Below are 72089 nucleotides of genomic sequence, written 5' to 3'. Positions count from 1 at the left end.
TTCACATTATTAACAGTGTAAAACCAGCGCTGTTCATAAAGAACAGCACCATTTCACATTATTAACATAGTGTAAAACCAGCGCTGTTCATAAAGAACAGCACCATTTCACATTATTAACATAGTGTACAACCAGCGCTGTTCATAAAGACCAGCACCATTTCACATTATTAACATAGTGTAAAACCAGCACTGTTCATAAAGACCAGCACCATTTCACATTATTAACAGTGTAAAACAAGCGTTGTTCATAAAGACCAGCACCATTTCACATTATTAACATAGTGTAACACCAGACCAGTTCATAAAGACCAGCACCATTTCACATTATTAACATAGTGTAAAACCAGCACTGTTCATAAAGACCAGCACCATTTCACATTATTAACATAGTGTAAAACCAGCGCTGTTCATAAAGACCAGCACCATTTCACATTATTAACATAGTGTAAAACCAGCGCTGTTCATAAAGACCAGCACCATTTCACATTATTAACATAGTGTAAAACCAGCGCTGTTCATAAAGACCAGCACCATTTCACATTATTAACAGTGTAAAACAAGCGTTGTTCATAAAGACCAGCACCATTTCACATTATTAACATAGTGTAAAACCAGCGCTGTTCATAAAGACCAGCACCATTTCACATTATTAACATTGTGTAAAACCAGCGCTGTTCATAAAGACCAGCACCATTTCACATTATTAACATAGTGTAAAACCAGCACTGTTCATAAAGACCAGCACCATTTCACATTATTAACAGTGTAAAACAAGCGTTGTTCATAAAGACCAGCACCATTTCACATTATTAACATAGTGTAAAACCAGCGCTGTTCATAAAGACCAGCACCATTTCACATTATTAACATTGTGTAAAACCAGCGCTGTTCATAAAGACCAGCACCATTTCACATTATTAACATAGTGTAAAACCAGCGCTGTTCATAAAGACCAGCACCATTGCACCTTATTAACATAGTGTAAAACCAGCACTGTTCATAAAGACCAGCACCATTTCACATTATTAACATAGTGTAAAACCAGCACTGTTCATAAAGACCAGCACCATTTCACATTATTAACAGTGTAAAACAAGCGTTGTTCATAAAGACCAGCACCATTTCACATTATTAACATAGTGTAAAACCAGCGCTGTTCATAAAGACCAGCACCATTTCACATTATTAACATAGTGTAACACCAGACCAGTTCATAAAGACCAGCACCATTTCACATTATTAACATAGTGTAAAACCAGCGCTGTTCATAAAGACCAGCACCATTTCACCTTATTAACATAGTGTAAAACCAGCGCTGTTCATAAAGACCAGCACCATTTCACATTATTAACATAGTGTAAAACCAGCGCTGTTCATAAAGACCAGCACCATTTCACATTATTAACATAGTGTAAAACCAGCGCTGTTCATAAAGACCAGCACCATTTCACCTTATTAACATAGTGTAAAACCAGCGCTGTTCATAAAGACCAGCACCATTTCATATTATTAACATAGTGTAAAACCAGAGCTGTTCCTAAGACCAGCAACATTTCACCAAGGTCTTTGACATTTCCCTTTTATATAGCTGATAATTACTGTGTCTAGACTACACGTTAAAAGTTCAATCTAAGAAATCATATTCTCCTTGAAACTTTTCACTGTGCTTAACATAGGCATATGTGTGCTCATTATCAACTTACTTGTTACTGAGTAAGATACAGTAGGCTACAACAACAAAAACAAGCTGTGAAAAATAGCATGTCGAAAGCAACTCACTGGAAACAATGGCATGAACCTGATTACCTGTCACCCCTTAAAATATAAAGTCATTTATATTAGTCCAGAGCAGCATAACACCATACTCTAACACTCGTCCTCTTAACTCAACAGGGAAGGAATATAGATGGGACTTGTTATGGGTGGTTTTATATAGCACCCAACTGGGAACAGCATACCATATCCATTCCCTACTGGAACTAGAGAGAGGACATTGATGTAAGGTGGATTAAATATCCACCAGTCACAGGCAGGATTATGCATAGTAATCAGCAGCCCCACGTTATGGTAAATCATGTTAATTTAATAAGGAATTGCCTTGCCTTGTTCCCCTCCTCATTACGCTCCTATTGAGATACAGCCATTCCGGTAAAATGAGATCTTGAATATCACTGCTGCTGCTTAAATTTATTGGGATTTTTCATAATAGAAATATAATGCAGGGCTGTAAACTAGGTCTTAGACTCTGTCTGTCTGTCTGTCTCTCTCTCTCTCTCTCTCCTTTTAGTCTGTCTGTCTGTCTGTCTGTCTGACTCTCTCTCTCTCCTTTTTGTCTGTCTGCCTGTCTGTCTGTCCGTCTGACTCTGTCCGTCTGACTGACTCTGTCTCTCTCCTTTTTGTCTGTCTGTCTGTCTGTCTGACTCTCTCTCTCTCTCTCTCTCTCTCTCTCTCCTTTTTGTCTGTCTGTCTGTCCGTCTGACTCTGTCTCTGTCTCTGTCTGTCTCTCTCTTTCTACTTTCTCTCTGTCTCTCTCGCTCTCCATTCTCTCTCTCCTGCTCTCGGTCTCTTTTCTCTCTCTCACTGTCTCCTCTCTCTCTCTCTCTCTCTTTCTCTCTCTCTCTCTCTCTCTCTCTCTCTCTCTCTCTCTCTCTGTCTGTCTCTATCTCCTTTCAATTCAATTCAAGGGGCTTTATTGGCATGGGAAACATGTTAACATTGCCAAAGTAAGTGAGGTAGATAATATACAAAAGTGAAATAAACAATAAATATTAACAGTAAACATTACACAAACAGAAGTTTCAAAACAATAAAGACATTACAAATGTCATATTACGTATATTTACAGTGTTGCAATGATGTACAAATGGTTAAGGGTACACAAGGGAAAATAAATAAGCATAAATATGGGTTGTATTTACAATGGTGTTTGTTCTTCACTGGTTGCCCTTTTCTTGTGGCAACAGGTCACAAATCTTGCTGCTGTGATGGCACACTGGAATTTCACCCAGTAGATATGGGAGTTTATCAAAATTGGATTTGTTTTAGAATTCTTTGTGGATCTGTGTAATCTGAGGGAAATATGTCTCTCTAATATCGTCATACATTGGGCAGGAGGTTAGGAAGTGCAGCTCAGTTTCCACCTCATTTTGTGGGCAGTGAGCACATAGCCTGTCTTCTCTTGAGAGCCATGTCTGCCTATGGCGGCCTTTCTCAATAGCAAGGCTATGCTCACTGAGTCTGTACATAGTCAAAGCTTTCCTTAAGTTTGGGTCAGTCACAGTGGTCAGGTATTCTGCCACTGTGTACTCTCTGTTTAGGGCCAAATAGCATTCTAGTTTGCTCTGTTTTTTTGTTAATTCTTTCCAATGTGTCAAGTAATTATCTTTTAGTTTTCTCATGATTTGGTTGGGTCTAATTGTGCTGCTGTCTTGGGGCTCTGTGGGGTGTGTTTGTGTTTGTGAACAGAGCCCCAGGACCAGCTTGCTTAGTGGACTCTTCTCTAGGTTCATCTCTCTGTAGGTGATGGCTTTGTTATGGAAGGTTTGGGAATCGCTTCCTTTTAGGTGGTTGTAGAATTTAACGGCTCTTTTCTGGATTTTGATAATTAGTGGGTATCGGCCTAATTCTGCTCTGCATGCATTATTTGGTGTTCTACGTTGTACACGAAGGATGTTTTTGCAGAATTCTGCATGCAGAGTCTCAATTTGGTGTTTGTCCCATTTTGTGAAATCTTGGTTGGTGACCGGACCCCAGACCTCACAACCATAAAGGGCAATGGGCTCTATGACTGATTCAAGTATTTTTAGCCAGATCCTAATTGCTATGTTGAATTTTATGTTCCTATTGATGGCATAGAATGCCCTTCTTGCCTTGTCTCTGAGATCGTTCACAGCTTTGTGGAAGTTACCTGTGGCGCTGATGTTTAGGATAACAGAAATTGCAAACCAGAAACCGTGGATTGTTGGCAGCATTTGCGTGAAACTGAAAGCGCTAACCACTGCTTTTAATCAGGGAAAGGTGACCGGAAATATGACCGAATACAAACAGTGTAGCTATTCCCTCCGCAAGGCAATCAAACAAGCTAAGCGTCAGTATAGAGACAAAGTAGAATCTCAATTCAACGGCTCAGACACAAGAGGTATGTGGCAGGGTCTACAGTCAATCACAGATTACAAAATGAAAACCAGCCCCGTCACAGACCAGGATGTCTTGCTCCCAGGCAGACTAAATGACTTTTTTGCCCGCTTTGAGGACAATACAGTGCCACTGACACGGCCTGCAACCAAAATATGCGGCCTCTCCTTCACTGCAGCCGAGGTGAGTAAAACATTGAAACGTGTTAACCCTCGCAAGGCTGCAGGCCCAGATGGCATCCCCAGCTGCGCCCTCAGAGCATGCGCAGACCAGCTGGCTGGTGTGTTTACGGACATATTCAATCAATCTCTATCCCAGTCTGCTGTTCCCACCTGCTTCAAGAGGGACACCATTGTTCCTGTTCCCAAGAAAGCGAAGGTAACTGAGCTAAACGACTACCGCCCCGTAGCACTCACTTCCGTCATCATGAAGTGCTTTGAGAGACTAGTCAAGGACCATATCACCTCCACCCTACCTGACACCCTAGACCCACTCCAATTTGCTTACTGCCCAAATAGGTCCACAGACGATGCAATCTCAACCACACTGCACACTGCCCTAACCCATCAAGACAAGAGGAATACCTATGTGAGAATGCTGTTCATCGACTACAGCTCGGCATTTAACACCATAGTACCCTCCAAGCTCGTCATCAAGCTCGAGACCCTGGGTCTCGACCCCGCCCTGTGCAACTGGGTACTGGACTTCCTGACGGGCCGCCCCCAGGTGGTGAGGGTAGGCAACAACATCTCCACCCCGCTGATCCTCAACACTGGGGCCCCACAAGGGTGCGTTCTGAGCCCTCTCCTGTACTCCCTGTTCACCCACGACTGCGTGGCCACGCACGCCTCCAACTCAATCATCAAGTTTGCGGACGACACAACAGTGGTAGGCTTGATTACCGGCCTACAGGGAGGAGGTGAGGGCCCTCGGAGTGTGGTGTCAGGAAAATAACCTCACACTCAACGTCAACAAAACTAAGGAGATGATTGTGGACTTCAGGAAACAGCAGAGGGAACACCCCCCTATCCACATCGATGGAACAGTAGTGGAGAGGGTAGCAAGTTTTAAGTTCCTCGGCATACACATCACAGACAAACTGAATTGGTCCACCCACACAGACAGCATCGTGAAGAAGGCGCAGCAGTGCCTCTTCAACCTCAGGAGGCTGAAGAAATTCGGCTTGTCACCAAAAGCACTTTGGTGTTTGTCCCATTTTGTGAAATCTTGGTTGGTGACCGGACCCCAGACCTCACAACCATAAAGGGCAATGGGCTCTATGACTGATTCAAGTATTTTTAGCCAGATCCTAATTGCTATGTTGAATTTTATGTTCCTATTGATGGCATAGAATGCCCTTCTTGCCTTGTTTCTGAGATCGTTCACAGCCCAGGTCTGACAGAATCTGTGCAGAAAATCTAGGTGCTGCTGTAGGCCCTCCTTGGTTGGTGACAGAAGCACCAGATCATCAGCAAATAGTAGACATTTGACTTCAGATTCTAGTAGGGTGAGGCCGGGTGCTGCAGACTTTACTAGTGTCCGCGCCAATTCATTGATATATATGTCGAAGAGGGTGGGGCTTAAGCTGCATCCCTGTCTCCCTGTGTGAAGAAATGTGTGTGTTTTTTGCCAATTTTAACCACACACTTGTTGTTTGTGTACATGGATTTTATAATGTCGTATGTTTTTGTTTTGGTTTGTTTGGTTGTCAATCAGGGTGTGTAGGGTGAATACATGGTCTGTTGTACGGTAATTTGGTAAAAAGCCAATTTGACATTTGCTCAGTACATTGTTTTCATTGAGGAAATGTACGAGTCTGCTGTTAATGATAGTGGAGAGGATTTTCCCAAGGTTACTGTTGACGCATATTCCACGGTAGTTATTGGGGTCAAATTTGTCTCCACTTTTGTGCATTGGGGTGATCAGTCCTTGGTTCCAAATATTGGGGACGATGCCAGAGCTAAGGATGATGTTAAAGAGTTTTAGTATAGCCAATTGGAATTTGTTGTCTGTATATTTGATCGTTTCATTAAGGATACCATCAACACCACAGGACTTTTTGGGTTGGAGGGTTTTTATTTTGTCCTGTAACTCATTCAAGGTAATTGGAGAATCCAGTGGGTTCTGGTAGTCTTTAATAGTTGATTCTAAGATTTGTATTTGATCATGTATATATTTTTGCTCTTTATTCATTGTTATAGAGCCAAAAAGATTGGAGAAGTGGTTTACCCATAAATCTCCATTTTGGATAGATAATTCTTTGTGTTGTTGTTTGTTTAGTGTTTTCCAGAAGTGGTTAGAGTCTATGGATTCTTTAATTACATTGAGCTGATTTCTGACGTGCTTTCTGTCTCTCCTCTCTCTGTCTGTGTCGGTCTCTATCTCCTTTCTCTCTCTCTGTCTCTGTCTGTCTCTATCTCCTTTCTCTCTGTCTGTCTCTGTCTGTCTCTCTGTCTGTCTATCTCTCTCTCTGTCTCTTTCTCTGTCTCTGTCTGTCTCTATCTCTCTGTCTGTCTCTCTGTCTGTCTCTATCTCTCTCTCTGTCTCTCTGTCTGTCTCTGTCTGTCTCTATCTCTCTGTCTGTCTCTATCTCTCTGTCTCTCTCTCTGTCTGTCTCTATCTCTCTCTCTGTCTCTCTCTCTGTCTCTGTCTGTCTCTGTCTGTCTCTATCTCTCTGTCTGTTTCTGTCTGTCTCTCTGTCGCTGTCTGTCTCTCTGTCTGTCTCTATCTCTCTGTCTGTCTCTATCTGTCTCTCTGTCTGTCTCTATCTGTCTCTCTGTCTGTCTCTATCTCTCTGTCTGTCTCTATCTCTATCCTCTCTTTCTGTCTGTCTCTATCTCCCTTCTCTATCTCCTTTCTTGTCCTCTCTCTCTCTCTCTCTCTCTCTCTCTCTCTCTCTTCAATTCAAGGGGCCAAAGCAAGTGAAGTAGATAATAAACAAAAGAGAAATAAACAATCAAAAAAAAGAACAACAAACAACAAACATTCATCAGAATGACACAAGGTTTGTGTTAAGTAATCTTTTCTTATTATTGTTGAGTCTTGGACTTTTTTGCTGAATGTCAAATTGCCTAGCAAACATACACATACACTAATTTGGTTGGAAATGAAATCATATAAATTCTCACCAGTTGTATTACCTTTTGCGTGTTTCAGGCATTTCACAGCAACTTGCTCAATGCTCCTCTTTAAGACTGTTGTGAAATTGTTTGCTTATTTTGGGATAATAAATGCCCTTTTTCAGATGTTGCACTGTAGAGTATGTATGCAGAGTGCTTTTTATTAAGGCCACTGCAAGCGAAGCTCTATCCACCTGCAGAAACAATCTGTCTTTTTGTGATGGCTCTGCTGGTGTCTGCCATGCTGGAAACCAAATTACAATGAGTAAATGGCTTCTGTGGTGCTAGCACAGGAATTCAGGTCATTGTGATTGGTGTGTGTGTGTGTGTGTGTGTGTGTGTGTGTGTGTGTGTGTGTGTGTGTGTGTGTGTGTGTGTGTGTGTGTGTGTGTGTGTGTGTGTGTGTGTGCGTGCGTGCGTGCGTGCGTGCGTGCGTGCGTGCGCGCGCGTGTTTGTGTATCACACCAATGCCTCTTAGAAATGGTGATACCCTATGAAGTAGCTACCACTTGTACAAAATATCTTTATAGAATTTTACCACTACACAACATAGTAGAAAAGTTAAAAGGGCAATATTTATCTTATTGATTTTCGGCTCTGTTAATACACAAACTCTGTCAAACAAATTATGATCTGGAGTCGATCAGATGGATTCAACTTGCAGTGTTGTTTTTCACGTTTGTATCACTATTTCACATCCAGACACTCTTTTCTTCAGGAATTCAAGGACAATCCTTGAATCCTGCCGTGGTGGATTGCTGGCATCAGTGGTGCCATAATTGTGCGGCGCCATGAAGGGGCAGGGCACAAAGAAATGTTCCCTGTGATCAGGGATACACACTGTGTTACAGACCGATAGCAGCAGCAAGGCACAGAGCTTCCCGAGCTCCCACCATTTCAGTGGCTCCTGTCCGGCTTCAGATTCAGCTCACACGGTCTCTGAGCTCTCTCTCTCTCTCTCTCTCTTAGCAGACCAAAGGAAGGGGCTGATTGTGTCTCAGCTCCTGGGGAAGTAGAGGGCTCTCTCCAGTTACTCTGTGAGTACTCAATCAGTGGGAAACATGGTTGTCAGTGGAGCTGGTGATTTATTTCATACTGTAAAAGACTGCGACTGTGGGTGTTATTTAAGGTACAAGAGCTGTTGCTGTTGCTACTGTAATCCCATTTTCTATGTTGTGTGTGTGTGTGTGCGTGTGTGTGTGCGCGTGTGTGCGTGTGTGTGCATGTGTGCGTGTGAATTTGTGCGTATTCATGTCTTTACGCCCACATTACATTTAGCAATAGTGGGCTGTGAATATTCAACATACAGTATCTGCAGCTGTCCCTGGTGCTGATCGGTGTTAGCTACGTTATTGGGGACGGCACTTACAATATCGTCTTATCACAGATTTCAAGCTGTAAGGACTAGAATGAACGGGTTACTTTCAATTCTGTGCATGACTGCCCTCCAGATAACCATTATCTTACCACTTCCTTCCCCTTTTAACACTTTGACTGAAATAAGCTCTCTTCCCCTCAAGGACAACAGCCATTCGTATGAGTGTAAAGATTCATCTGTGGGTTAATTTGAGCTACTGTATCTTCGTCCTTCACTCTTCGTTGCCTGTTGACTCTGTGAAGTCACTTTAGGGTTGGCGTGAATGTTGAAGAGCAAGACAGGAAGTAACAAGATGGTACTCGTCAATGTTACTCTTCCTCTCATCTAGCTAGCAACATGTTTAGCCAGAAAAATGCTGATTGACATCCAGCCGCCATAGTGTTTGCCTAGCTCCAGCTCCCCCATGAATGGAAACGGGTTGACAGTAATCTGAGATCAAGGAGATTACAGGAGTGTTTTGGAGAGGCGAGCTTTGATATGATAAGGCCATAAATGGAAGGGGATGGACAAGACTTAATTCATTCTGTACCTCCGGTATAATATTTCATAGCAATAATTAAGGTCTGTCCATTGCAACATTGTATCTCTTGAGTGCACCCTTCCCCTCCCCTCCTTGGCGTTGCAAATTTCACAGAGAAAGTGTGTAGTCCAGCCTGGTCCAAGCACTCTATGCCATGATTAACCCTAACAAAATGAGGCCTTTGAAACCACGAGTGTGGGATTTTGTGTACTAGTCTTATTTACAGGGGTAAGCTCCAAAAACATGCCTTAATTACCTCTGGCTAGGCCGCTGATGTTAATTTTCCGTGGTCACGTGTTATAGCCAATTACTCAGGAACTAATGAAGTGGAACTCTGCTCAACAGAGTTCAACTGCATCCTCCTCTCAGTTCCACCTAGTTTACATATCCCACTGTGGGATGCTGCTCATCAGTAATGAACATTAAACCAGCCAATGCGTCAGACCAGAATGCAGCCGTGTCGATACCCATACCTCATTGAATCATTTCTCTCCAGCTAGCTATCTTAATCTCGGGAGGCCATTGAGGGGGAAGAGGCACGTGATCTAAACCACAGTGTTATCAGGGATTAATCCCTGACAGATATTTTCCCTTGCAGGCACCATTAGCTCGGATTCATCCCACTTGGTGTTTCCAACACCTGCGACCACCATCCGCTGGGCACAAGAATTATTACCATTGTATTTTTCTCTGGTATATAAATTAATCATGGGGATCATGAGCAACTACTTTAAATTTCTGGACTGTGACCAAGAAACACATCCTCCCCAAGGATGCCCAGGACGTATGCATCGTTAAAAACAGAGCAGTGCTATCTGACAGAGGAACAGTGCCATCTCTCTCAGTCGTACCGTACACTTCCGGGAATCTAGGCTCTGCATCTTGACGCTGAGCATAATCATAGCTTCCATCCATGGGGCAAAGGCAAACAGCTCCATGAGTTTGACTTTGAGCGCCAGGGGGAGAGGACGTGCTACAGCGAGGAGACAAAAGAAAGTTGATCAGCTTGAAAGTGAAACTGGACAGCTGACTAGACCAAACATAAATTAGCATCGATCATCTGGCAGAGCAGGGACACTAATGACTTTAGGCTTCAGGGCCTTGTTAGACAACCTCGGCAATGGACTGCAATGGTTCCCCTGCCCTCCAGATCCTCTAAGTACCCATAAATAGCGATAACTCCTCAGTGATCCTAGTCGCCACAGGTATGGCTTGATTAATTCCACTCCTCTACTACACAATTCATATTCAAGTTTGGTGCTCTACGGTATGTTTGAGTTGACATCAACTCAGCCAGGAACAATGTGTAGCACCTGTCTGGGTGGATAAGAGTGCCAGGATGATCCCTACAGCATGCCGCAGCAGTTCTTGGAGTTGGAAAATGGAATGATTTGGATTGGCCAGAATATGATGATTGGGGATTGGTATTCAAAGCCCTGATTCTACATCGTCACAGTGGGATCTACTTGGACCAAAAGGAAGAATGTCCCCTCTTGGTCAATGTACATCTCTACTGTCTATTTTTCTTTGCACCGCACACTCTGCCAGAGGATTGTGTGCTCAGATTTTTTTTTGGCAAGCTTGCCTGAATTTAGATCACATTGATTGTGAATGACTCAGCTCAGTAGCTGGCATGTATAATTTATTGATTGCAAATAGCCGTTTTGGGTAGTTGGCTGGCAAATATTCCCAAAAGGATTCAGAGAGTTGAAAATTGCACACAAACTTAATATTACCAAAATGGTACATACTGTATACCCCTACCAAGGACTGTAGATTGATGGTACTACAGACTGGTGGTATTTCAGACGGATGGTATTGCAATGGATGGGGGGGGGGGGGAGGGGATAGTCCATGCATTTAGCTCTCCCATGAGGGTTCAAATAGGTCCAATGTGAGTTCTGTCTATTGTTATATGGGTACTGTTTCAGCATCAGTTTTCCCCTACATGAGACAGATACATCACCCATAAGGGAAGGCATCAGCCAAATTTCCTGTTACTGACTTATTCCCCCGTAGTTGATTGCGATTCAGGGCAAAGCTGTGGGCAGAATGACTAGGGGAAAAAAGGCAGCAGGTAAAAAAAAAAAGTAGAAGATAAAGAAGATAATGAATCTAATTGAATCTCTTCTCATCCCTACTGAGATCTAAGTCCTTTTTATCTTTCCTGATTACTACTCTTCCCCTTTTCTTCTATTAAGTTTCCAACATGGCTATTTCTCACCACAGGAAATGAGACTGCACTGATTGCAAAGAGGGAAAAGAAAAGGATGTAAAAGTTTGGAGAAATATTGTCGCCATCGAACGTAAATGATCTGGTTTTTCACATTAGAACATCATCTGGAAGAGCATTGTATAACTGTACAACGTGGCATTAGCTCAACTCCACAGTTGGAGGGGCAGTACCTGAGTCAAGAAGTAGGCGACATTACCTATGTACAGTAGGAGTTCATGCTGAGCTTTTCATGCTGGGCACATTGTGTAACTTACAAAGGTAATGGTTTTAACACCTCGTTTCAGAGAGAATTATTATTATTTATCTTTTCTTTTAGCTTTCACTTTACTTTCCCATCCGTGTATGGAATTCTGTTCACGCGGAAGGTGATCACAATCTAGGAAGACTGTGTTCCCGTCTCAATTTATATCGGAGATGTATTGCACCTAATTCAAATGTCTCCCATTCGGGCCCGTGTAATAGTCTAGGTATTTATGTACCAATCGCAGCACATCATAATGAGCTAATGTTATTGATACCTAACCCTCTCTGTCTGGAGCTGCTGATCAAAGCCTGTGAATGTGTATAGCAGCAATTCTTTGCTCTTCACAGCAATAATAGTTCTCTCGGATGCTTCATAGAGGATATCGTCTGTGTCTGCTCTGTGTTTCGAGGTGGATTGCATGCCTTGCCTCGAGATGGATTGCTTTCTCTAGCTCTCTCAATAGAGGCCAGGTTAAATGGAAATGTCTCACCGCGCTGTCATATTCCCTGCCCTTCAAGAGTCACATCGGACATCTCCCCGGCACATCCTTTTCACTGCTGTGAGGAGAGAGAAATGCATGCAGATCTGTGTATGTATCACGTTATTTTCCACAGTGTAAACGCATTGAACCAGTAGTTTCAGCGAAATCTAAACAGGGCCTTTGGCAGGGCGGTTGAGCTACTCATCTGCTGCTTCTGCAAGCCTTGAATCTTTTTTCTCGCTCCCTTGACTTGTGCTCCTGGGAGATATTGTAGCAGCAGAATGTACACACCAAATATCAGCTCCTGTAGATCAGCTACTAGCTTGTCCCTCAGGCACGGGATCTTGACCCTGCTTATTTTGATGAATTCATTATTCATGGTTGACTGATTTTCCTCAATTCCAGCTCCATTTTTCAACAGGCTCAGTGTATAGCCTATTGCAAAAAGATTGTTGTCACATTGCCCATTTTGTCTTTTCTCCTTTCCGCAGCTACAAGGAGCAGAGTTTACACAGGAAATTTTCCCCTCTCACTGGCAATTGGATGGGAAGAAAGAAAGCCTTTGACCTTGGAAAATGAAAATGTTGTTGCCATGGGAACTGTTAATCCTTCTGTCACTCACGGACTGCCTTGCTGGTAAGATGTCCCCCAAGTTGCCTTTGATACCACACCTGATCTGCATACACCCCTCTGCAAGCGATACACCCCTCTGTCTGTTTTATCATTTCCTTACCTCTTCAAAGGGTATCATGCTGTTCTCACCCAGGATGCATGCTGTTAGGGGGTTTCCTTCGGTATGACATCACTCGTCATTTGATCTATATCACCACAAAGGATCATGTGTCAAACTTGGAGTGAAAGATGTAGGGTTTGTGATTAACTCGCAACACAATGGTTTCCATGGTGCTAATCTATTTTGTATTTCTCATTCTTCATGTCATATGTCTCGCTTTATGCTCATCTCCATGGCAATAACACTTCCTTAGCTTCTTAGCCATACCACTCAACAAACACCTGCAAGGTCCCAATTACTAACCTGAATTCTGTTTCCGTACACCGGAGTGACCTTCGAGAGGCAGAGATCTGGAGTGTCAATATAGCAGTGTATCTCCCACACTTTATGTCTGGGTATTATGAACTATCTACAGAATGGAGAGGGATTTAACGTTGACACGCCTGGCTGACAGATTTAAATGGAAGTCAAGCCCGGATATTTACAAGCCATCAGACAAATGTATTTAAATGTACACAGTGTATGGAGTAGGTGGCTATTGTGTTATCTATGCTGCCATCTCCATTGAGTTAGCATTTTATCTTCAGTCAGCACTTTCTCAGGGACACGTACAGATCAAGGCAGCCTGGAAAAGAAAAACGACAATGACGAGGGGGGGGGGGGGGGACAGAATGTGGAGATGTCAAAGACTTCTACTTGGTGCGGGTTGATGTATTTTCCTCATCATTGAGCTCACATTTACATAAATACATATATAATTGATATTCAGTGTGCATGTGTAGTTTGATGACAAGTTGGAGGGTGACTGCTAGCCAGGGTGAGATCTCTCCAAATTACACGAAGCACAAGCATTTCCCAGGTTGAATAGACCAGCTATAAAAGGTTCATTCATTTATTTCCTTTAAAGGACAGAGATATGAAGCACCTCCCTTGGAGGCTGAGGTAGGAAAGGAGGTCCTCACCTCAGGCAAAGCTTCTCCCCCACACTCTCATTAGCATGATGATGATGCGGGAGGGAGTACTTCTCTTTGTCCTAGTCTTCAAGGTTAGGTACCTGTAAAAAAAAAATATATATATATATATATATATATATATATATAAAAAAAAAAGAATCTCATATCGTTCATATGAAAGACTGTTGATTTCCAAAGGGGACATTAGAACTTGGACTGTAGCTGTGGAGAGCCACCGACAGGATACTGTAGCCTACTGTGTGTCGGAACAGAGAAGACGATTAGTTCTGACGGAGGGGGGGGGGGGGGGGGTTACGCATTAAGGGAACGATAGCTGCATTTCAGCGGAGTCAATTACTGTAACATGGGGTAATTACTCTGGTGTATTGGTAAGTTGGCAGCAGCTTACCAAAACAGCAGACCTGACTGAGCTGCCATCCGTGTCACGGGTGTGCCAACAGACTGAACGTTGGTTGGAATTCAAATGGAAAGAAGGACAATACTGTGGAAGATGTCCCTGGACTTCCTGTATGACTTGTCCGTGTGCACTGTAAATTGCGGCGTCCGAGTATGCGTGCAGAGCTACAGGGTGTAGAGAATGGGATCAGTTCATTGGCCTCTAATTGTCAGTGTCGTATTTGTTCTCTCTCATGTCAACACTGTGGCGAGGCTGTCCTTGTAGCCTAAAGACTACTGTGTGTACAGTAAAACAGGTTGGGTACATAGTTGGGTATAGGTTCACACAATGTATCATTTTGTCCTCAGTGATTGGCTTTCACCGTTCAGGCGTAGTTGTCGGTAGCAAGGTAAAACTAAAGCGGCGGAGCTCTTTTCACTCAGAGAGAAGCGCACGCCATGGACCTGTCTTCACTCAAGAACCAAGTGACAGCGTTTTCCCCCTGAGGTCTGAGGACAACAAGGTGTTCATCAATTGTAAAGCAAAGGGGAACCCAGTCCCGCATTATAAGTAGGTGCTTGTCCTTTAAACTCTTTAGCTTTTCATACCTTTCCCCGTGTCAGTATTTTCATTTAGAATGCTATGTTGTCCTGTGGCCATGTTGGTTTGTACTGTCTGATCGTGAGGAATAATCATTTGTGTTTGTGTGTGCGGCTCTACAGATGGAAGGTTGATGGGGGATATATTGACATGGATTTGAACTACAACCTGGTTGAAGGAAACCTGTTGATCAATCACCCCCATGCAACACATCACGGGGGCGTTTACCAGTGTATTGCTACCAATGTCTTTGGGACCATCGTCAGCAGGGAGGCCAAGGTTCAGTTTGCATGTGAGTAGATTTGGACTCCTATCTTCAATACGAAAGAACAACAAAACACTGCCATTTCAGACATTTACCTAAAAAAAAAAAGTTCATTTTCAAGTGTTTTTTAGAGACACGTCTTCGAGAGACAGTCTGTTTCTCTAGTCATGACACATCAAGTGAAGATGTGATTTGCTACGATTTAACGCACGATTAAGTACAGCACAAGCAAATCATTCAGGTTAGGAACCCCAAAAGGGTTTTTCTTCTCACTCCGGAAGCATGTTTTAATTTGAGAAGTGCTGTTACTTTGGGGTAATTGCCGTGTTGACATGCACTAAGCCTGCAGCTCCATTAGTGATTAGTGTAAGTCGGAATCTTAGAATGGTTTTTAACTCTGGCTTAATGTTACACCCTGACTAAATCACATCATCTGGAGCGCTTTCAACAACAGATGGGCACGTTTACCTCTCTTCTTCTCACTCAAATGCACTGTGAAATTCACTCCCTCTGTAGCCAGCGAAAAAGATAAACATCATTCCAGACTAAAGTTCTCCCATGAATCCATCAACACATTTATTTACTCTGGAGATAGTGCCAAGACTAACCCAGTTGGAATGGAATGGTCCACCTAAGTGATATGCCTTGGTAGACCTGGTAGGGTGTTCATATGTCAATGTTGTTTCTTTTTACAATGCAGGTCTACTGACAGGCTCCAGCTAATTAAACAAACCAAACCAATCCCACATTACGTTAGGGAAGTTATAACCAATCTCAGGGGGTAGGGGTTTGTATTATTCATGCAGGAAGGGTGCTCATACTTGATATGTTCATTTAAATGGTGATAAGCCTTTGGATGAGATGAGACTTTGTTATTGTTGATATTTGCCTGCCCCCCTCTTGGGATTTGAATGATATTTCCAAAGGTTTGGGGTCCCTGGAGCTGTCTATTTTTCCTCGTAATGCAGCAGCATTTAATGAAAAGTGAAAGTGATCCGTAAAACCCCGGTTTAGAGAGAGGTATTTATGTCTCTCCCTGTTCACACATGTCACTGGTGGTATTAGCAGGGAAGTAAAGCAAATGAGGTACAAGCAATGTGCATAGAGAGGAACATGGTCTTCAAAATGAAAATGCCCTCTCCAGAATCTCACTGCAATTTAGGAGAGGTTCAACTATGGACGTCTGAAAGTAATCAGAGCCACTTTGTCTTTGCCTCCCCACAGATCTGCAGAACTTCAGCAGAAAGTCCAGGAACACAGTGTCAGTGAGAGAAGGCCAGGCTGTGGTGCTGCTATGTGGCCCTCCACCCCATAATGGAGGTACCACACTCTTACAACAAAAAAAGGTGCTATCTAGAACCTTAAAGGGTTCTTCGGCTATCCCCATAGGAGAACCCTTTGAAGAACCCTTTTTGGTTCCAGGTAGAGCCTTTTTGGGTTCCATGTAGAACTCTTTCCGCCGAGGGTTCTACATGGAACCCAAAAGGGTGCTCCTATGGGGACAGCTGAAGAACCATTTTGGAACCCTTTTTTTTCCTGAGAGTGTATAACGCTTTGTATCCTCAACCCTTACTGATTCTATGCTGCTTCTCTTTCACACACGCCCCAGCTATCTTACGCCCCCTCACAATCACACCCACTTCCTTTCCAACACTGCTGCAAGCCTCTGCTCTCATATCTACTACTTCTTCTCACTTCTAGTCTTTCACATCCTACTTTCTCTCTCTTCCTCTCCCGTGGGACTGGCTTTTATGATCAGTCCTACTGGACTGGAGCAGGATCCCTCATCTACCTGAACTCAACCCAAACTCCAAATGCCGTTACATCCCCAGTTCATACCCTCACACTTCATGGCCTCAAGCTCACTCTTTCCCAGTGTGACCCGCTACCGTGCTATCATTTGTAAGCCTCCGGCGCTCCACTTCCTTCCAGCGCTCCTGGTGGCTGGTGTGTCGGGGGGGGGGGGGGGGGGGGGCGTTTATCCCGTGGCACAGCTGCGAGTCTGTTCCGTGTCTGTGTGCTGCTGATTAGCAGACCCTCAAAGTGCCCCGCACTCCTGAAGCCATTCCGCGCCACTACCACAATTTCACGCCAGCGTACCAGCATTTCTCCACTCTCTGTTTCCAACTGAATCAATGGCCACGAGGGATTCAAACCGCACCTTTTTTGCAATCTCTCTTCCTTTTCCCCAAAATGCCTTCATCTCTTCATTTGATATTTTCTAGTTTTTCTTCCAGACATTTGATGGGATTGTGTTTCACAATGCTGCTGTCTCCAGGTGGATTTCAGAGGAAAGGCATACATTTTTGAATTGGAGAACAACGCTGTGGATTTTTAGATCCAAGCAAACATGTTTGTTTTCTGTCATAACTTGTAGTAATGTCAAACCAATTTAGTGCAAGTTATTGCTGATACAGAAATGCAGAGCCATATAAATGTTATTTCAAGCAACTTGAGCCATCAGTAGTAGGTGTTCTGAAATGGTCTGTGTTCAGTGTTCAATTCTGCGAGTCCTCTGTTGCTGTGAGACCACAACCCTTAAGCAGAACCACTCCATAATACTCTCTAATCATGAAAGGTCTGTCACTCTGCCCTGACTTTCACTATGATCATTTTAATTCACTGTTTCCCTGAAGGAAGCAATCGGATCTTTACTGTCTGCCCAGTCAAAAGACTGACTGCAGGATGTAATGTGTTCCTTGATCAGAGGGGCTCTAATACCCCAGCCCACCCTACCCTCCCTGTCTCTTAAGAAGCTCTTAATTTGACATTGATGTCTCCAGATCCCGCTGCTCCAACCCCCCCCCCCATCTCTCTTCTCTCTCTGTCTCTCTTTCACTCCCTCTCTCTCGCTCTGTCCATCTCTCTTCTCTCTCTGTCTCTCTTTCACTCCCTCTCTCTCTCTCATTAAAGGGCCACCGAGTCTAAAGGCTGCCAGGACAAAAAAGGACCCAGCCTAGATTACGATAATGTTTTTGAACTTAGAATTTACTCCGCTGTCTGTGTGATCGGCATAAGCCGGTGGCACTGACCCGTAGTACGCGCGGGAGGAGGCTGCTATCTCCTCTAACTGAAAATGGAATTCAATAGCGTATCCAAATCCCTGCTTGCTCTCTGAAATGCTTGGAGACGTGAAAAGAGCAAGGTTCAGCCATGTTAAGCTGTCGAGCTAAAACAACAAACAAAAAACATAACATTATTGAATGATGCGTTATTCAATTAGAAACTGTTTGAAATACTGCTGTTGAGTATGTCGATGGGCAACAGTGGGCACAGACTAGAATGCCATGACTGCCATGGATGTGCCACCGTCTGTTATTGCGACTGTTTTGTGAACTGCCCCCTGCACATAAATCTTATTACACTGTCTAAGTGCAATGTTATTAGATATTATAAGATGCAACTACTGCATGTCTCCATCCTTTTTATAGCTACAGTACAGGTACAAGAGTCTAACCTGATCTCTTGTTTATCCTTAGTTTCGCCACACTGGCAGATTTTGTGATGTCATTGGCACAAGTATCTCTTCCTCTGTCAATGCCCACGATCCTCTGCGGTCGCTGCCTGTGCTCTTCCCCTGCAGAGATCAAATACTCGTGGGTTTTCAACGGACGCCCAAGTTTCCTGCTGCAGGATACCCGCCGTTTCGTCTCCCAGAGGACCGGCAACCTGTACATCGCCAAGGTGGAGGCCTCCGATGTGGGGAACTACACGTGTGTGGTGAGGAACATGATGACCAACGCCACCGCGTACAGCTCGCCCACCCCCGTGGTGCTGCGCAGGGACGGTGAGCATGCTACACTGCTTCCACTGGCTCCACTGTCTCCTGCTTATCCTGCATGCTGACCTCGCCTGTACCGTTGTGGGGAGTGAAAGCTAAGGAGATAAATCAGTCGTCTTGAGCGCGACGGTGTTTTGTTTAGCTGCTGCTCAGGATCGGGGTTGTGCAGTATTCACGCTACCGAGCCGTAGGGTCTGATGCCGCGTTCAAAACTACTGGGAACTCCGAAAGAATACACGGTTCAATCATGACGCCAGTGATCTTCAGGTCGGTCAACTGGAGCTCTAAGAAAGAGGCCGGGAGTTGGAGGACCGTTGAAAGGGATTTTTCTCAGTCGGAGCTCGGTTTTTCTTTCTCCAGAGTTCCCAGTTGTTTTGAACACGGCATGAAAAGCCATCTCTCCCTCTGCATGAAAAGACACGTTTACGCATTTACATATCCGGAAATGTTGAGTGCTTAGACACACACAGACACACTCACACACGTGCACACAAAAACATTTCTGCACAGTGAGATTCACCTCACCAACCCCATTACCAGTGATTATACAGTGTGTGCCACTTAAGATTTGAGCTGGAGCAGAGATGTTGTAAAGCATATTAACACGCAGGCATGCCCTTTACCAACCTGCTCTGTGCCACAGTTCTTGCATTTCATTTGAATTATAGAATGCAATGTTCATTTTGTGTTTGAATTAATGTGATGTTCTTCCACCTGACACAGCTGTAATGGGAGAGTATGAGCCAAAGATTGAAGTTCAGTTCCCCGAAAGTCTTCATGTCACCAAAGGATCATCAGTGAAACTGGAATGTTTCGCCTTAGGAAAGTAGGTCTCAAATCAAATCAAATTGGATTTGTCACATGCAGCGTTTACAACGGGTGTGGACTTAACCGTGAAATGCTTTTTTATTACCTAAAAAGAAAAACGGTAACACAAGAGGAATAAAATACACAAGAATTGAGTTATATACAGGGAGTACCAGTACCAGATCAATGTGGAGTTATATACAGGGAGTACCAGTACCAGATCTATGTGGAGCTATATACCAGGAGTACCAGTACCAGATCTATGTGGAGTTATATACAGGGAGTACCAGTACCAGATCTATGTGGAGTTATATACAGGGAGTACCAGTACCAGATCTATGTGGAGTTATATACAGGGAGTACCAGTACCAGATCTATGTGGAGCTATATACAGGGAGTACCAGTACCAGATCTATGTGGAGTTATATACAGGGAGTACCAGTACCAGATCTATGTGGAGCTATATACAGGGAGTACCAGTACCAGATCTATGTGGAGTTATATACAGGGAGTACCAGTACCAGATCTATGTGGAGCTATATACAGGAAGTACCAGTACCAGATCTATGTGGAGTTACATACAGGGAGTACCAGTACCAGATCAATGTGGAGTTATATACAGGGAGTACCAGTACCAGATCTATGTGGAGTTATATACAGGGAGTACCAGTACCAGATCTATGTGGAGTTATATACAGGGAGTACCAGTACCAGATCTATGTGGAGTTATATACAGGGAGTACCAGTACCAGATCAATGTGGAGCTATATACAGGGAGTACCAGTACCAGATCTATGTGGAGTTATATACAGGGAGTACCAGTACCAGATCTATGTGGAGTTATATACAGGGAGTACCAGTACCAGATCAATGTGGAGTTATATACAGGGAGTACCAGTACCAGATCTATGTGGAGTTATATACAGGGAGTACCAGTACCAGATCTATGTGGAGCTATATACAGGGAGTACCAATACCAGATCAATGTGGAGTTATATACAGGGAGTACCAGTACCAGATCAATGTGCAGAGGCACAAGGTAATTTGAGATAGATATGTACATGAAGGCAGGGTAAAGTGACTAGACATCAGGATAGATAATAAAAAGGTATTTGAGGTAGATATGTACATGAAGGCAGGGTAAAGTGACTAGACATCAGGATAGATAATAAAAAGGTATTTGAGGTAGATATGTACATGAAGGCAGGGTAAAGTGACTAGGCATCAGGATTGATAATAATAAAACAAAGAACCGAGTAGCAGCAGCAAATGATGAGTACAAAAATGTGTGTGTTATCAAATCAAATCAAATTGTATTTGTCACATACACATGGTTAGCAGATGTTAATGCGAGTGTAACGAAATGCTTGTGCTTCTAGTTCCGACAATGCAGTAATAACCAACAAGTAATCTAACTAACAATTCCAAAACTACTGTCTTATACACACAAGTGTAAGGGGATAAAGAATATGTACATAAAGATATATGAATGAGTGATGGTACAGAGCGGCATAGGCAAGATACAGTAGATGGTATCGAGTACAGTATATACATATGAGATGAGTATGTAAACAAAGTGGCATAGTTAAAGTGGCTAGTGATACATGTATTACATAAAGATGCAGTAGATGATATAGAGTACAGTATATACGTATACATATGAGATGAATAATGTAGGGTATGTAAACATTATATTAGGTAGCATTGTTTAAAGTGGCTAGTGATATATTTTACATCATTTCCCATCAATTCCCATTATTAAAGTGGCTGGAGTTGAGTCAGTGTGTTGGCAGCAGCCACTCAATGTTAGTGGTGGCTGTTTAACAGTCTGATGGCCTTGAGATAGAAGCTGTTTTTCAGTCTCTCGGTCCCAGCTTTGATGCACCTGTACTGACCTCGCCTTCTGGATGATAGCGGGGTGAACAGGCAGTGGCTCGGGTGGTTGTTGTCCTTGATGATCTTTATGGCCTTCCTGTAACATCGGGTGGTGTAGGTGTCCTGGAGGGCAGGTAGTTTGCCCCCGGTGATGCGTTGTGCAGACCTCACTACCCTCTGGAGAGCCTTACGGTTGTGGGCGGAGCAGTTGCCGTACCAGGCGGTGATACAGCCCGCCAGGATGCAGAATTTCTTCAGCCTCCTGAGGTTGAAGAGGCGCTGCTGCGCCTTCTTCACGATGCTGTCTGTGTGGGTAGACCAATTCAGTTTGTCTGTGATGTGTATGCCGAGGAACTTAAAACTTGCTACCCTCTCCACTACTGTTCCATCGATGTGGATAGGGGGGTGTTCCCTCTGCTGTTTCCTGAAGTCCACAATCATCTCCTTAGTTTTGTTGACGTTGAGTGTGAGGTTATTTTCCTGACACCACACTCCGAGGGCCCTCACCTCCTCCCTGTAGGCCGGTAATCAAGCCTACCACTGTTGTGTCGTCCGCAAACTTGATGATTGAGTTGGAGGTGTGCGTGGCCACACAGTCGTGGGTGAACAGGGAGTACAGGAGAGGGCTCAGAACGCACCCTTGTGGGGCCCCAGTGTTGAGGATCAGCGGGGTGGAGATGTTGTTGCCTACCCTCACCACCTGGGGACGGCCCGTCAGGAAGTCCAGTACCCAGTTGCACAGGGCGGGGTCGAGACCCAGGGTCTCGAGCTTGATGACGAGCTTGGAGGGTACTAAGGTGTTAAATGCCGAGCTGTAGTCGATGAACAGCATTCTCACATAGGTATTCCTCTTGTCCAGATGGGTTAGGGCAGTGTGCAGTGTGGTTGAGATTGCATCGTCTGTGGACCGATTTGGGCGGTAAGCAAATTGGAGTGGGTCTAGGGTGTCAGGTAGGGTGGAGGTGATATGGTCCTTGACTAGTCTCTCAAAGCACTTCATGATGACGGAAGTGAGTGCTACGGGGCGGTAGTCTTTTAGCTCAGTTACCTTATGTGTGTGTGTGTGTGCGGGTTTTGTGTGTGAGTGTGTATATAGTGTGTATAGCATAGACTGACCATGTGAATCGAGGTGAAATCTATGATCCCTTATTGATTTATTCCATGTAGAATGATTTTTAAACATTGAGACAATTAAGACATGGATTGTGTATGTGTGCCATTCAGGGGATGAATGGGCAAGACAAAAGATTTATGTTCTTTTGAACGGGGTATGGTAGTAGGTGCCAGGCGCACCGGTTTGTGTCAAGAACTGCAACGCTGCTGGGTTTTTCACAATCAACAGTTTCCCGTGTGTACCAAGAATGGTCCACCAGCCAAAGGACATCCAGACAACTTGACACAACTGTGGGAAGCATTGGAGTCAACATGGGCCAGCATCCCTGTTGAATGCTTTCGACACCTTGTAGAGTCCGTGCCCCAAAGAATCGAGGCTGTTCTGAGGACAAAACGGGGTGTGGGGGTGCAACTCAATATTAGGAAGGTGTGCATAGAGTCATTGCAAGATAGGGTCAGTGCAGATAGTTTGGGTAACCATTAATCAACTGAGATCATTTGCAAGCACACTGTAGCAGCATCACATAGTCTTTGCATATGGAATTTCAGATTCTGAGAATGTACTGTATTAGTCATTGGCCAGACATCTCCCATGACACACAACAATGTTAGATATCTATGTCTGGCAGCTAATGTATTAATACTAAGTGTCAGTATGAAGCATGTGGCTGTGGTGACCTTTCCTGCCTGACCTCTCCAGCCCAGTGCCTTCCATCACATGGAGGAGAACAGATGGGAATCCCCTCCCTGGCAAGATCAAAATCAATCATTCCAACGGGGTCCTGGAAATACCATATTTCAGACCGGAGGATGCTGGTGTATATGAGTGTGTTGCAGAGAACTCCAGAGGAAAGAACGTTGCCAAAGGACAACTCGTATTCCAGAGTATGATCACATCACAACATATATAGATTAACAGTTGTATGTTGCTTTTGTGATAGGCTATAATTCATTTAACTGTTCAGAGGAGTTCCTCATTTTATTTCCCAGGCTCATAAATGCTTATTTGTTTAATAATGAAACAATTCAAACCAACAAATGGTTTTCAACTTTAAATCCCTAAATATAACTCATAAAAATGAACAATTCCTTGAATGGTAATGGGTTTATCTGTCTTTTGTCAACGTTTAGCTAAACAAGTCTAATTAAAATTTTGAGTCCATAAATTATGGATAAATTATGGATAATGAGTCAGGCCTGGAAAACCTTTTTCTGTATGAAAGGCCATTATAATGACAGGATAATCTGGAATTAATTTGTACCAATTAACCTTTCTGTTTAGTCATTCTGAAGTAGCTAAGCCGTTGTCTTGCCAACTTGAATACTGCCAATAGCCAGTTGGTCCTTAGAGAAAAATACAAATGGCATCCCAAGCTTAAGGCAGCTTCCAGCTCTTCCATAGAGCTATTGTTTGTGCCATTATTTATTTTAGGACGACTTAAGCCCCCCCCCCCCCAACAAAACAGTTCTGCATTGGAACTGTCAATATAAAGGCTGACATTTTGTTACTAAATCGTGTTCTTTATTCTCCAGGTGTTGAACATCTGCAGTGGGTCCAGACGTTGAAAGATGTTCATATGGCCATCGAGGCTAATCTCCAGTGGGAGTGCAAGGCGAGCGGTAAGCCTAAACCTGTGTACAGATGGCTGAAGAACGGGGAGCCCTTGGTGCTGGAGGTGAGAATGGCTAAACATTGTACTGAGCATTTTGTATGTGTCATTGTTATACTCCATTAAGAACTACTCTACCCATCTTAAGACCCTTTTTCATCTCAGATCAAAGGCATGAGATCAAACATTAAGCCGGTTTGTATTTCAAAAGTCTACCCGTCACAAGGTTTGCTGCAAAGGTCACACTATCACAAGATAGATGATATCCATGTTACACTGCAGAAAAATCCTGATTGACAGTTGTTGTTTTTTTGCTAAATCTTACATGGCCAAAATATCTAAATTGTAGTTGACAGTTTGCATGAACCTTTGTATTGTTCAGATACTAATATTCCTAGGTTATGCATTTCTAAAAGTATCAATTTAAACGTAGTTTTATCACACATCCCATACTAAAGTGTGTTAATGAGGGTGTGTATGTCTTGCCACCAGGACAGGATACTGGTAGAAGGTGGACGATTGGCCGTCCCCAGGATCAACCTGTTGGACTCTGGTATGTACCAGTGTCTGGCAGAGAACGAACACGGCGCCATCTATGCCAGCGCTGAACTCAAAGTTGTAGGTAAGTGTGTCTGGAGGACTCTAGTCTGGAGTGTTTGTTATGTCTTGTTTAGAAAGTTGAAGCCAGAGACACCGCAAGGTCAAGACATTTGTGTAGAATCACTGTCAGTAGGCAGAACCAACTCCAAAAGAAAATTTACAAAAACAGTGAATATTAGCCGAGCCATGGTTTTTAGTCACATTTGCATATTTACTTGATAAAGAAACCCAACCAGTGGTTTTTCATGAAATCCAATTTATATAATTGACTAGGATGTGTTTGACAGTTTGGCTAATGCATACAGTACATGCGATAGCTAGCTGCTGTGCCTTGTCAAAGAGAACAGAATGGTAGCAACAGGGTTTGTTCTGTTCCCCATGCAGCCTCTTCACCCGACTTCTCCAGCAGTCCTGTGAAGAAGTCCATGCTGATCCAGAGAGGGGGGGAGGTGATCATGGAGTGCCGTCCCCATGCGTCCCCTAGGGCCTCCATCTCCTGGCGGAGAGGGGGAGAATTTCTGAAGGACAGCACGAGGTACAGTAACAGCCGTAGTAACAGTACGCATCGCTGCTCATGCCATTGATGGCACGTGTAAAAGGGCCCTTCTCCTGGGGCCGTGCTTAGCCTCTAGGACTCAACCCTATATGTCTCTACTTACGAGGACTGACGTTGACGAGTGTTCGTTTTTTTGCTAACACCCTCTCTTTTTGCTGATGTCAACGAACTGTATCGCTCTCTGTATGTCGCTGAATTCAGGGATGTTCTGTGACCGTTATGGTAGGGGCTTTATGTTGATTATGACCTTGGTCTTTCAATCTTGTATTCAGCAGTGGCTATAGATGCTTCCTTGTAACCTCTCATGTAAGCCTCACAGCTTCACGGGTTCACAGCTCACAAGTTTATTTGAGGTACTGGTCATAGCACCAGAAGGGTTGTGTGGATGGTGTCACTGCTACATGGCCCTGCTGCTGAAGCTACACTAGCCTCAGGGGAATTACTGTACTAAATGTGGCCCTGCAGTCGTCTGGAAGAAAGACTCCGGCCAAGAGTATGCTGTGGACCAATGGCTGGAGCAGGCCTCTCCAACCCTGTTCCTGGAGAACTTACCATCCTGTAGGTTTTTGCTCCAACCCTAATCTAGCGCACCTGATTCTAGTAGTTAGCTGGTTGATAAGCTGAACCAGGTTAGTTACAACTGGGTTTGAAGTGAACACCTACAGGAGGGTAGCTCTCCAGGAACAGGATTGGAGAGGCCTGGGTGGGAGAATAATACACTGAGTATACAAAACATTAAGAACACCTGCTCTTTCCATGACATAGACTGACCAGGTGAATTCAGGTGAAAGTTATGATCCCATAATTGATGTCACTTGTTTGATCCATTTCCATCACTGTAGATGAAGGGGAGGAGACAGGTTAAAGATTTTGAAGCCTTGAGACAAATGAGACATGAATTCTGCATGTGTGCCATTCAGAGGGTGAATGGGCAAGACAAAGGATTTGAAGTGCCTTTGAACAGGTTATGGTAGTAGGTCCCAGGCAAACCAGGTTTGTGTCAAGAACTGCAAGGCTGCTGGATTTTTCACGCTCAACAGTTTCACGTATCAAGGGGTGGTCCACCACCCAAAGGACACCCAGCCAACTTGACACAACTGTGGGAAACATTAACGTCAACATGGGCCAGCATCCCTGTGGAATGCTTTCGACAACTTGTAGAGTCCATGCCGTGACAAATTGAGACTGTTCTGAGGGCAAAAGGGCATGCCACGCAATATTAGGATTGTGTTCTTAATGTTTGGTATACTCAGTGTATGTCCAGTATACTACTGCCTACCTTATGAGTCACCCATGTTATGATTTACTCTCTAATCTTACTCAGCAGCTATATACTGGTGTGTGTGTGTGTGTGTGTGTGTGTGTGTGTGTGTGTGTGTGTGTGTGTGTGTGTGTGTGTGCGTGCGCGCGCGCATGTGAGTGTGTGCATGAGTGAGTGGTTGAGAGAAGGAGAGGGGGAAAAGGTGAGAGCTTATTCTCACCAGCAGTATTCTGTTTATTGTACTCCTCTCACACCCCTGCATATGCTCCCTCCAATTCTGCATCTTTAATTTGGGTGGTGTGGTTGAGTCAGACGGATTGTGAACAGGAGCCTTGGTGATACTGCTCTGTTATTCTCCTTAGTCTCCTGCTTTAGGGCTGTGGCCCAAATCAATATGTGCTGCCACATTTCCATAGTATTTCCGTAACTCAGTGGTCCTGCCTCAACATGTGAGCAGAGCGATTGATTAGTTACTGTATCATATTCCACGGAGCGGTCATGGGAGAAAAGGAGAAAGAAGTGATTACACAGGCTGTGCATCTGGACGAGAATAGAAAATGCACGGCGTGGAACGGCGTTTCTTTCTTAAAGCAGATAGTTCTTTACGTTTTGTATTTGTTTTGCAGCTCATTGCCCCTCAGGTCATGTTCTCAACGCGCCTCCATCACTCAATGTTTGATATTTTTGTCAATAAATCAGCGCAAAGCACCCTGTGTCAGACATGCTCTCTGGGTCTCAGCTCAGCTGGAGTGAATACGTATTTATTTTTAAGAGCTGCAGTGAAATTGTTTGATTTCTGAGCTTGCAGCTCACAGCCTCTGTGTTTGATTTGCTGTATCAGAAGGTCACGATAGCTAGGAGTTCTCAGCATCATTTATGCATGTGTTTACATTGTGTTCGTTCTAAAATAACGTACAAGCATTAGACAACCCGTGGCCTCTGGTGTTTGTGGAATATAGCAAACAATGAATAGAAACCACTGCTTTGTTATGAGGTTGCTTTTGTGATGTCTGATGTAAACCACTTTTTTCATCTAGTTTATAACACTTTACATAATTGGGGATTATGTCGCAAATAGATTAAGTCAATCATATCAAAGAGAACACTGGTCCTAGAGCTGGGACGATAAACAGAAAAATGATTGACACTGACCGTACCAACCATTTATCGAGGACATTTTACTGTCATGATAAGTAGCCTATACTAGTGAAATGTTTTCAATTAAATACTGTAAGTCTGCTTATATCGGCTACAATGGATAGTTACAATGGATAGTGACAATGGATAGTTACAATGGATAGTTACAATGGATAGCTACAATGGATAGTTACAATGGATAGTTACAATGGATAGCTACAATGGATAGTTACAATGGATAGTTACAACATTCAAACTAGTAGTAGTAGTAGTTCTAAGGGTACAGTAATAATTGAAAAGTACACTCTTAGAAAAAAGTGTTCCAAAAGGAGTCTTTGTCTCCATAGGAGAACCCCTTTTTTTAAACCTTTATTTAACTAGGCAAGTCAGTTAAGAACAAATTATTATTTTCAATGATGGCCTACCGGGGAACAGTGGGTTTACTGCCTTGTTCAGGGGCAGAACGACAGATTTTCATCTTATCAGCTCAGGGATTCGATCTTGCAACCTTTCGGTTACTAGTCCAATGCTCTAACCACTAAGCTACCTGCTTATCCATGTAGAATCCTCTGTGGAAGGGGTTCTACATGCAACCCAAAAAGGATCTACCTGGAACCAAAAAATGGTTCTTCAAAGTGTTTTCTAATGGGGGCAGAGGAAGAACCCTTTTAGGTTCTAGATAGCACCTTTTAAAGTGTAGGCTAACCGGTGCACATTTGTTATAAACTTATCCTTCCATTTATCGTTATTGTGATATTTCAGTCAATTTATAGAAATATGGAGAGAGAAAAAATTGCCCAGCTCTTAATGGTCCCTGATTAGTATTTCAGTCATGTGCAATTCAACCATTGTAGCTCTATTTCCCTTGGTTTCTCAGTCCATACACCCAGCTACAAGAGAGATGGCTCTCTAGTCCTGCTTTCATTACCTTTTGGAAATGTATTTTAGTGTTTCGATAGGATCTCACACATGGTGGATTTTCATGAAATTGAATACATAGAATGATCCTCTGGAGGAAGGATTTTTTACATGTTTTTTTAAACATTTGTATCTAAAAGCATAATTGAGAAATAATTAATCAAATTTGGCATATTTATGAGATTTTGGCCTCGCCCAGGCCTTCTTTAAGTCCATAATGTTTCATCTGTAGGTGCTACAAAGCAGAATTCGGTGGCAAACAAAGCTTTACTGCATGCTCTGTAATAGAGGTTGACCGATTATGATTTTTCAACGCTGATACCGATAACGAATATTGGAGGACCAAAAAAGCAGATACCGATTAATCGGCCGATGAAAAAATTTTGCTTTATTTGTAATAATGACAATTACAACAATACTGAATTAACACTTATTTTAACTTAATATAATACTTCAATACAATCTATTTAAATAATGCAAAAACAAAGTGTAGGAGAGGAACGTAAAAGTGCAATATGTGCTATGTAAGAAAGCTAATGTTTCAGTTCCTTGCTCAGAACATGAGAACATATGAAAGCTGGTGGTTCCTTTTAACATGAGTCTTCAATATTCCCAGGTAAGACGTTTTAGGTTGTAGTTATTATAGGAATTATAGGACTATTTCCCTCTATACCATTTGTATTTCATTAACCTTTGACTATTGGATGTTCTTATAGGCACTTTAGTATTGCCAGTGTAACAGTATAGCCTCCGTCCCTCTCCTCGCTCCTGACAGGGCTCGAACCAGCAACACAATGTGTCACGGTTCATGAATCCACTGCCTCCCTCTCTCTTTCTCTCTCTCTCTCTCTCTCTCTCTCTCTCTCTCCCGTGTTTGTGTGGGCGTGGTTCCCAATCTCAGCCTGATTGTCTGTGCCAGCTGGAATCACTTATCTTCCCTTTATATGTTCTGTAACCAGTGTTTCTTGTTGTCAGATCGTTGTTACTTCTCTGAGTTTGTGTCGTGTGTCCGTACTCATCTCTCATCGCCCTTGTGTGGATTATCTGCTGTGCTCCCTCCTACACATCCGGACACACTCCCCTGGATTTCTCAGCACGCTATCATCGGAAGATGCGCCCTAGTCCCTGGGTTGGATTCCGTCTGAGTAGAGTCAGTCTGTCCTGTTGCTGCTGTAAACTGTATTCATTAAACCATCGTTGCTTGCATCTTGCATCCGCCTCTGTATTGTCACAGAACGATCTGACCAGACCATGGATGCAGCGAGTTCAACGAGTCTGACCGAATTCATTTCCCGCAGTATCACGAGAATGGATCAACAAGAGGAGAACATCTCCAGCACAGGTCAGGCAGTACAAGGCCTTGTGACGCAGGTATCCCAGCTGACCCAACAATTACAACATCTGAGGGGTCTCGCTGCGCCACCTACACCGGCAGTTCAACCCGCCCCGCCAGAGCCGGATTCCCAGCTAGAGCCACGGCTACCGACACCAGAGGGTTATTCAGGTGATCCTGACTATTGCAGAGCTTTTCTTACGAGATGTTCCATGCAATTCTCGTTGCAGCCACGGACCTTCAACCGTGAACAGTCTAAGGTAGCATTCGTACTCACACTGCTATCAGGCAAAGCGGCTCTTTGGGGAACGGCGGTGTGGGCGAACCAGGACCCATGCTGCACCTCTTTCCAGACACTCTCCGAGGAGATGAGAAGGGTCTTCGATCGGGCCGTGGCGGGTAGGGAGGCGGCCAGACTACTCGCTGACCTTCGCCAAGGAGACCGTTCAGTATCGGAATACTCCATCCAATTCCGCACTCTGGCCGCAGAGTGTCAGTGGAACGAGGAGGCGCAGTGGGACATGTTCCTGCATGGGCTGGAGGACCGGATCCAGAAGGAGATTTATGTTCTGGACCTTCCCAGGAATTTAAATGGACTAGTGGAACTAGCCTTGAGGGTCGACGCTCGTCTGAGTCGTATTGGCCACCGAGCATGCCCTAACAGACCGTATAACGACACGGAGGGCTGGCATGCCAGCGGCGGGAACACGGCCAGTTCAGCCTCCGCTCACGAACCCATGCAGCTGGGGAGAGCTCGCCTCTCCCGGGAAGAGAGGGAGAGGCGGAGATCCCAAGGACTCTGTCTCTACTGTGGTAGAGCGGGCCACTTTATCCACTCCTGCCCGGTAAAAGATCAGGCCCGGTAGTAAGCTTGAGGCTACTATCGGGTGGTGTCACCACAGAGAAGACCTCATCATCTACTCTCCTCCCGGTAAGACTAAGATGGGCCACCCACACGCACGACACCCAAGCCTTACTGGATTCAGGAGCAGAGGGTAATTTCATGGACTTCAAGCTCGCTCACAAACTCCAGATTCCTATCACCTCACTCTCGCACAAGATATCCGTCAACGCTCTCAATGGTCAAGAACTCCCTAACATTTCTCACACCACTGAACCTATCACACTCATCACTTCTGGCAATCACACTGAGACACTATCATTTCTACTCATGGACTCACCCATTGCACCATTAGTTCTCGGCCACCCTTGGCTCACCCAACACAACCCCAGAGTTGACTGGGGTCATAACTCTATATCCATGTGGAGTAACAAGTGCCTTGAGTCCTGTTTGGTGTCTGCTTGTTCGTCTGTGTCTGATTCTGTGTTTCTAGAGGAGGCAGTGGATTTGTCTAACGTGCCCGTTGAATACCTCGACCTGAAGGAGGTGTTCAGTAAGTCCCGTGCTGCTTCTCTTCCTCCGCATCGTCCCTATGACTGTGCAATAGAATTATTGCCAGGTGAGTCTCCGCCTAAAGGCAAGTTATATTCACTCTCTGTTCCTGAGAGGGAGGCTATGGAGAGATACATCTCTGATTCTCTGGCATCTGGATTCATTCGTCCTTCCTCTTCTCCAGCGGGGGCCGGGTTCTTCTTTGTGGGGAAGAAGGACGGTTCTCTGCGTCCTTGCATTGATTACCGTGGGTTGAATAACATCACAGTGAAGAATACCTATCCCTTACCGTTGATGTCCTCAGCCTTTGAAAGGTTACAGGGAGCATCCGTGTTCACTAAGTTGGATTTACGGAATGCATATCATTTGGTTCGCATAAGGGGGGGGGACGAATGGAAGACCGCGTTTAACACCCCCAGAGGGCACTTCGAATATTTGGTCATGCCTTTTGGGCTATCCAACTCCCCAGCGGTTTTCCAGGCACTCGTCAATGACGTGCTGAGAGATATGATTGATCAGTTCATATATGTTTACCTGGATGACATACTGATTTTTTCTTCTTCTCTCCAGGAACACGTTCAGCACGTCAGACGAGTGCTTCAGAGGTTGTTGGAGAATGGACTTTTTGTCAAGGCGGAGAAATGCATTTTTCATGCACAATCCGTTCCATTCCTAGGTTACATCGTCTCGACTGAAGGTATTCGCATGGATCCTGACAAGGTTAAGGCTGTGGTGGATTGGCCAAGCCCAGATTCCCGTAAGGCCCTACAGAGGTTTCTGGGATTCGCCAATTTCTACCGGCGTTTCGTTCGCAACTTTAGCCAGATAGTCGCTCCTCTTACCGCCTTAACCTCCCCCAGAGTGACGTTCAGGTGGTCCGATACAGCCGAGGCTGCATTCACCAAACTCAAGAGCCGCTTTGTTTCGGCTCCCATCCTCATTGCTCCCGATCCCTCGCGTCAGTTCGTGGTGGAGGTGGACGCTTCAGAGGTGGGGGTAGGTGCGGTACTTTCCCAACGTTCCTCTTCTGACGACAAGATGCACCCTTGCGCGTTCCTTTCCCATCGGTTATCACCTGCGGAACGCAACTACGACATTGGCAACAGAGAGTTGTTGGCAGTGAAGTTAGCACTGGAGGAGTGGCGCCATTGGTTAGAGGGTTCGGGGGTACCTTTTATAGTTTGGACCGATCACAAGAATTTAGAATATATCAGAACCGCCAAGCGACTCAACTCCAGGCAGGCGCGGTGGGCACTCTTTTTCGGACGTTTTGACTTCTCTCTCTCGTATCGCCCGGGTTCCAAGAATGTCAAACCCGATTCCCTTTCTCGCATTTTTGACCATTCCGAACGCCCATCCACTCCCGAGTGCATCCTACCCGGGACCCTAGTGGTCTCCACACTCACATGGGAGGTTGAATCGAGGGTCAAAACGGCCTTAGAAGGGGTAACGCCTCCGCCCGGTTGCCCGCCTAATCGGTTGTTTGTGCCGGAGGGGTGTCGGTCCGATGTTATTCGGTGGGGACATTGCTCCAACGTAGCGTGTCATCCAGGAGTCAGCCGCACTAGCTTTTTGGTTAAGCAACGCTTTTGGTGGCCACTGATGGCTCGTGACATTCACAGTTTTGTCTTGGCTTGCTCGGTTTGTGCCACTGGGAAGACTTCTAATCGACCCCCAGATGGGTTACTCCAACCGCTGTCGGTCCCTTCGAGACCCTGGTCCCACATCGCGCTAGATTTTGTTACCGCCCTCCCGCCCTCCCAGGGCAAGACGGTTGTTTTGACCGTGGTGGACCGGTTCTCGAAGGCGGCTCATTTTATTCCCTTGCCTAAATTACCATCTGCCAAGGAGACAGCGGTAACTGTCGTGGATCACGTCTTTCGCTTACATGGCCTGCCGATGGACGTAGTTTCTGACAGGGGGCCCCAATTTGTGTCCAAGTTTTGGCAAGAGTTTTGTAGGTTACTGGGAGCGAGTGTCAGCCTGTCTTCAGGGTTTCATCCCCAGAGCAACGGTCAAACGGAGAGGGCCAACCAAGATTTGGAGAGAGTGTTGCGATGTTTGGTTTCTAAGAATCCCTCTTCCTGGAGTCAACAACTCTCTATGGTTGAGTACGCTCACAATTCGTTGCCAGTGGCAGCCACGGGTCTCTCTCCGTTTGAGTGTAGTTTAGGTTACCAGCCACCTATCTTTCCCAGTACGGAGTCCGAGGTCACTGTTCCCTCCGCTCACGCTTTCATCCAGAGGTGCCGTCACGCATGGAGCAGAGCCCGTGAGACTCTTCTCCGGGTGGGGGCGCGCACCAAGGCTAAGGCCGATCGCCACCGGTCGAAGCCTCCGGTATACGTCGTTGGCCAAAGAGTGTGGCTTTCTACTAAGAACATTCCACTCCGATCCGTTTCGAACAGGCTTGCCCCCAAATTTATCGGCCCGTTCAAAGTCACCAGGATCATTAGTCCGGTGGCGGTCCGGCTCAAGCTTCCTCCGGCGTATAGGAGAATTCATCCTACCTTTCATGTGTCTAAAATAAAACCTGTGTTTCAGGCACGCATTAACCCGCCGGTCCCGGTTCCCCCACCGCCACGACTTGTTGATGGGGAACCCACCTTTTCTGTCAATCGTATTTTGGACTCTAGAAGGAGGGGACGCGGATTCCAGTACCTGGTGGACTGGGAGGGTTACGGCCCGGAGGAGAGAAGTTGGGTACCTGCTAGGGACATTCTGGATCACTCCCTTATCGATGATTTCAATCGACAGGTAAATTCGCCTGGGAACGCCAAGAGGCGTTCCTAGGGGGGGGGGTATTGTCACGGTTCATGAATCCACTGCCTCCCTCTCTCTTTCTCTCTCTCTCTCTCTCTCTCTCTCTCTCTCTCCCGTGTTTGTGTGGGCGTGGTTCCCAATCTCAGCCTGATTGTCTGTGCCAGCTGGAATCACTTATCTTCCCTTTATATGTTCTGTAACCAGTGTTTCTTGTTGTCAGATCGTTGTTACTTCTCTGAGTTTGTGTCGTGTGTCCGTACTCATCTCTCATCGCCCTTGTGTGGATTATCTGCTGTGCTCCCTCCTACACATCCGGACACACTCCCCTGGATTTCTCAGCACGCTATCATCGGAAGATGCGCCCTAGTCCCTGGGTTGGATTCCGTCTGAGTAGAGTCAGTCTGTCCTGTTGCTGCTGTAAACTGTATTCATTAAACCATCGTTGCTTGCATCTTGCATCCGCCTCTGTATTGTCACACAATGACAACAGCCACCACATCGAAGCATCGTTACCCATGCAGAGCAAGGGAAACAACCACCCCAAGGCTCAGAGCGAGTGAAGTTTGAAACGCTATTAGCGCACGCTAACTAGCCAGCCATTTCACATTTCACACCAGCCTCATCTCGGGAGTTGATAGGTTTGAAGTCATAAACAGCGCAATGCTGGCAAAACGCATGAAAGTGCTGTTTGAATGAATGTTTATGCGCCTGCTTCTGCCTACCACCGCTCAGTCAGATACTTAGATGCTTGTATGCTCAGTCAGATTATATGCAACACAGGACACGCTAGATAATATCTAGTAATATCATCAACCATGTGTAGTTAACTAGTGATTATGATTGATTGTTTTTTATAAGATAAGTTTAATGCTAGCTAGCAACTTACCTTGGCTTACTGCATTTGCGTAACAGGCAGTCTCCTTGTGGAGTGCAACGAGTGAGAGGCAGGTCGTTATTGCATTGGACTAGTTAACTGTAAGGTTGCAAGAATGTATCCCCCGAGCTGACAAGGTGAAAATATGTCTTTCTGCCCCTGAACGAGGCAATTAAACCCACCGTTCCTAGGCTGTAATTGAAAATAAGAATGTGTTCTTAACTGACTTGCCTAGTTAAATAAAGATTAAATAAAGGTGTAGTAAAAAAATTAATTTAAAAAAATCGGCGCCCAAAAATACAAATTTCCTGAAGTTATGAAAACTTGAAATCGGCCCTAATTAATCAGCCATTCCGATGAATCGGTCGTCCTCTACTCTGTAATATGAGTAATATTTTCACATACTTCAGGGGTACGCGCAATGCCTTCGGGGGCACGTCAAATAAAAATGTGATTCACGTGACTTTTTTTATTCACATTTTCAAACAGTCCATTTATATTTTCCAACGGGGCTATACATTTGGGTGAGGTTTTTTTCTCACCTGAGCAGCCTCGTTTCATTGGCAAAACATTTAATTAAACCATCTAGTGTTCAGCGAAATAACAACGCAATGTCAAATACAGGTAGAATAGTCAAATAATTAACAACCAAACGTAGCGGCTGCTCATGTTGGTAACTGTACTGATGGCGCAAAAGCCATGACAGGGAGACATAGTTGAGTGGTAACGCGCGTGCAAACAGTTGCTCCCGACGCCACTTGGGTACACTGCAACATCCACCGAGAGGCTCTTGCTGCCAAGGGAATACCTGAAAGCTTGGAAGACATTTTGGACACTACAGTGAAAATGGTTCACTTTGTTAAAGCAAGGCCCCTGAACTCTCCTCTATTTTCTGTGCTATGCAATGATATGGGCAGCGACCATGTGACGCTTTTACATACAGAAGTGGCGCTGGTTATCAAGGGGCAAAGTATTGACACGTTTTTTTAAAATTGAGAAACGAGCTTAAAGTTCTTTACTCACCAGAATTTTCACTTGTCTGACCGCTCGCATGATGACAAGCTTCTCACACAACTGGCCTATGCGGCTGATGTTTTTTCTCGCCTGAATTATCTGAATCTAGGATTACAGGGACTCTCCGCCACTATATTCAATGTGCAGGACAAAATTGAGGCTATGATTAAGAAGTTGGACCTCATCTCTCTCTGTATTAACAAGGACAACACACTGGTCTTTCCATCATTGTATGATTTTTTGTGTGCAAATGAACACAAGCTTACCGACAATGTCAAATGTGATATAGCGAAGCACCTGAGTGAGCAGGTACTTTCCCGAAAAGCATGACACAAACAACTGGATTCATTATCCCTTTCTTGTCCTGTCTCCAGTCCACTTACCGATATTTGAACAAGAGAGCCTCATCGAAATTGCAACAAGCGGTTCTGTGAAAATGTAATTTAATCAGAAGCCACTGCCAGGTTTCTGGATTGGGCTGCGCTCAGAGTATCCTGCCTTGGTAAATCGCACTGTTAAGACACTGATGCCCTTTGCAACCACGTATCTATGTGAGAGTGGATTCTCGGCCCTCACTAGCATAAAAAAACTAAATACAAACACAGACTGTTGGTGGAAAATAATTTAAGACTGAGACTCTCTCCAATACAACCCAACATTGTAGAGTTATGTGCAACCTTTCAAGCACACCCTGCTCATTAACCTGTGGTGAATTATTCACAATTTTCGATTAACAAATAAGGTTTATATGTAAGATAGTTAAATAAAGAGCAGAATTATTGATTATTATTATGTTATTATTATTACTATTCCCATGAGCCGGGTTGTGACAAAAACTCACACTCATTCTTATGTTTAATAAATGTATCGTATAGTGTGTGTGTGTGGCAGGCTTACAATGATGGTGCTAGAGGGGGTGCTAGAGGGGGTACGCAGCTGGAGGTTGAATATTTGAAGGGGTACGGGACTATAAAAAGTTTGGGAACCACTGGTGTAGATGAAGGGGAGTCGACAAATTAAAGAAGGGTTTTTAAGCCTTGAGACAATTGAGAATGTGTGCCATTCAGAGGGTGAATGGGTAAGACAAAGTGTATATATCTATTTTTATAACCTTTATTTAACTAGGCAAGTCAGATATGAACAAATTCCTATTTTACAATGACTGCCTACCCAGGACAAACCCTCCTCTAACCCGGGCAACGCTGGGCTAATTGTGCGCCTTCCTATGGAACTCCCGATCACAGCCGGTTGAGATACAGCTTGGGATCGAACCACGGTCTGTAGTGACACCTCTAGCATGGAGATGCAGTGCCTTAGACCACTGTGCCACTCAGGAGCCTTATATTTAAGTTGCTTTGCACGGGGTATGGTAGTAGGTGCCTGGCGCACTAGGTTTGAGTGTGTCCAGAACTGCAGCGCTCCTGGGTTTTTCACACTCAACAGTTTCCTGTGTGTATCAGGAATGGTCCACCACCCAAACAACGTCTAGCCAACTTGACACAACTGTGGGAAGCATTGGGGTCAACACAGGCCAGCATCCCCTGTGGAATTCCTTCGACACCTTATAGAATCTATGGCCCTGACGAATTGAGGCTGTTCTGACGGGAAAAGGGGGTGCAACTCAATATTAGGAAGGTGTTCCTAATGTTTTGTACACTCAGCGTACGCCAACATCCCTCCAACGGACCATTCTATGGATTGTATTTTGTGAGCATTTCTAAAACCATGGTCTTTTTTTGTCCTGGTTACGTGAGGAATCACTCACATGTTGTATAACGATAAGGCTGCAGGTAAAGATTCCCATTAGTGAATCATCTCTCCCCGTTATGCTGCTCTCTTCTCCTTCCCCTGTCCTCATTTTGGCCTTAGTGTCCCGCTGTGTATCCTATTAAAATACGCATTTAATCTTTTGTGCTGTCAATAGCATGGCGACCCTACAGCAAATCTGTTCTGCTTCAACTAAGATAATTGCTCTCTGCAAATGTGCTTGTAGAGAATTCAATCTTCCAGATAATTACGTTTTTATTCATGAAATAGTTGTCATTCAAACTACAGCATGGATATCGGAATGGATGTGATATGAAAGTGTTGATATAATTGTATGCTTATCCTCATTTATCAATCACTAATATAGTATTTCAAATCCCTATATAACCCAGTGAGGGCTATCAAATCATTATTGATCCTGATAACGACAGCTGTCTGTTCTTTCATTCTTGTCAGACGGACCATCATGGGGGATGGAACTCTCCGTATCAGCAACATCAGCGAATCAGACGGAGGGAGGTACACCTGTGTGGCCAGGAACCCCTTTGGGACATCAAGCAGTACTGGTACTCTGGTGGTTAAAGGTACTTTTCCGGACACAGTTTTCACTACCTTTTAAGCAGATGGTTTAAACCTGTTTAGAGAAAGAAAAAAAATACTAAGCCAAGCATGAAATTGATAATGAAATGTATAGTTGTTTTATGTTCCTGCTGGTTTGACAGAAACATAACTCATCCTTGGTTTTGTCAGCTGTGAGTTATTGGTCACACAGCGGAGGGTAGAAAATCCCTATATCTATAGTAGTGAGGAGAGAGATGTTCTGTTCCATCCAAGTCAGACATTGCATGTTAATTTTAAAAGACCTGCTGCGGCATATTTCAATGTGGCTGTTCTAATAACTGATGGTTCTACATGGATTATTCATTTTTTTCCCTTAATTTGACACCATGATTGCATTTAGTTGAATTATTCAGTCTCAAGACTATATCAATAAAACATCATGAAAAAAACATGTAATAGGATTGAGAGGAAGACACTTCCCAATGGGAGCAATTTAAGATCAATTTGTTACATTAGTAGTAGGGGAGGCTGCCACTGCATTGAAACATCTTGTCTAAAGTACATTTTGTCCAGCAGCAGGTTTATATTCATATTCAAGGTAAACATGATCCTGTGTGTTTGTTTTTCTGTATTCTCAAATAGAGCCAACCAAGATAACAGTTCCACCGCTGAGTGTGGATGCCACTGTGGGAGAGAGCATCGTGTTGCCATGTGAAGTGTCTGGAGACTCCTCCCTGGGTCCCACCTTTAAGTGGTTCTTCAACGGCAAGCTCATCGATTTCAACAGACAGGACCACTTTGAGATGATAGGAGTGGTATGTACCTTCTATCTGTACTGTACAGGAGACAGCACACAGTAGTCTCTTCTCACAAGCTTCATAGCTTGGACAGTAAAAAGCAACACCTTATATGAACATGTTAGAATATTTACAACCTCCGCACACAAGCATCCTGAATTGTACAGTATCATTACACCAACACCTACAGTGCGTTCAGAAAGTATTCACACCCCTTGACTTTTTCCACATTTTCTTGTGTTACATTTCAAATGTATTAAATTGAGGTTTGGTGTCACTGGCCAACACACAATACCCCATAATGTCAAAGTGGAATTATGTTTTTACAAATTTTTACAAATTAATAAAAAAGGAAAGCTGAAATGTCTTGCGTCAATAAGTATTCCACCTCTTTGTTATGCCAAGCCTTAATACATTCCAGAGTAAATATTTGCCTAACAAGTCACATTAGTTGCATGGACTCACTCTGTGTGCAATAATAGTGCTTAACATTCTTTTTGAATGACTACCTCGTCTCTGTACCTCACACATACAATTATCTGTACGGTCCCTCAGTCGAGCAGTGAATTTCAAACAGAAATGTAACCACAAAGACCAGGGAGTTTTTCCAGTGCCTCGCAAAGAAGGGCACCTATTGGTAGATGGGTAAAAAAGCAGACATTGAATATCCCTTTGAGCATGGTGAAGTTATGAATTACACTTTGGGTGGTGTATCAATACTCCCAGTCACTACAAAGATACAGGTGTCCTTCCTGACACAGTTGCTGGAGAGGAAAGAAACCGCTCAGGGATTTCACCATGAGGCTATTGGTGACTTTAATACAGTTAAAGAGTTTAATGGCTCTGATAGGAGAACTGAGGATGGATCAACAACATTGTAGTTACTCCACAATACTAACCTTAATGACAGAATTAAAAGGAGGAAGCCTATACAGAATACAAATATTCCAAAACATGTATCCTGTTTGCAATAATGCACTAAATTAAAACTGCAAAGAATTTGGCAAAGAAATGCACTATGTCCTGAATACAAAGTGTTATGTTTGGGGCAAATCCAACACAACACATCAAACATTGTGGTGGCGGCGGCATCATGTTATGGGTATGCTTGTCATTGGCTAGAACTAGAGGTTTTTTTTTTAGGATAAAATAAACAGAATAGAGGTAAGCACAGGAAAAAATCCTAGAGGAAAACCTGGTTCAGACTGCTTTCCAACAGACACTGGGAGGCAAATTCACCGTTCAGCAGGACAATAACGTAAAACACAAGGCCAAACATACACTGGAGTTGCTTACCAAGACAACATTAACTAAGTGGCCTAGTTACAATTTAGAATTAAATCGGATTGAAAATCTATTGCTGTATAGTAATGATCAAAAACCAATTTGACAGAACTTGAAGAATAAAACAAAATTGTAATGTGCAAATATTAAACAATCCAGGTGTGCAAAGCTCTTAGAGACTTACCAGAAAGAGTCCTAGCTGTAATCGCTGCCAAAGGTGATTGTAACATGTATTGACTTAGCGGGGTGAATATTTCGGTGTTTCATTTTCAATAAATTTGCAAACATTTCTAAAAACATGTTTTCACTTTGTCATTATGGGGTATTGTGTGTAGATGGGTGAGAAAAACTCATATTTAATCCATTTTGAATCCCGACTGTAACACATCAGAATGTGGAATAAGTCAAGGGCTATGAATACTTTCTGAAGGCACTGTTCATCTCAGACAAGACTAAGGCATTTAACATGGAGACTTGGCCAGGTAAAACCTGTGGACATGAAGATTAAAACAACCAGTCTGTTGCTGATCTTATGAGTAAATCACCTGACACTCCAGTGAACAAAGGCACACAAATCTGTCTGCCTACAGGATTTATCCTCTGGTCTGCTGAGCACACAAAGACCCTGCACTAAAACGGCCTGTATAACACTGACATTTTCACTGTGAGCATCATTTGGCAGAGCTCTTAAACTCCAGGAAGTGTTTTTTTGTTTTTAACACAAGGAGTGTTGAAATCAGTGTCACTCCAATGTTCCTACCTGCTCTTTTCTCTCACTGCTACTGCAATAGCATACTTGGGATAAAAAAAATCTATCATAATGTATACTGTATAAGTGGTATGAAAGGTGCTACACAGCTGGAAAGAAATATATATTGAATGACTGTATTTCGAGACACTAGTATTGTTGATAAATTGCACACTTTTTCTGTTCTATTGTCATCAGGGATCAGCTGGTGATCTGATGGTCAGGAATATTCAGCTAAAGCATTCTGGGAAGTATGTGTGCATGGTACACACTGTGGTGGACAGTGTCTCAGCAGCAGCCCACCTGATTGTTAGAGGTACGCACGCACTTCCTCCCTGTGATGATACTTTGGTTTACTGGCATACTGTAGCACCCATAGAGATATACCATATCTAGGGTAGCACTCATCTAAAGAGGAATTAGACAACCTCAGACATGATCACCCGTTCTATTAATTCCCTTTACTTCAGCCAACTATTCTGGGTGACATTCATTCAGTGTTAAATAATGACTACAGGAGCATCTGAAAATCAATGCATAAATTTTCCTCTTCTCCTTCGTTTTTGAATCCTTTTGTATTTCCCCTCATCAACTGGAGGATCTTTATCTCTGCTGTGTGAAATATTAAATGTCTCTCTCTTTTGTGGGCAGACTGCTCTAACCTTGCCATCCTTTTTTTGGCTGACACAATAGAACTATTTGACAGTGGTTGTCCTTGTCTCCCTGTTCTGTGCCTGTGCTGCTGGTTATTTCAGGGCCTCCCGGTGCCCCAGAGGGCCTTATTGTGGGGGAAATCACTGACTCCACTGCCCAGCTCTCCTGGGAGTCTGGACCTGACCACCACAGCCCTGTCATCACATACAGCATCCAGGCCAGGACCCCCTTCTCCATAGGCTGGCAGGCCGTCAGGACAGGTAGCTACAATGCCAGCCCATCCCTCACAGACACTGTTTACAGATGTAGGATCTTAATTTGATCACCCTGTTGCAGGAGAACGTTCTTGCAATGCAGGAAATGTAGACCTTGTAGTGTATTTAAGGTTTAAAAAGGCTTCTGATGTTTGTAATTTCCCCTTTAAAATGTCTGTTCTATCAGAATACTGTGGGAATAGTCAGCTTTGGGGATGAATGATGTGAACAGGAGTATTTATCTTTAATCATTCGTTATCTTGGGGGCCTTCTTGGATAAGTTATATTGACATTAATTGTATCACAGGCAGTCTTTGATAACATGAATGTGTTTTGTTGGTGGATGAGAATCAATATGTATTTAAATTCTAAATTCTTTAATCCTAGTTCCTGATTCTGTGCCTGGACAGATGTTTCATGCAACGGTGATAGATTTGAACCCCTGGGTGGATTACGAATTCAGGGTGGTGGCTAGCAACAATGTGGGTGTTGGAGAGCCCAGCATGCAATCCAAGCAGATTCGAACAAAAGCGGCAGGTACATTCTCATTTCTCTTTTTCCTCTTGTGGTGAATCTATCAACCCCACGGTGGAAATGTAATTTAACGGTCTGATTAGTTTCATTTTGCATGGAGTGTTCCGTTCAGCCCCTGATGAATTTCACCATGTAGAACCCACATACACTTTTCACGCCAGTCCACTGGTTATTGTGCCTTTCTCATCGCTAATTACGTGTAATGAAGACAGAATCAGCTCTGTTCCAATTTGACTGACACAGAGACAGATGTTACTAATTGACCTAATAGGAAAAGAAAGTGAGAGATAATTTATTCGTGTGTTTAGGCCACGTGGCCTATCTATCCATGTGGATATTGACACTCGAGACATTTGCCTGTCAGATTAGAACTACCCGAGCAGGAGGCATCATACCTTTTATAGCATTCCGACGCTGTTCACATCAGCACTCAGGAATTTCTGCCATGATTAATTCATGTCAGCAGCATCAACAGGAGCCGTGTGAAATACCCACGCCTGCCATAAGGCAATGACTTGAAAGTGTCTCTTCTGAGTGGGTTAGCAGAGTGCTTCCGCCTGGCCCACTGAATCACAAGGGAAGAGTATTCCTGCAGTGCGATACACTGTAGTAACAGCAGTAGCGTGCACTGGCGCTCGTGCCAGTATCAACCCTAATTTAATTACATCAAAAAGCTAAGCCTTTGCTTTGAAACCGTACAAGGATGAGGGGCACTATGATAGTGACATCAAGGCTTCCGTAGGGTTTCGGAGTAGTAGGGATTCAAATACATGCCTTTGCTCCGAGGAATACACAAACTTATATTGGACACTGTTGTTGTTTTTTGTCCATCCAGTTCCTGAAGTAGCACCAGGTAATGTGAGTGGAGGAGGAGGAAGGCGGGGAGAACTGGTTATCCAATGGGAGGTAAGCTTGCTGATCATCACGGACTTATAGAATACATCTTTATTATGACAGATCAGTGTTCTTTCCTTTCCTTTTTAAAATTATTTATTTGTTTTTCCTTGTATGTCAAGGACAACTACAAGATACAATACCTACAAATATGTACATTTCAAATCACTCTTCTGACATGAATGGGGTTTTGACAGAATTCTCTACGGCGATGTGACTTCAATTAAATGGGTTTAAATTAAAAGAAGAGCTGTCTTGCCTAACTATTTGCCTGTTCCAAATGGCTCCCCTGGTGTGTAAATCAAAATGCAGATGCAGAGATGGTGGAAATTGTTTGTGCATAAATCTAGGAAGATGTCTCAGAATGGATGTTTCTGTGGGTTTCTTAAAGGGAATGAACTTATCATGCAGAATGTGTATATACTGTGTATATCTTTGGATATAATGCATTATGTTGGGGTTGTGGTATTTCACTGTTCAGAATTTGACACTTCCAGTTGAGGTAGTAATTTGATATTCAGTTCAACCAATGGGAAGGGATAAGAATTGCTACAATTTATGCAGCCAAATTGTCTCTGTCTCATAGCCAATACCAGAGGAGCTACAGAGTGGAGAGGAATTTGGATACGTTGTGGCTTTTCGTCCTCTTGGTACAAGCACATGGAAGCAGACTGTGCTGGCTTCACCTGATGCATCAAGATACACCTTCAGGAACGACAGCGTCCCTCCCCTCTCCCAATTTGAGGTGAAAGTTGGAGTCTACAACAACAAAGGAGAAGGCCCGTCTAGCCATGTGGTTGTAGTGTATTCCGCAGAGGAAGGTTAGTTATTTTGACTATTTCTCAAGATGCTGATGAAATGGAAGCTTTGGGTTAGTTTGACTTGAATGTTTACCATTCTCGATAATGTCCTTGGTCTAAATTTGTCATTCTTAGAGCCCTCTGAACCCCCGTCCAGAGTGTGGACCCGGACGCTGTCAGCCTCTGAAATCGAGGTGTACTGGGAACCCATTACCCAGACAGCCAGCAGTTGGAAGATCATTGGATATGAGGTATGAAAAATATCCAAAGAATCATGATGCTGGTAGAGAGCAGAAAACAGCATGATAGATACAGTATTATCCTCACGATGATTGACTTAGCAATAGGTTGGCATGCATTTAAATACAACTGCCAATGGCAAAAACGTGACATTTCCCCTCCCCCGAAGAATACCTTGGGATACAAAGGTATATTTCTCACCATCTAATCTAGAGTGAAGAGGTCTGTCCACAGCTATTCCAGTCTCCCAAGGAGCCTAATACACTGGCTGCTTCCCTGCCTGAGTAGTGTTCTATAAATCACCCCTCACAAGTGTGAACATCATATATCAATTTCCTCCACAACCAACACTGTCCCTAATGACGGAACACCCTGAGGATCCTTGCCCATTTTCCCCTTAGTATATAGCCCAGAACTGTCTGGCTGTAGAGAAGGCCCAGGTTGCTTGACCCCCATTGTGAACCTGGTTATCAGGTCCACAAACAACGGTGCTGGACGTGTCTCTAATCCTGTTTTAATGCTGTCGGGAGGTCTGGAATAACCTTCATGTCTTTGGTTCCAGGTCCTTTGTTGGGAGGAGGGGATGCAAGAGAGTGATGCTGAGATGGTGAGGGTCACAGACACTGCAGCCATTCTCTCTGGGCTCAAGGGCAGTACTGTGTATCTGATCTCAGTCAGGGCCCAGAACAGCGCTGGAGCAGGGCCTTCTAGCCCCGCAGTCAACGTCACCACCAAGAAACCACGTGAGTATTCTCTAAGATGGAACAGTTGTCACATGCAATTTGAGCATTTTTCTCTCCACAAGTTTGCTTTCACGTATATGAAGCCGGTATATCCAGCAGAGGTTAACATGAATGGAATTGTGGTGGAATGCAGCAGTATACAGTACAACTTCAATGGCTTTAGAGCCTCTGTGAATACTCTACATCAACAGCACTGCTGAGACAAAACATCATCATCTGGGTAAAGTTTTGACTGCATGGTAACTGCAAGACTAACGAATGGAATTGGATTATGTCATACCTACAAACATGTGAATTAGCAGTGTAGTGGCCAGAAATGTTTTTATGTGTATATTATACATCACTTGCGACTAATAAGACTATGGGATTGGCCTATTTAAATGTTTATCTGACTCCATAAAGATTATTAGCAATATGCGAGAGTTGAGTTACAGTAATAGGCAAATGAAGGAAGGTCCGAGACTGGATTCCAAATACAAGTGTATTTAACTACTTTGTAAAATGAATGGATTCACATTCAAGGCATAAAGCTTACGTTACAAGACATTAACAAGCATTACAAGGCATTATTCTAAGCATGGTCAGTGAGAGAGACAGAAATCATAGCCTGAAAGGCCCCAAAAGTCCATGGTGTGGAGAGAGAAAGAAAGAAGGTGTCTCACCACAGAAGGTCAGGAACAAATAGGAGATAGAAAAATGAATATTGATCTTCTATAAGCATCTGAGTTGTTTGGATTCAAAACCTGAGTTGTTGACCAATAGTATTACTGTAAAGTTAACCTCCAATCAGATATCAGACCTACATGAGGTAGCCTCTGCTTCTCAGAGGTGAGACAATTAGGGTTGGCAAGACCAACACAGAGAATGCTACATTTTTAAGGCAACACAGAGCACATTCTTGCATACAGTTGATAAGAAGAGTCACTTCTGGGGTTTTTTAATAAATAAAAAATGGGTGATAAGATGCTGTTTACCTTGACAACTCAGGGAGAGGAGGCGTTTTTATGAGCTTATCAGAGTAAGATGCAATTATTCAACTACTAACTCTATCACAAAGCAATCAGCTATCCCTCCTTCTTGTGTTATCTTCTATTCGAGACCCACTGGGCGCAGACGTCAGTTCAACTGTTGGTTACGTGGAAATAGGGCTGGGCAGTATACCATATTTTACTATATACCGGTATTGATGCACTGACCGGTTTGGGTTTTTACTTTACCTTCTATAACGGGATTTTAATTTTTGTTTTGTTAAATGTGATACGCATTGTGTAACATCCATTTTTAGAGTTTACTTCACTACTTGAGTCCTTTCTCCATGGCACTTTCCTAGCCCGCACCGTCACCAGTGTTGCCAACTTAGCGACCTTGTCGCTATATTTAGCGAGTATTCAGACCCCTCTAGCGACACATTTTCAAAAAAGCGACTAGCGACAAATCTAGCAATTTTTTCTGGTGTTATTGGAGACTTTTGGAGACTCTGACATGAAAGCATGTAACGTTCTTACTCTTCTAAACGAGCAGCGGGTGCTGCCGTGGGCCCCACCACCCCGTCCCAAAGCACTCACAGGCGGCCCAGTCCTCGCGCAGCAGTCCATCCCAGCTGCAGTCAGAGCAGGTGATGTTCACCCCTCCGCGTCCAGATAAAAAACGAAACAAAAAAACAAACAACATATTTAGGGTATTTTTTACTCACTTTTTGTCTCTCCCACGACGTTATTCCTTTCTCCTACAGAGTCCATCACAATTACATGCACATGGCCAATTATGCAAATTAGGTGATGATGTCATTTAGCGACTTATAGCGACTTTTAGGACAGCCAATAGCTATTTTCCTTACTGAGGAGTTGGCAACACTGATCGTTACTCAAGGAGCGCAAATGTTGTTCCTCGACCACGAGAAACTTGCGTTCAGTCTGCATGGTCAATGCAGCACATGCAACAATGTTGATGATTATGATGCCGTTTTCACATTGCTTCTTATAATTGCATTCTTAGTTTGTGTTTCTTACATCTGCAAACAGCTAGTTTGTATTTTTTTAGCAAGTTTGGCCTACATCTTGTTAGCTGCTAATCTCTAGTTAGCTGTCTATCTAGCTAGCTAGCTAATAAATGTACTGAGTCAGAGCAAACGTAATTAGCTAAACAGCCTGATAATACCAGTGATGGTGTAGACTTAAATCAGCATGTTGTTTGTGCAACAGTATCTTACAAATCAAAGAGGAATACGCAAAGCATGAATATGAGAACATGCAATGAATCCAAAGATTACAGGGTCCCCTATGAGACATATGATCAACAGTTTGGTTCCTACCCTGTTACAATAACTCCTCCCTGGCATCTACGTTCAGCGTCATGTCAAACAACACTATGCAAAGTGCCTATAGAATTAGAATAATCATTCTATTTCTATGGAACCAACAGTTCACCCAAGTGTTTTGCACTAAATCGCAAGTCAAATCGCAATTGCAACATCTCAAATGAGTGCAGGAAATGCAAAAGTTTAATCGAACAGTATAAAACAAGTAGAATGGAGAAAGACCCATTGAAATCACTTAGAATGTATGTGTTGCCACCCTAGGATCTTGCACTACCCATAAAGCAAACATAGAACTATTGTTATTCCAAAACATAAAATGACCGTCCATTTTTTTTAAAGATACCTTGAAAATATATTTTGGCCATATCGCCCAGCCCTACATGGAAACAACATTGATTCAACCAGTGTGTGCCCAGTGGGTAGTTCCTTCAAACAGCAGTGATTATGGGGATGTTTAAAGTGAGAAAGTAATTTTAGCTATAGACGGAATTGTACGTGATTAATTTGTGTGGCTTTATGATTGCATATCTTTCAGCACCAAGTCAACCTCCAGGGAATATTGAGTGGAACTTGACAAACTCCAAGATCTTTTTGAGTTGGGAACATGTCAAGGCAATGGGAAATGAGTCTGAGGTGACAGGATACAAGGTGAGTGTTGTCAGTGTAATAGCGGGATCTTTGAAAACTAGGAAACAAATGCAGTTTGTTGGTTTACCTCAACAGCTGTCTTATCTATTAATGTCTCCCTGGTCGCAGTGGAAGTATAAACCTCAGCACTTCCATTGTCACATATAGATTGTCCATGCAAAATTGTGTGGACAACCCGTACAAATGAAAAAAGACCGTTCCTGGTGTTATGACACAAAACAAATCTGTTTCTCCATTGTTCTGGGTTTCCACTGAGTATGTTTGACTGAAGGTCTGCCATGTTCTGATATGGAAACACACAAAATGTGTCCTTGTGGATAGCTGTTGAGGTAACACTTTCCCTAATGGCGTCCCTAATGGTGGAACGCCCGGAGGATCCATTATTTCCTGCCTTTTGATCCCTCTGAATGCTCAGTAGTAAAAAGTGTTTGAACCTGCGTAACAGGAAGCGTTTCATGTCATCTTGAGTATCTGAACTGAGAGCATTCAGCAGAGGATTATGACTCAGAAAAGGTCCTGGTTTCTTTTAAAGTATTATTTTACAATGGAGCACCTTTTGCTAATTGATTGATCTGATATGGCTCAGAGATATGAAAGAGAAGGTGAGGAAGCAGCTGAGTGCCTGTGAAGCTTCACACTCAGACACTAGCCTCCATGGAGCGCCACGGGGGCCACACTAGCACCTCACACTATAATTTGCAATTCATGTCATCCTCTGGAAAGGGGCTTCTGAAAAATACAAAATACAATTTCTTAAGACTATTTGGCTGCACAAGAAAACACTTTTGTATTTTTTTCCCCAAAAATAGCTCCCCCCCCCCCAAATCAAAAACAATAGTGGCATTATCCAAAAACGACTGTGTCACTTAAATTTGTATTATTGATATCAGATACCATGATATTCCCTCTCCCGTCTCTAGGTGCTGTACCGTCAGAACTGGCTTGGGAAGACCAGCGTTGTGGAGACCAACAGGACCAGCATGGCACTGCAGGTCCCCTCTGGTGAGGACTACCTCATTGAGATCAAAGCCCTGAGTGATGGAGGGGATGGCAGCAGCAGTGGCCCCATCAGGATACCAAAGATGTCCAGTAAGAGAGAACTGTTTTTGTCTTTCACCATTCACAGGATTCACTTTTGGCACAATCGATTCAAGGTTTCCAGAGTGCCTTCAACAAAATGCTGTCTCATAACGATGAATCCCACAGGTACTATGTGTTTGTTGATGAGTGTTTTTGTCTTTTTCAGGTCTTAACTCAAACGGCCATTTCAGCTCAGCTCCATGCAAGATTTGTGCAGTTATGTTTTTTATACTTTCAAAGTTGACTTTATAAGACTTAAACATGTATTGCCTTTAATGAACTCTAGCTTTCAGAGTCAAGTACTCAGCAAAGGATGTGTTTTACGTGTACTTTTCACTTCTCAAGAATGTGAAATCAACAGCTAACTATTTAGAGTATTCAACGCAGCTGCATTGCCTTACTGTATGCATTTTTTAAATTAATTTGTCAACCAAGCTTTTGAGTGTTTTATGTCTAGATTTTATGCCGAAAGGATAGGCTTTTACACATGAGAAGATTGTCAATCCTTAGAACAATCTACATGAGATATTTATATGGCGGGAATATGAAAGTAATCAAATGAAAGCGCAAACATACCCCTTAATGATGTTTGTTATGTCCCTCAGTAATTACAAATCCAAATGTTTAGTTCCCCATGGCTGTGTCGAGCTTCTGTTTTAGAATGACATGATGTCCTTTTCTAATGGTAGAGATACAGTACCTTGCCTATGTGTGCATCATCCCTGTGTTTTGTTGTGACCTGTTTGTTTGTTATTGTAAATGTTCTGTAAGAATGAGTCAACTGTGGGAATGACCATGGTTCACTCCGAGGTTGTCCTTTAACTCCTTAATGAAGCACAGTGACAGTATGATCTGTCTGGTGGCCATCAACATTCCGCAGATTCCGTGAAAGAAAATTCACATATGCTATCGTCAACATTTAACAGTATCGAAGGGCGGCGCACAATTGGCCCAGCGTCGCCCGGGTCAGGGGAGGGTTTGGCCCGGGGTAGGCCGTCATTGTAAATAAGAATTTGTTCTTAACTGACTTGACTAGTTAAATAAAGGTTAAATAAAAATATGACCACCACAGACATATTGGATCAATATGCAGAACTATACAGAAAAACATGTTAATGTGCATTGATACAGTACCTGGGGAAGATTTTCTCAAACATTTTCGATTAATTCAACTCTTTCTCCATGGTTCTTAATCAAGATAGTTCAAGTTGTGGCTGAGTTGTGCTTGATAGGTGTTGCATAACTGTTTTAATACTATTGTATTAACAAACTAAATGTATCTCTGTGAGATGTAATTGAAAATGAATAAAATGTTTCAAATTGAAATGTCTATTTTTAAATGTGTTTCATTTCAGGTGTGTGTGCCCTTTTGAAAGTGCCAGGGAGAATGGCAAACGTCATTCACAAGGAGTCAGTGTGACACCCTTCTGCACTAATGGTTACCATTCAGTTACCATGAACAGGTAGCTCACAACACTGACAGACAGCATGGTTGCTGTGTTTTCCCTCGCCAAGGTTTTTTTTTAACACAATCAACATTTAACTGAATGCTTTGGTCCTTGCTCAGCATAACATTTACAAATCCAAATCCTGCAGTGTCTGTTCGTGCATGCAATTTAGATTGTTTTAATCAGAATTGAATTACCTGATTTTGATTTGATGCACTGCAACTTGCAGTGGACACTGACCCTACTAATGAAAGTGGCAGTTGCACCCACAAAACGTTGTCCAGTGCTTTCCAGAGTGCTTTTTTCCCCCAACACGTCATGATTACATAATGGTTTAGAGGACATTAGGGTTAACTGCTATGTCAATCGAGAATATCACTGAACCTTACTTGGGTTAGACCAGAACATATTGCTTACCTTCATGCTCTTGCTAATATTGCCCTATTATCAGATGCACTGATGTCAAAACATTGAGAAGTATCAGGAGGAAATAATGTCTCCCTTCATGCTAACCCAGGGTGGTATTTGTAAGCAGCTCAATACTGCTGAACGTATGGGTATTGTGTGGATATACCTTCCCCACATGAAACAAATATCCTGCTTCCAATCTATATGGTTGCCTGGAGACAATCCATTCAACGTCTTGTGCACAATGATGGTTAATTATCAATAACTCAAGGTTAACCTCTCATGAATACAGAAATGATTGATTATTTTTCAGATACAGGAAAATCAACCTTCAAAATGTTCCATGTTTTCAGAGGTCAGGTCCCCTGCATGAACTCTGTTGAACACTACACTGCTACCATATGATTGAAGGCTCTCGTCATTTTTTTCCAATTAGAACAACTTTCTCAGAAAACAAATTGACTTGCAACAAGCAATTAGAATGGTAAATTCAGAGGTAAACATTCAGTAATCGGAATAGCGGGGGACAAAGGAAATCCACGGAACCGTTTTGAATCCAGTTAAATATTTGTCTAATTGTTGTTTCCTCCTGACAAACAATGTCATGTTGAATGCATGATAGTGGCATGCTGATATCTGATATTGTATTTATTTATTTAGGATATATTGCACGTCAACGTGACAAGAGACAAATTGATCGGCACACACAGGAATGTACTTCATAATGTGCCGGGGAACATTTTCAATATGATGTTTAGGTCAGCAAACGATACATGAAGTTATGTGTACCACATGGCAGATGACATTTTCAAGACGAGGCATGACACAGGAAGACTACACCATAGTAGAGGAAGTGCATTCCAGCCAGCCACACATTGGAATAATCGTATCAGGCTGGCTGACAGGTAAGTGTCTGGATATGGACATTAATCTCCTGAGAACTGCTCTAACTCTGTGGAATACCCAGGGATTTCATAGCAGACGCTAGGCCGCCTGAAAATAGAAGCAGGTCTGGAATGAAAGTAGAAGTGTACTTAAAATGTCCTCTGTCACGTTATGTTGCACAAAGGTACAGTATGTCTTAAATAACACACAGAATTGATCTTGATCTCTTAACTAATTCTTTTTTCATCACTGTATACCATCAGTATTGCATGTCGATCATGAACTGTGAATTAATAGTACCGATGTCTTATCGTGGTTATTGCTTATTCATATCCTGAGAGGGACATACAATACTATACCTTCAAAAAGGTTGTTGTCACAGTAACACTGTGAAGAGATATGATGCCGACCTCCAGTTGGGGTTATGTTCACAAGAGTATAAGTGTCATAGAGTGTAATACACAAGCCTTTTAACCACGTTTATTTTTGTCTTATAGCATGAATTTAAAATGGATTACATTTTGATTTTGTGTCTCTGATCTACAGTACACACAATACCACATAATGTTAAAGTTGAATATTTGCTTGTAAAACATTTTTAATTAATAAAAAACGAAAAGCTGAAATGTCTTGAGTCAATAAGTATTCAACTCCTTTGTTATGGCAAGCCTAAATAAGTTTGGGAGTAAACATGTGCTTAACAAATCATATAACTTGCATGGACTCATTTTGTGTTCAATAATAGTGGTTAACCATGATTTTTTTAATGATTTCCCAATCTCTGTACCCTGCACATACAATTAAGGTCCCTCAATCGAGTGGTGAATTGCAAGCACAGATTCAACCACAAAGACCAGGGAGTTTAAATTCACCTTTCAGCAGGACAATAACCTAAAACACAAGGCCAAGTCAGTTCTATGTGAATGTTCCTGAGTGGCCGAGCTACAGTTTTGACTGAAATATTTTTTGAAAATCTATGACAAGTCTTGAAAATTGTTGTCAAATCAAATTGTATTAGTCACATGTGCCGGGGTAGACCTTACAGTGAAATGTTTACTTACGAGCCCTTAACCAACAGTACAAATAAGAATAAGAAATAAAAGTAAGAAGTAAATAAGGAGCAGCAGTAAAATAACAATAGTGAGACTATATACAGGAGGCTACCAGTACAGTCAATGTGTGTGGGGGGGGGGGGGGGGGGGCATCGGTTAGTCAAGGTAATTGAGTTAATATGAACATGTAGGTAGAGTTATTAAAGTAACCACACATAGACGATAACAACAGAGAGTATCAGCTGTGTAAAAGGGGCGGGGATATGCAAATAGTATTGGTAGCCATTTGATTATATGTTCAGGAGTCTTATGGCTTGGGGGTAGAAGCTGTTTAGAAGCCTCTTGGACCTAGAGTTGGCGCTCCGGCACCGCTTGCCGTGCGGTAGCAGAGAGAACAGTCTATGACTAGGGTGGCTGGAGTCTTTGACAATTAAACATTAGGGGTCGAAAGGGGGGTACAGCAATGAACAACAAACAATTTGACAGAGCTTGAAGAATGTTAAGAATAATAATGGGCAAATATTGTACAATCCAGCTGTGCACGCTCTTAAGGACTTACCCAGAAAGACTCAAAGCAGTAATCACTACCAAAGGTGATTCTAACATGTATTGTCACACTCAGGGGTGTGAATATTGATGTACATTTGATATTTCTGTATTTCATTTTCAATAAATTTGCTAAACTTTCTAAAAACATGTCACTTTGTCATTTTGGGGTATTGTGTGTACATGGGTGAGAAAAATATATTCAATACATTTGGAATTCAGCCTGTAACACAAGACGTCGAATAAGGGGTATGAATACTTTCTGAAGGCACTGTACAGTATATTAAGAATAGGACCATTGACCAGATTCCCAGATGCCACTATAAAAAATGATGATCTGTGACAATTACTGATTATTGCACCATTTCTATTGGCCTTCACGACCCAGTCATGCTTTTCTTGGATTTCAATGGAGTTCCCCCACCACCACCACCACCATCCACTGTCAATCTTAAATCATATAGCAGTCTTATTCTTGACAATACTTAAATAGCTGTTAGATGGAGATCAGTTCATTCAAGTAGGGACAGATTAGACAGCCCATCCTAAGGCCATGTAATGAATCTTATGCATTAAGAACTAGAGAACATTTGACCCAGATTTCTCACAGATAACCGCAGAAGTGGTGAAAGATCACTGCATATACACAAATGAGACTCCATGTTTCGAGGAGAAAGTCCAGGCAAATGCACTATTGAATAATGTCGGTGATAAAGATTGTTTGTCGGAGTCAAATTCTGTTGTTGGTTGTTGAAAATAGTTTGGAATGGTTGAGATGTGTTGAAATCGGTGATTGGTAAAACATTACATCTCTCTTACATCTCTCTTAGAATTATGGAAGTAACCAAGTCCTGATCTCAGCAAATACGTCAGCAAATATTTGTGATTTTTTATTTATTTTTATATTCAAGAGAGTAAGTAGTGGATTTCAAAAGATGCAGGGTACAGAAGTTCTAAGACCCAGGTTAAAGCACTCATAATCTACAAAATAGCACAAGCTACTTGGCCTGCAAATGCACATGAATAGTCAAGGTTCAGTACTGATAAAGCTGGTCTCAGGACTGGGAGCTATGACAGAGACATAATCTTTAAGGTAAACAGGATTAGAACTCAAAGGGAAAGCATTACCTTACCAACAGTGAGATAAAATTGAGTTTAAGTGTGTCAGACACTCTCAGTATGTGGTTGTCTCACCTAGCTATCTTAAGATGATTGCACTCACTGTAAGTCGCTCTGAATAACAGTGTCTGCTAAATGACAAAAATGTAATGTAAATGTTAGCATGTTCAGTTCAGGACAATGTATGTTGGATTGTATGGGTGTAAGTGTGTGCAATACCAAATCAACTGATGGTTATCTGTAAGGACTGATGCTGGAGACAAGAAGCAAGTACAGGGAGTGAACATTTAATGGAAAACAGACATCAAACAGAAGAAGGACAGTGTCTGGACAGGGGGAACAAAACAACATTACGACAATAATGTCGACACGGGGAACAAAACTGAGGAACAGACAGATATAGAGGGGGCAATTAAAAATGTGAAGGAGTCCAGGTGAATACAATGAGCACAGATGCGCGTAATGATTGTGACAGGTGTGCGTAATGAAGGGCAGCCGGGCACCCTCGAACGCGCCAGAGAGGGGGAGCGGGAGCAGGCATGACACTACCTCCCCCTCTAGGGGGCACCACCCTGCGTCCCACCTGGGCGAGCCTGACGGGCCAGACAAGGCATGGATGCTGGACAAGCCCACTGAGGCGTAGAAGCCGGACGAGACGGCTGAGGTGTGGGAGCCGTACGAGCCGGCTGAGGCGTGGGAGCCTGATGATCCCGCTGAGGCGTGGGAGTCTGATGGGCCAGCTGGGGCTTGGGAGCCCAACGAGCCGGCTGAGGCATGACATGGGATTGGAGCCTGCCGAGCCAACCGATGTAAGGAAACCTCTGAAGCCAGCTCAGGCGCGGAAGTCCGACAAGCCAGCTGAAGCACCCCCGGTTCCATCGGCGTCCGCACCCAGACCCGATGTCACCACCAAAAACAAAAAACAAGAACTCCCTGATGCTTCAAATAGTGGAATCAGCATTCTGTAAGGACCGACACTAGAGATGAGAAGCAAGTACAGGCAGTGAACATTTAATGGAAAATGGACATCAAACAAAACAAGAACAGCGTCTGGACGGGGGGAACAAAACAACATCCCGACAATAATGCTGATAAGGGGAACAAAGCTGAGGAACAGACAGAAATAGAGGGGGCAGTCAACAACGTGGCAGTCAACAACGTGAAGCAGTCCTGGTGAGTCCAATGAGCGCTGATGCGCGTAATGATGGTGACAGGTGTGCGTAATGAAGGGCAGCCTGGTGCCCTCGAGGGCCAGAGAGATAGGGAGCAGGAGCAAGGCGTGACAGTTATCATAAATTTAGGAATTTGGAGCCATTGGTTGGCAGAATGGCACACTTGCAGAAAAGGAGTTCCATATAGAACCAAAAATGGTATCATATATGGAACTCTTTTGTAGGGTTCTTCTTCACTGACCCAAATAAAACCCTACGGGTTCTTCTTCACCAAACCAAATGGTTTCATATAGAACCCTTTACGGTACCATTTATGGCTACTACTAATAGAATAGTAATATTAATAAGAAAAATATATATTGAATAATAAAATCATGCACAAAAGAATACCAACATGGTTTTGATATGCTATTGTCATTATAGTCACACTCAAACAACCAGTTTAGGGAATGCAAACATTGTTTGGAAATATGCACTGGTGGGCAGGGAGGCACTTTGTTTGAATGATGGCCCATGCCAATCTTGGTAACTCTGAATGCCTTCAGAGGGTTTATACATTCTTTGTGGACAGTACTGTATGGGTGGCTGGCTGGTTCCTGAGAAGAATAAAATGGCAGCATAAACATGAGTCAATCTTACACCTGCAAGAATGAAGGAAAAATGCTGTGCTGACATAATTATTATGATGCAGAAGACCAACTTACATGCATTTGCTGACATCAGTAGCAATGATATTTGGGTTCAGCGGCAACGTAGCTAGTCCCTTTTTATGAAAAGGGGTCTTCCATTTTAACCAAAGAACGAAAAGGTTCTATATAGGTGTGCATATTGATACATTGATACATTGAGATTTTGATAGTAGTTGACATTATGGCCATCAAAAGAATTCATTAAAAAATGTAAGTAAAAAAACATATAGTTGCAATAAACTGTCTAAACAATTCAAAATGTTATGTTGCCACCTTTGATTAAAAATTGAACTCTTTAGAACCCATAGCAGCCGTCGACAGCCTTTTAAAAAATGACTGTAGACACCGCGAACGGCCTTGTTTTTCAAACAATAATATCTGTCAATATGTCAATATGGCAAAATGTACTTGCAAACAACCTGTTGTGGTATTTGCAGAGCTGTTGTTATCAACCAGAAACCGGAAACAGGGTATGCAGTCTTTTTTTTTTTTAAAGACTCGCTTCATGAAAAGGATGGCACCGAGGCGGACACGACTTTTCACTGTGAATGAGGCTGTATCCAGTGATAGCTGAGGTTGACGCTTCGTGAGTGCATCCCAAATTCCCGCTACACACATCTTTTCTTGCCTGACAGACTAACTAGCTAGCTAGCTATAGCAAGCAGCTTGGTCCGTTTCCACGTGAATTACATCGGTAGAAACAAGACAAAACAACCAACTAGTTAGCTAGCTGACTATATACAGCTAAAAACTGCAACTATTGCCATGAGACAGAGAGCAAACATTCAAACTCCACCGCTGATGTGCTCGCCTGTACCAACCAAGTGATCATGACAGCATTTGCTAATCTGAGAGCTATTCCCCAAATTTCACAGCATCAATTATTGACAGCACCAAACATATATCTGCCCTATTACTTATTTCACGCACCTCGACATCACCGCTTTTCAAGATGCAGGATGCACCTGAGCTCAATTTCGAGTCTCATAGCAAAGCGTCTGAGTACTTCTGTAAATAAGGTATTTCTGTTTTTGTTTTTTTAAACACATTTGCAAACATTTCTAAAAACGTTGTCATTATGGGTTATTGTGTGTAGATTGATGAGGAAAAGCATTTATTTAATCCATTTTTGAATAAGGCTGTAAAGTAACATCATGTGGAAAAAAGGGGTCTGAATACTTTCAGAATGCACTGCATAGGTATAATGGTTCCCAAATAGGCAAGAACATTATGTTTAGTCATTATTAGTTACTTCTGTCTTTAAATCAGTAATCCGATTCTGGAATTTCAATTGAAAAACACAATTTACTTGAATAATGATGATAACCAAGTGTCTCCCAATTACATGTTGAGTAATTTTATTAAACCTAGATTTTTTAAAAAGCAATTAGCTTAATTGCGTATCATGATGTTACCTGCCTCAAGCTTCACAATTATTTAAACGTTTTGTTCAAGACACCTTTCTTTATGTTCATTTGGCGTCACCCTATTGGACATTATGTCACACTGATGAACAATAGAGGCAGTCAAATTTTTACACTTTCCAAAATAATCAAACCATTTGTATATGCAACTTCTAAACATCAATAATGGATCTTCATTCAATTATTTAAGGTTATTCATTCCAGTTACAGGGTCTCGAAAGAACCCTGTATTATTATTTTTTGTCACTCCCCTCCCCGAGTCGGAGTGGGTAATTTACGTGCCTGGCGCCTTCCTTGGATGGTGCCTTCCCTGGAATCGAACCCTGATTCCCTGTTACCCGTAGTCAACATGGTATGCACAGAAAGTACCATTGAAAGTTGAATAGGGCACACATTCGAATGAGACTTCAGCGCCGCTATTGGGGTCAACAAAACCATGATGCCAGAGACTACCCCGCATGGGTTTTGGGTAGGTCTGTTGCGGTGACCATATTACCACCACACTGGAGGTCACCAGTCATGAAGGCAGTTAAATTCCACGTGACTGTTTAGTCACGGTAATTAGGCTTCTCCAAGCTCTGATGCTGCTGATGGTCATTAGTATCCTACCAAACTTGCTAACTGCCTGGTACTCAGCCCTCTAATCACTCTGACATCTAAAGTTACATTAATAATGCTAAATGAAGCATATGGGAGTACCTATTTATGTGTTAACAGTTCAATATAGAATAGCCGCATGTGCGCACTCCCTCAAATGGTTTGGAGAAAATATCCTTTCACTTTTATTCAGCTTTGTTCAATTGTATTCTTCATACTATAAAATAATCTAAAAATAATGCCATGGAATTCTAAGCAAATCTTGTCTGCTAAATGAACTAGTGTAGCCCACAGCCATATGGCATAGCCAGATCAGGACCTAACATAAGAACAACACAGAGTTCGCTATTCTGTTCTTCTGAAATGGACTGCATTTTCTTTATATCATGTTTGTTTAGACCTGTCTAACACAAAAAAATGAATTTATTGTGAAGGTGTAGGATATATTACATGGATTTATTTTACTTTTTAAAATATAGATGTTCCAAAGGTCTGCATCACTGGCTTGTGTGGAAGCCAGGAGATGCTAAATTTGTTTAAGTTAATGAACGGTAAATTACCGTGAGACTGACAGTTATTTGCTTGACAATCACTGGCTGATGAAATTTTGTGGACACCACAGCCCTAGTCGTGGGTCTGATAAATGCACGCATCCCCGAAGGTCAGCGCTCATTGGCATGTATTAGCTCTAGAATTTCCTCAGTTATCCAAGTAACGTTGTTGCAATCAAAGGAACCATAACTGATTTAATGAGCCATTACCAGTTTCACTGTAACGGCCGTGTGTACTAAGACTTGCATGGCTTCATCCTTGAGACAAGAATATGTTGCTGACAGGATCACTCAGGTAGACACCCACAGCATTGAGGTGTACCTGGCCACAGTGTGAGGAGGAGCCAAGGAGCTGCTCAAGAGAGGTGTTCTGTTGGAGGATACCACACAATGGAGCCAATGACAGGGTTTGAGAAACACAACACCTAGGCAACGAAGCCATGGCACACCTAGGCATCATTGCCTAGGAGTGCCATGCCTCTTGCCAGAACACCAATCGGAGGACCACTGAGACAGACTGGTGGGACCGACAGAGAGGCATCAAGGGGATGAATGATCTAATGCAGGGAGTGAGAACCAGGAATGGGAGCACCACAGACAGTCCCCAATATCTGCCTGCACCATCCCTACGGCCAGGTAAAAGAACCAGTCCCTTCCCAGGAGGCAGAGACAGAACCAGAGGTCAGTGGAAATCTCAGATTGTATGGTCTTTTTTGGCCTTATTGTTAACAGTACGTATACCATTTGATTTCACCACAGCATGTTGCTTTTTAATCAAATCAAATGTATTTATATAGCCCTTCGTACATCAGCTGATATCTCAAAGTGTTGTACAGAAACCCAGCCTAAAACCCCAAACAGCAAGCAATGCAGGTGTAGAAGCACGGTGGCTAGGAAAAACTCCCTAGAAAGGCCAAAACCTAGGAAGAAACCAGGAGAGGAACCAGGCTATGTGGGGTGGCCAGTCCTCTTCTGGCTGTGCCGGGTGGAGATTATAACAGAACATGGCCAAGATGTTCAAATGTTCATAAATGACCAGCATGGTCGTATAATAATAAGGCAGAACAGTTGAAACTGGAGCAGCAGCATGGTCAGATGGACTGGGGACAGCAAGGAGTCATCATGTCAGGTAGTCCTGGGGCATGGTCCTAGGGCTCAGGTCCTCCGAGAGAGAGGAACAAATAGAGAATGAGAGAGAGCATATGTGGGGTGGTCAGTCCTCTTCTGGCTGTGCCGGGTGGAGATTATAGCAGAACATGGCCAAGATGTTCAAATGTTCATAAATGACCAGCATGTTCGAATAATAAGAAGGCAGAACAGTTGAAACTGGAGCAGCAGCACGGCCAGGTGGACTGGGGACAGCAAGGAGTCATCATGTCAGGTAATCCTGGGGCATGGTCCTAGGGCTCAGGTCCTCAGAGAGAGAGAATTAGAGAACGCACACTTAGATTCACACAGGACACCGAATAGGACAGGAGAAGTACTCCAGATATAACAAACTGACCCTAGCCCCCCGACACATAAACTACTGCAGCATAAATACTGGAGGCTGAGACAGGAGGGGTCAGGAGACACTGTGGACCCATCCGAGGACACCCCCGGACAGGGCCAAACAGGAAGGATATAACCCCACCCACTTTGCCAAAGCACAGCCCCTACACCACTAGAGGGATATCTTCAACCACCAACTTACCATCCTGAGACAGGGCCGAGTATAGCCCACAAAGATCTCCGCCATGACACAACCCAAGGGGTGGGCGCCAACAACAGACAGGATGACCACATCAGTGAATCAACCCACTCAGGTGACGCACCCCTTCCAGGGACGGCATGAGAGAGCCCCAGTAAGCCAGTGACTCAGCCCCTGTAATATACTTCAATGTTCATGTTTTATACTTCAACTGTCAAAAAAAAAAAAAATTCTATTAAACCAACCACTTTTCAATCAAACCAAAAGACTAAGAAAATTACCCCTTTTATAGCAATTGCAGAAAAGTGCAGTATTTATGATGAACATTTCTGACTAAGTTTACAATCTGTTCAGAGCATGGGCTTTAGCAATGTCTTCAGTACTTCCTCATTGTAAGAGAACCCTCCCCACACAATGGTGCCCAAATGCTGGCTCATTGTTTAATCACAGAATTGTGTCACACCAAGTGGACATTGCTTTTGGGGACAACATTTAATCAATCAGAACCATTTTAAAATATGATGAATGGACTTGGGGACTACTGTTTCTTGAAATACACATCTGTGTCATAAGTACTGTTGTTGTAGGTGAAGGGAATATTTTTTTCATCCATTTATTCACTTAGTTCAAAGTTCCGCAACCTTACCTGGGACAGTCACACCATTGGACAATTACCACGTCTGGTTCAAAATAGTAAGAAAGCAAATAATACAATGCATGAATACAGTCATGATCCAAGTTAAAAAATCAAAGCTTTTAGTAATATGTTTAAAATTTTAACAAAGTTAAGTTACATTTGTGAAAAAAGGGGGCATCGCGTCAACTATCCAGTTCCATGCCTGCATTCATCTGATACTGCTCTATCCGTGTGTTAGCAAATAAAAGTATGCCATTAAGTATTATGTTAGTGACTTACTTTGTAAGGCTCAGAGAAAACCTTGTATCATAATCACATATAAAGCAACCCTATAAAAGCATAGTTGTTGAAACGGATATCTTTCCATTCTATTTTAAGATTGTGTTTAATCATCTTTGTGTCCCTCACAGACACAAAAGATGAGGTCAGGTGTATTCATGCAACATGACTCCAAACAGCAGATGAGAACGTTACTCCACATTCTATGGCTGTGCTTTTCATATCAGTAAGATGCCGTATAAAACAATACCATGTAATGAGCTTTGGATCAAGAGATGTTTTAGATACAGTAGAGAGTAGTCCACAGTACATTTGTATAGAGCTGCATGGATTTTTTTTGTCGTTATTGTTTTTGCAAGAACTGCATCGATTTATTTCTATTACTAATAGGCTGCATAACAGAGTAACATGAGGGGGCTCTGAGTGGAGGTAATGTCAGTATTTTTGAACATGTAATGTGTAGAAACATCAGTGTGTTATTATGACAAGCCTCAAAGAAGGTACACTGAATGTCACCAAATGTAAACCCAGTGGACATGTACGGTACAGCACTATGGCGTTGATTTTAGCAAGAGATATTGCGTGACGGTTTACTTGGAATGCGTCCCTGGATGTAGCGTTTGTGTGCCATATAAGATATGACCAGAAAGGAATTCCTTCTTTTTTTATCCCTCTTCAGCAGTCCTTAAGCTTGTTTTGTTTTTTCTTCATCGTGGCTGCATAAGAAAATGAAAAAATCTGGAAAATACTAGGATTTGGGTTTTGGAGTTTCCTATAGCAACATGTTGAGTCTTTAGGAAACCGCAACTGTTATTGGTTTGACAACCAGAAAACTCTGTGTAAAAAAAAAACAAGCTGAGCTAGAAATATATTTTCAACATTTAAAGGCTATTCATGGTGTTCTGAAAGCATCGCATTTGGAGTTGAGCCTGTTGGCATAAAATTACATTTTCAGTAACTAAAATATGCTTGATAGGCGTGCAAATATCAGTCATGGTTCATTTTAAGCCACATTTTAACCCAAGGTGTATAGTCTACCTTTGTAATGGTTTGCTAATGTAGGTGCTCCACTGCAACTTAAAGGAAAAATACACCTAAAATTGATATTTTGGTATTTGTTTCATTAGTCCATTATTGACATAGTCCACAAACATTTTGCTAGTTAGCAATCAAGTTTTCAAGATATGTGTCTTCCAAAATACAGAAATCATACCTGTATGATGCAAAACACAGCATCAAAGGATGCACAATGCATCATAGGAGGAGACACTGGTAAAATGGGGTTTTATACATTGTCATGCTTCACACCTATTTTACTGTGTTACACGAGGATGAGTAAATGTGTTTTGGAAACTAACATCACTCAAAGTCTACTTTTAACAGTCACTTCAATTTTCCAAAGCTTCAATCCCCTTTGAGTTTAAGCTGGCTGCTCTGTCAGAAGGAAACTCAGACTTAAATATGTAAAGCAATTGGTATAACCAGAGCTTGACTCATGGATTGTAACTAATCCCTTTTTCATGGACATTTCATAAGAACCTTACTCATAAAAAAAATGCATTCTTTACCTCTAGGAGCTCATGGACTTAAATATTACCCAAAGTCAACCTTTACAGATTGTAGAAGCCATTTTGGTCGATGTAAATGGTTGGCGACTTTGTGTTGTCTACAGTTAGGCTGTATTTGTATATTCCACTTAATTTGTACCCTACAGTAGAGCAGACATTACCTCTCTAGGAGATTGGATTATTTCATGGACATTGGATGGAATCGTTTTCCTGGCTGCAACGGATTCGGCTGCCAAGGAATATTTACCGACGAATGGGAGGAAGGAAAACAAATCTCCTGTGCAAAATAGCATGATTGTCGGCGGTGTATCAAATGACAGTATGTGCACTTCAGCAGAGGGCGTTGTAGGAGTTCGTGACAGCTTATCACTTTTATACATTTATAGTGATCTCCAAATAAAGATATGTTGTGATCACACTTAAAGACAGGTTAATAGTTACTTTGTTTAGTTCATTCACAAGCCAAATGTTTGGAGGATGATCAGTGCCACTTTAAAAACGAAATGCTTAAATGGTAAATAGGAACGTGAAAATTATAAATTAATTTATATATTTATATCAGTGTGCATGATTCATTCCACAATTCAATTGCAAAGTTAAAATGAAAATAGAAAATTGTTAATAAAAAAATTGGAAGTGGTAAACAGAAATTCGAAATGAACATGTTAAATGGAAAATGCCATTGTAAATTAGAAATGCAATGTGCAAAGTGAAATTGAAAGTGTCTGTTTTCTTTTTCCAACAACCCAATTCAGCATTTTCTCTTTTCTATTTCCATGTTCATTTTCAAAGTGTATGCTAAATGTATTCTGAGGCGTGAACCAGGAGAGTCAGAAACGCCACACCCCCATGCAGTAGTACAACCTAGCCATGTTGGGCCCTCTTTGAATTGATCGTAGACTAGTGTCATGACGTTTTATTAGTTAATATGATGACTGTTGCTCATCAAATGATTAAATGTTTCTAATTGTGTGATTAACTGAATCAAACAATTATTAACTCATTAACCCGGGGCACCATGGGAAAACTAGTTTTTATTGAGTTTCTATTTCCCAAATTAACTCAAAGAATATCAGAATATCGATTGACAACAGCCGCTAATTAACCAGTTACCTCTACAATCTCGTTCTGAACGTTGTATAGTCCGTGAATCTGCACGGACCCGGGTCTCACCAATGAGTTTGTACCACACCAATCTTAGTTGAATATGTATTTACTAGAAAGCTAAAAAAAAGAAGAAAAAAAAGAAAGCTAAAAGATACACATAGACAAAATACATTATAGGCTATTGATTAGAAGTTAGTATAACGGGCCAACACACTATGGCGCGTGTTACCCAAAATGGCGATTTCAAAGAGAGAGAGAAAAAAGAAAGTACACGAGAAATATACATTTGGGTGAATTTGTCAGCTATGCTATTCTAACCCTAGCCTTGCCCCAAACTGCCGCTCTTATGGGTCAGAATATAATGATGTAATTACGTGGGGAAGATCTCAGAGGATTCTCTGTGTGAACCGTTCAGAGGACCGTTCAGGCTGCTCGATGACTCGCACCTTTCTGGTCATCCTCACGATGTCAGTGTCCTTTTGGCTTAGGAGTCTATTCCCTCACCCTTGCTCTGGAAGGGGTCTTCTGAGGACAGACAGCTCTGTAGCTCAGAGCTCACAGCATAGGAATGAAACCATTTAGATACCACGATTCGCTGGGATTGGATGCTAGGGGGTCCGGCTTGAATTAACCTAGAACTTAGAACTTAGACACAGCTACTCATCCGTAGCTTGGGTAGAAAAAGATTTATTTGTCTTCAAACTTGTGTTGCGTTCTGGGTTCGTTGACTTTTTAGACCTTGGCTGCAGCTTGGGTCACGTAGTCTCCTCTGTAAATTCTTTACTCACAGGTTGTATACCCTCGTGTCAGAAGTGGGCATAACCTCCTTTAGGGCAATTCTCTGGGAATACCAAGTTATGAGGCAAGGTCTAGATTTAACTCAAATCCAATTTTAGACAACGAACTTCACATTTCATCTTTACCAAAACATTCTCTTTGTTTTGGACATTTTCCATACAACGTACAATGTATAAACATCAAACATATACTAGGTAAACTGTTGACGTTACAATCTTTTCGTAATAATGTCATCTATTAACCTTTAATAACAAAACAAAAATGACATACATTTTCATATTCCATCTATCGTCATGACCACCATTGTGGCTGACGGAAACCATTGTTCCAAAGTCCCTTTATTTAATGTTTAATGTTCTGAGGCTGGTTCTCCATAGTAACAGGACAAAATAATTTGTCTGTGGCCTGAGATTTACCAGGGCGTGAGGGGTCATAAAACCCCCACATCTTCAGACCCCTAGATCTCTCCTCCTCTGTTGGGGTTGAGAGATAATCTGTAGGGTTGTGGTCTCCTGTAACGTGACCTGATCAGGACAGTCATGACACTAGTGTAACCAACAGGGTGTGACCCCAGGTCTCCTTGGCACCAGAAATGCCTGCTAAGCTGAAGCCTAGGCATTGACTCAGGGAGCAAATGCAACTTTGAAAGTCTCAGGCAAGGTTGGGACTACCCCGAGTGGGGTAACTTATTGTGGGAAGTTTGTGGAAGGCTACCTGAAACGTTTGACCCAAGTTATTCTACCTGATCTAAAACAGTGAATATTTACTAGGAATAAATGTCAGTAATTGTGAAAAACTGAGTTTAAATGTATTTGGCTAAGGTGGATGTAAACTTATGACTTCAACTGTAAATGCGTTTCCACCACCATTTCTCTCATAATTAATTTTACAGAAATAAAGAGATCCCACTTCGTCAAGCATATTTTTTTAGGTCGATATTTGTCAAGTTTGCCGAAAATGTTGTTCTTTCCATCAGGCTTGTCGTGACATTTTTTATCCAACATCAACAACTTATAGTGTACTGGATCACTCACAAACAGAGTAATATAAAAACAATTTAATGCTGCAACTTAAAAACAACTCCAAGTATATTTTAAATTAATATACTAAATTGCAATTAGGTGTGTTTAAGTGTAATGATAGCATACAGTATGTGTACTGTATAGTATACTTAAGATATTCTAGAAAACTACATCTTGTAAATTTGTAGTAGTAGTGGTATATATTCAGTATATTTGTAATATATTAAAATAATTGTTTAGCTTGGGCTGAACAACCTTAGTTACAGTTCACCATCCTTTGAACTCCTCCACCTCACAAAGACCCATCTGAGCCATGTCACAATTATAACTGATGGGGTTCGAACAAGGGTTTTCTGCAGATCAGAAGAGCACATTATCCTGTTAAGCCAAAGCTTATAGCCAATTAAACTCTCCAGGTATCAGGCAAAGTTACACATCATGCAAACAACTAACTAGGAATAAGTAATTACCTGAGGAGGCTGTGTATTGTGTTGTGATTGTTGTTCTTTCAAAGTATACATGCTTTTGTCCCCAAAGCCCCATATATTACCCACCACTGCGACCTGTACGCTCTCGTTGGCTGGCCATCGCTTCATACTTGTCTCCAAACCCACTGGCTCCAGGTCATCTGCAAGTCTCTGCTAGGTAAATCCCCGCCTTATCTCAGCACACTGGTCACCATAGCAGCACCCACCCTTGGCACGCACTCCAGCAGTAATATCTCACTGGTCACCCCCAAAGCCAATTCCTCCTTTGGCCGCCTCTCCTTCCAGTTCTCTGCTGCCGATGACTGGTACGAACTGCAAAAACCAGATTTCAGAGCAGCTCACAGATCACTGCACCTGTACATAGCTCAGCTGTAATTAGCCCATCCAATCTACCTCATCCCCATACTGTATTTATTTATTTATCTTGCTCCTTTGCACCCCAGTATCTCTACTTGCACATTCATCTTCTGTACATCCTACCATTCCAGTGTTTAATTGCTATACTGTAATTACTTCACCACCATGGCCTATTTATTACCTGCTCTTTCTTATTCTTCCTCATTTGCATATACCGTATATTGGTTTTTCTACTGTATTTTTGATTGTGTTTGTTTATTCCATGTGTAACTCTGTTATTGTTTGTGTCTGCTTTCCTTTATCTTGGCCAGGTCGCAGTTGCAAATGAGAACTTGTTCTCAACTAGCCTACCTGGTTAAATAAAGGTGAAATAAAAAAATAAAGGTGAAATAAAATAAAATAAATGGTAAATTAGCATTTTCTCTTTACCATTTACATTTAGAATTCATTTTTACTGTTTCCAATTTTCAATTGCAATTTCAATGTGGCATGAATCATGCGTACTGATATGAAAATGTAAATGCATTAAACATTCTCACATTCCAATTTGACCAGATATGATGCTATTTTACAGTAAACAGATTGACAACAGACTTTCAGCACGCTTATAGGGAAGGACATTCAACAAGCACAGCACTTACACAAATTACTGATGATTGGCTGAGAGAAATGAATGTTAAGATTGTGTTGGCTGTTTTGTTAGACTTCAGTGTGGCTTTGATGTTATCAATCATAGTCTGTTGCTGAAAAAACATATGTGTTATGGCTTTACAACCCCTGCTATATTGTAGATAAAGAGTTTAACTAAAGCCAGTCTGTTTATGTATGTGGATGACTTAACACTACAAGTCAGCTACAAGAGCGACTGAAATGACTGCAACATTTAACAAAGAGCTGCATTTAGTTTCAGAATGGGTGACAAGGAATAAGTTAGACCTAAATATTTCTAAAACTAAAAGCATTGTATTTGGGTCAAATCATTCACTAAACCCGCAACCTCAACTAAATATTGTAATGAATAATGTGGATATTGAACAAGTTGAGACTAAACTGCTTGGACTAACCCCGGATGGTAAACTGTCATGGTCAAAACATATTGACACAACAGTAGCTACGATGGGGAGAAGTCTGTCCATAATAAAGCACTACTCTGCTTTCTTAACAGCAATATCAACAAGGCAGGTCTTACAGGCCCTAGATTTGTCTCACCTGGACTACTGTTCAATCATTTGGTCAGGTGCCACAAAGAGGGACTTGGGAAAATTGCAATTGGCTCAGAACAGGGCACCACGGCTGGCACTTGGATGTACAAAGAGAGCTAACATTAATATGCATGTCAATCCATCCTGGCTCAAAGTGGAGGAGAGATTGTCTTCATCACTAGTTGTATTTTTGAGAGGTATCGACATGTAGAATTGTTTTAATTAACCTTTATTTAACTAGGCAAGTCAGTTAAGAACAAATTCTTATTTATAATGATGGCCTACCCCGGCCAAATCCTAACCCGGATGACGCTGGGCCAATTGTGCGCCGCACTATGGGACTCCCAATCACGGTCAGTTGTGACACAGCCTGGAATTGAACCAGGGTCTGTAGTGATGCCTCTAGTACTGAGATGCATTGCCTTAGACCGCAAAATGCACTGAGCTTTCCGTTTGAACTACTGGAACGCAGCCCGGACACCCATGCATACCCAAAAAGCCATTCCACCAGAGGTCTATTCACAGTATTCAAAGTCCAGAACAGACTATAGGAGGTGCACAGTACACCATAGAGCCATGACTACATGGAATTCTATTCCATATCAAGTAACTCATACAAGCAGTAAAATTAGACTTAAGAAACAGATAAAAATACACCTTATGGAACAGCAGGGACCGTGAAGCAACACGAACATAGGCACAGCCACATGCATAAAAACACGGATGGATCTTGTGTTGTAGATATGTGGTAGTAGAGTAGGGACCTTAAAATGTGAAATCTGTTGTCAATGTATTGTAATGTTTAAATTTTTTTATAACTGCCTTAATTTTGCTGGACCCCAGGAAGAGTAAGCTAATTGGGATCCATCAAGTTGCACTGATTGTCCTCCGTACACATGTTAGTAATGCTTTATGATTAAGTTAACGTAAGTGTTAAGCAGAGTATGTATTTATGCTGCCTGAGGATCAAGTCTGGTGACCAATACAACTATTGACAAAGCTTATGGGTGGAATTTAAAAATGAAGATGAATAATGTAATATCTAGCCAGAGCAACAACAAAAAAATGTATACTATGGGATGATTTTCACTGGCTAACATATGTTTTATCTTGCCTGTACTTTACATTGCAAGTCCCATATTACAGTAATCTGTTCTTGCCCTTAACACCATAGGCAAGACTCAGAGGTTAAATATTCAACACAGTATACACAATGGGTGTTCCAGTTCAAAGAAAACATGCCGGGGGAATTATATCTGCTAACTATGCAACTGCTTCATGCTGCTGTTATACAGGTTCCCACTGAGGATCTACATCAATTACAGTCTCTCTAAAAGTCCCATTTCTAAAATAGAAAACCAAAAAACATGCCCGTCGTGGATTTGTGAGTTCCAAATCACGTGTTCCTGAAATAGAATTTTCCCGCAAATGTCGAATTAGCTTGCTTTTGATCACACACTTTTGTTCTGAGAAATGAAGGCTATTCCATGCGGGAAATTGCCAAGAAACTTGAAGATCTCGTGCAACGCTGTTTGCTACTCCCTTCACAGAACAGCACAAACTGGCCCTAACCAGAATAGAAAGAGGAGTGGTAGGCCCCGGTGCACAACTGAGCAAGAGGACAAGCACATTAGAGTGTCTAGTTTGAGAAACAGAAGCCTCACAAGTCCCCAACAGGTAGCTTCATAAAATAGTACCTGCAAAACACCAGTCTCAACGTCAACAGTGAAGAACAGATCCACAGATGATGCAATCATCTACTTCTATTGTACTCCACACTGCCCTTTCCCACCTGGACAAAAGCAATGCTATTCATTGACTACAGCTCAGCGTTCAACATCATAGTACCCTCAAAACTCATCACTAAGCTAAGGAACTGGGACTAAACACCTCCCTCTGCAACTTGATCCTGGACTTCCTGACGGGCCGCCCCCCCAGGTGGTGAGGGTAGGTAGAAACACATCTGCCACACTGATCCTCAACACTGGAGCTCCCCAGGGGTGCATGCTCAGTCCCCTCCTGTACTCCCTGTTCACCCACGACTGCATGGCCAGGCACTACTCCAACACCATCATTAAGTTAGCAGACAACACAACAGTGGTAGGCCTGATCACCGACAACGACGAGACAGCCTATAGGGAGGAGATCAGAGACCTGGCTGGATGGTGCCAGAATAACAACCTATCCCTCAACGTAACTGTTGTATAGCACACTGTATTACTTATACAACTAATATAAGGACAGGACATGAGACGGGAGTAGAAATTAACGTTGGCATTGTTTAATGCGTTTCAGGGAGAACATTCCAAACATTTCAACGTAGGTAAGCAAGGGGGTGCCCTAAAGGGACAAAACTAGAATATCCCCCTCCCCCTTTGCCTTTGATGACTCATAAGGAAAACGTAAATATTCACTGTTTTAACTATTGTTTTCTTTTTAATATAATTTCTCAATGTAAATAAATGAACTTTTCAGAATAACCTTTTCTAAACTAGGGATAGAGGGTAGACTGCCTCAGTCTCCAGACTTAACCCTGGGGTGTATTCTGCCCCGATGTCGGAGGTCAACCTGTCAGGGGGGCGTCTTTCTCTTGCAGGGTAATGACGATGTACTGGGTCTACAGTCACATTATCTCTGAGTCTGATTGGTGATGGAGTATGCCCAGATTAGGGTGCAACAGTACCCTGAGTAGTCACTCTGGCTGGTTCAGGTGAGTCTGGAGCACTTTCCACATTAGTTGGTTGCTGCAGTGGATGTTCAGGTGATAGTTCGTAGTCATGGTAGGTCTCCAGTAGCTGATCTTGGTTTGTCCCTTGACAGGAGTCATCTCTGAGGTTGGTTCCTGGCAACAGTTGATCCACGTGTCTCCTCCAGATTATGTTTTCCAGTGTGTGAACTGTGTAGGACATAGGCCCTGTTTGTGCAACCACTGTGGCTGGTATCCACTTTGGACCTTTGCAGTAGTTCCGAGCAAGAACTCTCTCTCCAGCTATGAAGCTTCTATATTTTGCTTTGCTCCGTCTCTACACCTGTGCTCTCTGTTGTGTCTGTACAACCTGTCTCGTCTTTGGAGGTCTTAGGGGGTCGAGTCGCGTGCGAAGCTGTCATTTCATCATGGCTGACGCAGGTGCCACGTTGGTTGTAGCGTGGGGAGTGTTTCTGTAGGTTAACAGGAAGGTGTTTAGACGCCTATTGAGGTAGCCGTTCCCTTGTGATGATTTTAAAGCTTGCTTCATCGTTCAAACCTTTCAGCGAGGCCATTCGTTGCAGGGTGATAACGGCGCTGACTTGATGTGCTGAATTCCATTTGCTTCCATGAATGACCAGAACTCTTCAGACACCAGTTGGGGGCCATTATCACTAATGAGTTGCGTTGGCAAGCCGAAGCGACTGAAGATTGACCGTAGCTCTTCGATGGTTCTCTCAACTGAGGTGCTCTTCATCACTGTGACTTCAGGCCATTTCCTGTGTGCGTCAACTACAACTAAGAACATACGATCCTCCAGTGGGCCTGCATAGTCTATGTGGACTCGCTGCCAAGGCTCCTCTGGGAAGTCCCATGGGTGTAGTGGCGCTAATTGGCTAGCTGAGGCATGTTCCTCATCTTTTGACATGCAGAACATGACTTGACC

General features: G+C 42.8%; 1 protein-coding gene across 1 annotated transcript; it reads left to right on the top strand.

Annotated features, from left to right (window-relative positions):
- The first annotated feature begins 12611 nt into the window (after positions 1-12611).
- Positions 12612-50748, top strand: LOC109890167 (contactin-4). The gene is made up of 22 exons (XM_020482139.2): positions 12612-12750; positions 14641-14767; positions 14920-15089; positions 16287-16382; positions 18646-18849; positions 19567-19669; positions 23339-23523; positions 24172-24314; positions 24741-24870; positions 25233-25383; positions 38321-38448; positions 39068-39240; positions 41453-41570; positions 42010-42168; positions 42550-42699; positions 43532-43602; positions 44177-44411; positions 44526-44641; positions 45193-45373; positions 48226-48338; positions 49259-49427; positions 49585-50748. Exons 1-22 carry the CDS (start codon positions 12690-12692, stop codon positions 49668-49670), a joined length of 3069 nt encoding a protein of 1022 aa, XP_020337728.2. The 5' UTR covers positions 12612-12689; the 3' UTR covers positions 49671-50748.
- The last annotated feature ends 21341 nt before the right edge of the window (positions 50749-72089 follow it).

The sequence above is a fragment of the Oncorhynchus kisutch genome, linkage group LG5, assembly GCF_002021735.2.
Source record: "Oncorhynchus kisutch isolate 150728-3 linkage group LG5, Okis_V2, whole genome shotgun sequence".
Taxonomy (NCBI): Eukaryota; Metazoa; Chordata; class Actinopteri; order Salmoniformes; family Salmonidae; genus Oncorhynchus; species Oncorhynchus kisutch.
The sequence above is the reverse complement of the archived record's forward strand: the minus strand, read 5'-3'. Positions and strand labels throughout refer to the sequence as shown.

What these genes read in the sequence shown, in the direction of transcription:
- LOC109890167 (XM_020482139.2), top strand. Translation starts at nt 12,690, where the DNA reads ATGAAAATGTTGTTGCCATGGGAACTGTTAATCCTTCTGTCACTCACG. An exon ending in AACCCAGTCCCGCATTATAA is followed by an intron (nt 14,768 to 14,919) that starts GTAGGTGCTTGT and finishes GCGGCTCTACAG; the next exon opens with ATGGAAGGTTGATGGGGGAT. An exon ending in CGTCACCACCAAGAAACCAC is followed by an intron (nt 45,374 to 48,225) that starts GTGAGTATTCTC and finishes CATATCTTTCAG; the next exon opens with CACCAAGTCAACCTCCAGGG.